This window comes from Perca fluviatilis, chromosome 18 (genome assembly GCF_010015445.1).
Source record: "Perca fluviatilis chromosome 18, GENO_Pfluv_1.0, whole genome shotgun sequence".
NCBI lineage: Eukaryota > Metazoa > Chordata > Actinopteri > Perciformes > Percidae > Perca > Perca fluviatilis.
This window is the reverse complement of record NC_053129.1, coordinates 13025437-13097525: the sequence shown is the minus strand read 5'-3', so window position 1 is coordinate 13097525 and position 72089 is coordinate 13025437. Positions and strand designations below refer to the sequence as shown.

General features: G+C 42.1%; 1 protein-coding gene across 2 annotated transcripts; it reads right to left on the bottom strand.

Moving 5' to 3' along the window:
• Positions 1–30938: 30938 nt before the first annotated feature.
• tbx18 (T-box transcription factor 18) lies at positions 30939–41093 on the bottom strand. 2 transcript variants are annotated; one of them, XM_039780898.1, is made up of 8 exons: positions 40590–41093; positions 38953–39115; positions 38412–38513; positions 36872–37043; positions 36192–36359; positions 35100–35164; positions 33652–33746; positions 30939–32872 (listed from the first exon to the last, which is right to left on the bottom strand). In XM_039780898.1, the coding sequence occupies exons 1-8, from the start codon at positions 40822–40824 to the stop codon at positions 32331–32333; spliced, it is 1542 nt and encodes a 513-aa protein (XP_039636832.1). In that variant the 5' UTR covers positions 40825–41093; the 3' UTR covers positions 30939–32330. The 2 variants fall into 2 exon arrangements, with proteins under 2 accessions (XP_039636832.1, XP_039636833.1); XM_039780899.1 differs by having other exon boundaries at positions 38953–39112.
• Between the last annotated feature and the right edge of the window lie 30996 nt (positions 41094–72089).

Sequence of the window (72089 nt, the reverse complement as noted above, 5' to 3'; positions counted from 1 at the left end):
ACAGCCCGACATTATTCAAATGTGCGCACGCACACAGCTCTTTTGCCTTTTGTCAACAATGAGTCATTTATACATTTTTTAACATCATTTATTCCTGACTAACATAAGCTATAGGCCACTTGAAAGTTGGAACACAGAAATAAAAGAAGTCCTCCAGAGGCCAGCCCCCGTTTCACCTCCTCAGCATCAATTTTTGCGCTAATCGAAATGCATCACCTGAGTGCTCATTTACCGTGCAACCCGGAGCGCAAGCCCGACCACAGCCCGAGCCCGTGTAAAATGATAGAAATTAAGACCTGTCGGGTTCGGGCAAAGATCTTCAGCTCTAATATGTTTAACGTTTTTAGGTCAGGGTTTTTAGCCATTCATAAACCTTTAAGTCTCTTTTACTATCAACTGCATAAAGGCAAGCTGAAAGGCGATAATAATAAAACATTTTCCAATGAAATATTATACAATAATACAATAAACAATTTGTTTTTCTTCACATAAGATTGAATTGTTATTTGAGTGTTATGGGAGGAAAAGGCCAAAATATCTAAGTCTCACGTTCTCACCAGCTAACCCCTACAGAGAGTGTAAGGTCACTCCGGTCCATGTTTTAAACCCAATGGGAAATTGGCATGTTTCCGCTCTACCTTTGTGTGTGTGTGTGTGTGTGTGTGTGTGTGTGTGTGTGTGTGTGTGTGTGTGTGTGTGTGTGTGTGTGTGTGTGTGTGTGTGTGTGTGTGTGTGTGTGTGTGTGTGTGTGTGTGTGTGTGTGTGTGTGTGTGTGTGTGTGGAGTTCTCATGCAAGGACCATGTACTGGTCTAGTCATGTGGGTGTTATCTGATGCACAGCTGATGGTGCTTATAGGAGAGTTTCCCCCTTAAGAGCCTTTCCTGCACACTGTAAATCTCACTAATAAGGCCCGGGCGCCCGGCAAACCCCCTCCATTTACCGCCGGGTGATAAATAACCGCGGCCTCGCCAACCGGACAGCGACCGGACAAAACCCACTGACTACAAAGAGAGAGAGAAATCACAGAAGTTAGGCGTAATAACTGGGGATAGCAAGGACTCAGGATACACGGTGTGATATCAGACAGAGGAGAGCCATGAAGAAGATAAATGTGTGTATTTGTCTCTGTAATTGTGTGTAATTAAAAGGTCAATGATAGGATAAATGTTGGAATAAGGAGGGCTTGTCTGCCTTTCTGCCAAGTTGTTTCTAAGTGTTTTTTTTTATGAAAATCTGGTTCTGTTCTGTGCGTTACTAAGGTAACGACTGATTGTGCATGGAGACAGCCGTCTGACGGAATGTCCTCACCCCCGCATAGTCATTAATTACACACAACTGAACACTTATCACTTATCTTTATGAAGGTTGAAATGATACACACAAGTCTTGTAGTGTGGGGAGGAGCAGAGAGGGATGATAGGGAGGTGGAGGGGATAGATAGATAAAGAGAGAGGGAGGAAGGAAGGGAAGGGAAGGGGGGAGTCTGGGGGAGATAGAGTGAGGGAGCTGTTGAGTATCTGTTATGAATGACTTTTGGGGTGAAAGGAAGTGGCAGGAGGTTAATATCATAACCTTTGATCCCAATATACAGACTCTACAGACATCCATCAGCGTGATGATTAATGAAAATGATCAACCCAGTTAGTTACCAGTTCAGCAAATCTTTACCAGAACAAACTTTCCTGTTGTGTCTGCTAGCCACCCAACACTGCACACAACACAGAAGAGAGAGAGAGAGTGTGTGTGTGTGTGTGTGTGTGTGTGTGTGTGTGTGTGTGTGTGTGTGTGTGTGTGTGTGTGTGTGTGTGTGTGTGTGTGTGTGTGTGTGTGTGTGTGTGTGTAAGATCTAAATAATGTTTGTGTCATGATCATGGGCCTAAATCTCAGTTGGTTGGGACTAAAAACATAACATTTCTTAAGAGCAATAATTGAAGGGGACACAGATAATAAGCCAAAATTGTACATGTATAGGATATGTGTACTGTAGTTGTGGAACTTCAGTAAGTAGGCTGGCAAAGCTATTTTATTCACTTTAAACATTGGATGAAGTGACTCTCTTCTGTAATACAGATGACGCTGAACTGAGAACTGCTTCCTAGCAAGCAAGCAAACTAACTAACTAGCCAGCCAGCCAGCCAGCCAGCCAGCCATCCAGCCAGCCAGCCAGCCAGCCAGCCAGCCAGCCAGCCAGCCAGCCAGCCAGCCAGCTGGCCACTAAATTAGTAAAGTTCAACAACTTAATGTTTCATTCACACACTCTTGTCACAGCGTAGAAAAGCACAACGCATTTGCCAATTGAGTGACTGTTCGGCTCATTTTCTATAACCAGTGTGTACGTTAGCAAGCTAGCTAATAAACTATGCATCAAGCTACCAAAAAAGCTAAGTAACGTTATAACTGCTAACCTAGCATGACTATTTTATTAATGACTCAGCATAATTTGTATTAGAGAAGAAAAAGACTTTATCCGATGTTTGAAGTGAATAAAATAGCCTGGCCAACCTAGTTACTGGCGCAATTCGATCTCTCCCACGAGTCCCACCCATAGACTAAACCTGTTTGAGTTGTGGCTCACTCGGATCTTTCACCCGACTCTTTAAATTAAAATCATAAGTCGCGAGTCTTTAGTATCATAAACTCGAACCAGTTGAGTCCTACTACAATTCAATGTAAAATGATAACAGCGCCACACACAAACCTCTTGCAACATTAGCTACTACCAGTCCTAGCCATCTTAGCTGTCAAAAGCTTTATAACTTACAATTTCGTAAGCAACCACAACTCCTCAAGTCAACTCAAGCGACTGAGTGAGCAGAGACAGTCCAAGACAGGTTATAGGAAATTCCCGACCAGCAGACTCAGAGCCAGAAGCTCGCAGACCGTGGGACTCACTCGCCTCGGCTTTCCTATAGATCAATACTGACTCAAGTGACTCGCACAACCCGGATCAGTTTAGTGAGTGACTCAGAATAACCTGAATCCTTAAAAGGAATTGAGTTTGGCAGGACTACCATAGACTGTTAGTCAATGGTCCCACCGGACTTCTGTGTACCCTTAACGTAAAGGGACAAACCAAGCTGTGGACCAAACCAATGTAAGGCAAGGGAGGGGGGGACTCAAAAGGTTTCTAAACTAAACGAAATTTTTGCCCCGTTTGCGTTTGTATTGTTTTACAACACACAGTTATTTTAAGTATATATTATGTACAATTCACAGCGTGGTTTTAATGATATTTTTAAGGGGGGGGGGGGACATCCCTCAGATTGCGTAGGTCTTGACCCCCCCCGACCCCTCTGCCAATACTGCCTATGGAAGGTTGACCCGTAGAGGAAGTTTTTGGGCTGCAGGGTGAGCCCACGGTCCATCTCCAGTTTCCTGGTGTGGTCAGTAACCATGCAGAGTCGCCGTGCCCCATAAAGAATGCATCAGCCCTACTCATGTGGCCCCACATGCCATGAAGGAAAGGTTTTATTCAATTATGTATGATTCCTGTGTTTTTGTTATCATGCATCATAAAGCTGACTGTAAATGGTGAAACATCATGTGGAATGTTATGCATGTTCGAGATGGATGATCTGAAGGAAACAAAGCATTGCATGCAGTTGAACCTTGTATGGTTAACTAAAACATAGAAATACGAAGAGAATACCTTTTTCTTAAGGGAAAAAAAACACCTAGTGCTCAACCCATCCATCAAGCAATATTTATTATTATTAACCTTTACAGAAGCTCAATTGCAGATAGCAGGAGTGTGTTCGACTGATATATCTGCTTGCAAGGGCTCATAAGTGTTACATCATCTTAATGTCCAAAAGTAATTCATGATTACAGCTTATGAAAGTATTCCATGTTGTCCATCATTTTTCTACAAGTTGGTGTACCCAAAAACAATGCGCTGGAAAATGGCAGGGAAGAAGACTGCTAGTATAGGTTAGATTTCTGTTGTGTTGCATTAAAAGAAAAAATCTTTTATTAAAACAATGGCCCTTATTTTACCCAACCTGCCTTACATACATCTACACTTCCTCCTCTGTCCGCAGCCACAGGCCTATGTGCACGCACACACACGCACACACACACACACACACACACACACACACACACACACACACACACACACACATACACACACACACACACACACACACACACGCACACACACGCACACACAATGATGTATGTGTGAATAATAAGGTGTTAATTTTAGAGGTGTTGCCAACATGCTGTCACCCTTCCAACACACTCACAGACCGACATGCAGCTCTTGTTAGACCCTTCCGCTCATTTCCTCTATTTTTTTTTTTCTTCTTTCTCTTGCAGTCTTTAAAATATGTAAGTGATTTGGCCGTTCCTGCCACAACCTCTGATGGCTTTACACAAGACAGTTGTAGCCTGGTCCGACTCATGCATGCGCGCACACACACACACACACACACACACACACACACACACACACACACACACACACACACACACACTCACTCAAATTCCCTACTAGTCTCAGTAATATCTGATTGTCTTGAGATTTCAGTGCTGTGTGCTCATGTGTTTAGATCAGTTATTCAGATTGTACAGCGTCACCTCTGCGCCTCACTGACTGTTGCTGCAACACACACCTCGCATCTGCCTCAACATGTGTCTACCTGTAGAGTGTTTTTGAGCCCTAATATGCTTGTTGATGGCGCATTGGTTAAGGGGTGTTAGTTTTCCCTTGTGTCAATGTGCGTTTCCTGCTCTTTCAGATACAGATGTCTAGGATTTGGGGCTTTCTCCTTTCAACACCTGATGACCACAGATAACACCTCCCTCCGTCTCATTCCGTGTTTTTCCTCTTTCATCCTCCTCCAACCTCACCCTCAGTCTTTGTGATAACGCTATGTGGATGTTTACCTCAAGATTACTTTATTTTGACTGCCTTTGTGCCCCTGTGCCAGTTGTGTGTGTGTGTGTGTGTGTGTGTAGGGGAGGCTGCTGACAGACATGGACAACAGGGCAACAAGAGCACAGAGAGGGCTGACCTGGGAGTAAGGGGATGTGTGTGTGTGTGTGTGTGTGTGTGTGTGTGTGTGTGTGTGTGTGTGTGTGTGTGTGTGTGTGTGTGTGTGTGTGCGTGCATGGTTTATGGCGGTAATGGGCTGCTCGGACTAGACCCCTTTTGATCCCTCCACGCCACCTCAGTTAGCACCTCTATGCTATGAAGTCTTGTGTACAAAAACATCTGCTTTCTGAACTTGATAATGAGACACCTTTAGACCTTTGGTCCAACACAAATAGAAATGTCCATTTTGTGCACATTGTTTGTGTTTATGATGTTAATCTTTTTAGAACTTTCTTTTCAAGGAAAAGTTTACAGGCAATGAATATAGCACAGCTACGCTGCCCACACAGCATCTGCTCCGTGTGTCCCTTTTCGGTGGATATGTAGGCCTATGTGCTCCAGGGCATCACACGTTTATGTGCTGACTTGGCAAAGAAGAAGAAAAAGAAAAGAAGTTTGCATTTTATTAGTTTCTGTCTTTGCATCTGTCGGGTGTTTGCTATGTTATATTTAGCGTTTGCATCCCTGCGTCTGGAATTAGTCCTTCCACGGTAGAGCTAATTCTGGGAAATATATGCTAAAAAAGGTCCACATGAAACACATTCTCTGGTTTCCGCTCGCCTGGCTCTCTCTGATCACTCTGCTGTAACCTGCTAATCACAAGCAGCATGGCAGCAAGCTGGTCACAGCTCACTATGTTTAGTGTTTACAAGGCTTAAGCACGGCCCTGTTTAGACATGCTGTGCTCATATAGGAAGAGATGAGAACAGATGCAAACACACACAGACATACCCACTTTTTGTAGTGAATGTATCCATCCATCCATCCAGCCCACATGCACGCAACACACACTAACCGCTCGTCTCTGTTGTTGTAATTGGATTTGAGCTAAGACAGTGCATGTCCTCAGACTTCAGCATGAGGTTAACACAGACATCTGTGGCTGGCCCGCTTACCGTTTGGAATAAATTGGAGTGTAATTTTAGATTTCTGACCATATAACTTTCTCCACAAGCTTGGATAATGTGTGTTGCCGCAGTACAAAAAGCGTAATTGGCTCTTGACAAGTTGCTGTGTCATCGGGATGAAAAGTAGTTTGTATCGTTTGTTTCTCCTCCTCCTCGGTTCACGCAAGGAGATGACAAAAGATTAAAGGTTGTAGCATGTGGAGGAATAGTAAGTTCAGGTTTCATGGCATTTCATTGAATCAGAATCCACTATTAAATCAGCTTATCAAATCTGAATGCTTTTGAAATCCCTTTTTCCTCAGCTTAGGTTCTGGATTCAACTTTTGTAAGTAGCTAATTTCAACAACTTAATCAGAACTCAAATATTCATTGAAAATAACTTTTTGTTGGCTGAGAAGGCAGAAAGCCGTCACCGGATTAATGTTTACAATCGGTAGAACCAACCTAAAAATGATGATGATTTAATATGTATCTGTCACATTTAAATGAAAGAGACAGAAAGAATCCTACTTAATTTTGCATACATCACAACTATTATGTTGTTGATCTTAAGATATTTTTCATATTTCTTTTTTTTTTTTAACAATTTACAAAAGTTTAACTGCTTATGTGCATTGTACACATCATCTGGCTGCAGCGCTTTCTCGCTTTGCCATGGCTGACTTTGCCTAAAAAAAAAAAAAATACACAGCAAAACTAGTGTTTGCTGTTAGTGAGAAATTGTTGTTGCATATATTTCTGTTCCTGTTGTCAGATGGAATGAGTATGGAATTTGATGGCTGGTCATAAATACTATGTTGACCAGCACTCATTAGCAAGCTGATGCAGATAAGATCATTTTAGACATGTAAGACATCATCAGACAAAAATACAGTAGCTGTGATGTGAGATTGGGTTTGAAATGAGTGATCACATAGAATGTGAGAAGCAATAAGAGGATTTCATAATAAATATATATTTATACTTAAAGTAAAGTAAGTAAAATGTCAGCAAAATAACTGAAGAACAGACGCTCCTCTTCTGAGACGTTTCCAGTGGACATTGAAACAGCCTTGACTGAGCCGGATTTTGTGTACATTCGAGGTAACCGAACTTATTAAATGAACCCACTTCTGAAATTGACTGTATGTGATCAGCGAATAGTTTTTCAATAGACTCGCCACTCTTTTTGGTCTGGCTGAACTGCAAAACCCACCATCGACTCGCAATCAATCAGTGAGTCACAGTGGCACAGTGGCACAGTGGTCACAGTTTCTTTCTCTAACAAGCAATCTTTATTTGAGCACAGTCACCGGTTTGCAACCGCCAAAGTTTTAGCCCTTGGTCATGTTACTTTATGGATTAATGTGATTTAGCTGCAACTGATATTTTACTGTCATTGTAACCAGAAAAAAAGCAAGTCAGGACTCAAATAAGTAGCCTGCTACCTACTACATTGCTCTTCCCTAATAAAAAAGACATGGTCAATTTGTTATCCTCAGAGACTGGAGAATCTGGGTTTTTTGCTAGCCTGGAATGGGATGCCAACCTTAAGGAAAAGTGGGACCTGGACATTTCTAGAATCATTCATTACATGAGCCTGTTACAATACCAGCTTCTTTTAACTCTCCTCTGGCCACTCCATGGGCCCCCCCACCAGCGTTACAGAGCGTGACGCCTACAGCAGTCAAGGGAGTCGTACTAATGCTCCTAAATTAAATACAACTCTCGACCTGCTCATGGCCAAACACACACTGACAACGTGCTAATGGTAGAAGTGATTCTACCATCATCAGACAAATTAATAAATTGTCCATATAGGATATGGTGTAGACACACACACAGTCATTTGCAGATGTATAGTCCAGCAGAACGACATACTTTGCATGAAAACGTATACAGTTTGTATGTGTGTGCCTCTCTTGTTTGTGTTAGTGAAAGGCCACCAGATTTATTGGTTAGCGCTCAGAGGGCAGTGTGTGTGGGATCCTAACACATTGGAATTATGGGAGATGAGGTCAGAGGTCAAGGCCAGGAGCACACCACAGTGTGTATTGTGCGTGTGTGTGCGTGTTGGAGGACTGATGAAACGGTCTCGCCAGGGAGGGCGCCGTGCACGGATCAACAGCCGTGTGATGGAAGGTGTTCACGAGGAATTTAGATTAGCACCGAGAGAAAACAAATGAGAGGAGAGGAAGGGTTGGGCGACCTGAGAATATCAGTTCTCTTCTAGAAACAACCATCTAGAAACCGTTCAACAAGGGCTGGAGCTGATGTGTTATTATCTCTGGTTATGAGTGTGGACAGAACAGTGTGTGTATATTCTACTTCGTTCAGTCTGTCGTGCCAGCCACAGAAGCTAACGTCAGCTAGCCTTTCAGTTTATGCCCCTTTAAAGGAACACGCCGACTTATGGGGACTTTAGCTTATTCACCGTATCCCCCAGAGTTAGATAAGTCCATACATACCCTTCTCATCTCCGTGCGTGTCGTAACTCTGTCTGACACACCCACCGTTAGCCTAGCTTAGCACAGATCCTGGAGGTAACCGGCTCCATCTAGCCTACTGCTCCCAATAAGTGACAAAATAACGCCAACATGTTCCTATTTACATGTTGTGATTTGTATAGTCACAGCGGGTACAAATAACAAGGTCACATGAGACACAGCCATCTTCTAACCGTATACATACTGGGAACTATATTCTCAGAAGGCGAAGCACTGCTACTTCTGCTACTTTGGCGGAGTGATTTGCTCGCAGCACCTGAGAAGCCCCGTGGTGAGGAGCAGAGAGTTCGCCTGGAGTTCGCTCAGAGTTGGAGTAATATCACTCCGCCCAAGTAGCAGAAGTAGCAGTGCTTCGCCTGTACCGTGAATAAGCTAAAGTCCCAATAAGTCGGCGTGTTCCTTTAACTGTCCTGAAACTGATGCAGGCTCTACTTTTTGTAATGGCAGTCTTTCAAGTGGTGCACTTTTCTTGCCGTTCTAGCTCAACTGTTTTGCATATATAGGCCTTACAATTATCAATGTTTAATTTTCATGGAGTGGTTTTGTATTTGTGTGGAGAAACAATGCTTGAAATTGTCTTGGCTAACATTAAGATTTTAGCTTTCAGCCATATCTCCGGATAGTTCTATTGAAGTATATTGCATTATGAAAGGATTAGCATGAAGAGTGTTCACATTGCACAGTTGTCAACCAAAATCACAACATTAACATCTCCTCTGTACAGCAGCCAGAGAAATCAAAGCTTTTTTCTTAGTGTTTCTATTATTTTGAACCTTACACACTGACACCCTGCTGTGCAACATTGCAAGTGAAAAAGGGGTGAATTTTAGGGTTCATAGGAAATCCAGCTAAAATCCACACACCGACAGAGACACATTTTCATTAAATGCTTAATATACATTGATGAGACAAGTCAGAGATGTGAAATCATGTGGAAAGACGGTGGGAATGTGAGAAAGTGAGAATGAGCGAGACCGTAACTCTAATGGTTTATAGCGCATCACCAGAAACAAACAACCTCTGCTCACACTCCGTTTTATTTCAATGTCTCCACATATGTGTGTGTGTGTCTGTGTGTGTGTATATGTGTTTGGACTGAGATGGAGTGTGAACGGTGTTTATTTGGTCATGGGTCTAAACCGGATGGAAAGGTGTGGGTAATAGCAGCCCTGGGAGATGATATCATGAACACACACACACACACACACACACACGTGAGATGGTGTTACTGGGAGGAGCTCATGCTACATTGGCGTCCGAGCGCCGTGTCTTTCCCAGCAGCGTCTCCTGCGGCGGGTTGGTCATGGGAACGGAGCGCGATCACATGAGTCAGCTGACGGGCAGCGAGTGTTTCTGAAACACAGGGTGATAGGACACTTAATACAGCAGCACCTAACGGAGACACTCTTGACTTGATTCATTTATTTTCTCATATTGTCTTCTTCTTTGCCAATAGAAATAGGAAATAACATAATCGAAGCTGTTATCCTGACCTATGAGTCACCTCTGCTTACCACATTATACTGTAGCTACAACCCATATAATGTCCCAGAGGTAAGTTGTTGTTAGCAGTGCAGTGCAGTGCAGTTTTAGTATGCCCTGATGCTAACACAACTGTAAACAAACACACACAAACACAGATCGCATACGTGTCGAAACAGAGCAGATCCAGAAACAAACAGTGACCATCACACAGCAACTGGTTACAGATGAAACAGCTTTTTTTTTCTCCCAGCCGGTCTCATTTGTCCTGCTGCCTCCGTAAAGATCCCGGCTCAGATAGACTCGCCTCACTGCAGGTGCAAGTGTAAGCGGGTGTGAGTGGAGAGCATTCAGGGAGAGGCAGAGAGTGGGACAGACTAAATGAGAGAGAGAGAGAGAGAGAGAGAGAGAGAGAGAGAGAGAGAGAGAGAGAGAGAGAGAGAGAGAGAGAGAGATGTGTGAGCAGATTAGGCTAGCCCTTGGCGCCTGTCTGTGGTTCCAGTGAACTGATGTGTCACCCGGATCCTGAGGGTGCTGACAGCAGAGCTGGTGTTTTTTTTATGATCTGGCAAGTCTTGTCTGCGTTTTGTCTGTACGGTCTGTACAGGAATAGATAGAAGAAGAAGAAGAAGAAGAAGAAGAAGAAGCAAAAAAGTGCAGCCATAAAAATAGCTGTTAGTTAGTTTGGAACTTGGTTTTATACCTACAGTGGACACCACCAATTGTTTTCTTCACATCATGTCACCTGTCTGCTTAGATAGCGTTTAGCTTCTTTTCTCTCTTTCCATGCAGCCTTTGGTATTAGCATCGTTACAAACATGTTGTATAGACATGCAGGCATCATGCAAACTTACAGCGCTGTACTTTGTAACAAAGTACTACTGTTTCCAAAGATAACAAATGCAGATGTGCTAAAATTATAGAAATAAAAGTGTATGAAATGATGCACAAGGTGGACATAATCTTGATCTGCTGTTACAGTAAATAGCACCATTTCCCACTCAAGATGTCATTTCACAATGTGTGATATAACGTCACTGAAGAAATAAACAGGGCATAGTCAAAGCTTAATGGGAAATGTAAAGACTTTTTTATTTAATTAAAATGTAATGTTTTGTTGTTGCTTTGGCCATTGGTAATATCGTTACGATAACACCGTAGTCATATTACACATTGTCATCATGCAACATAGCAATGGAGCAATAACACAATGTTCATACTGGTTGTAAATAAGCTAAAAACTGTTTTGCTACCGCTTAATTTGGAGGTTAAACTGACACTGAGCGTTAATAATGTCGCTAAAAATGATTCAGTTATTTATCATAATTGAATAAACCGATGACCAAAGTTACAAAACAAAAACCACCCTGGGCATTTTACCCAGGGAAGTGACTGAAATTGAATATGTCTGTTGTGAGAAAAGGCACTATACATGCAGGCAGGGGCGTCGGACTGGGGGGAAAAAGGGGACGGAGTACCCAGGGCCCTCATGTGAGGAGGGCCCAAAAAGATGCTAGAATTAATACCCAAATTGTACCTTTCTTTTTCCTGATGTCTTTTTCTCCTTTTGCTTCACCCCTGGCAAATGTTCACACGATTGCAGGAGTGTAAGAGTGTACATATGTGTGCATCTGTGTCAGAGTGTGTATGTGTTCCTATGTGACACACACATGGTTTTCCCATAGCTCTTTTACGGCCTTTTGCTGTGTAACTCTGACCAGTGTCTAACCATCTGTCCTGCTCTCTGGATGCCTGTAATAACCAGCTTCCCCCCCCTCCACTCCCGCTCTGTCCTCTCGGCCCTGCCCTGACCTCAGACCCTCTCCCCTGTCCTCACATGAGTGACCGGCTGAATAAAAAACATTCAGAACTGAAACGTCATCATGATTGGAGATTTAAAAGTGATGTCATGAAAGGGCACTGCACCGCAGATGTTGCAGAAATCAAAAATAAACATTTACACAAATAGCACTGTGGGACTAAAATCTGATGTAATGTGATAGTGTGTGGGATGTCCAACATTAGACAGTCGCTCGCGAATCGAGTGTGTACAATATTTCACACACACACACACACACACACACACACACACACACACACACACACACACACACACACACACACACACACACACACACACACACACACACACACACACACACACACGCTTAAGCGTTTGGAGGCGGTTTATTTCATTTCCTTCACACCTTCACACCTGCGTGGCAGACACTGGCCTTGGTGGATGGTTTACACAAACATCCTTTCTATACAGTGATGGAGACAAAGACATGCATTCACAACCACTCAGTTATCAAAATGACACAGCTTGTAAAAGTTGCAGCTGGCTGTAGGGAGGTACCCATAAGTCTCTGTGAAGAGATAAAGTACACACACACACACACACACACACACACAAACTGCTAACTTGCAACGTTTCAAAGGGAGCAAGCTTTCACAACAACACACAAGAAACCCATCATGTGTGTGTGTGCGTGTGTGTGTGTGTGTTTTAACTGGTGTCTTAATGCTGCATTATATTATACAGTATACCTAAGTCTGTCACTGACAAAAAAATAGAAATTGCTTGTGCAAGCACCTACTCTAAAACACACATGTACTGCATACACACACACACACATGCAGGAGCAAAGGAGGTGTGAACAGGATAGGAGTTAACATATGTCATATAAATCTATAGATAAACATAGTAACTTAAGCCAACTAAATAAAAAGAGTATTGGTGCTATTTACTACAGCCAATTAAAAATCAAAGTATGGAGAGGGGTTGCTTGGTAACCTTCTAAATAGGGTGTCTGGTTCTGTGCAACTGTTTTGTAGTCGGGTGTCGAGTTGCATCGTCCCAACCCAACCCAAGATACTTGACATACTGAACTGTATCTGTGTGCGTGGAACAGTGATAAAGAACACAGCTGTGTGTGTGTGTGTGTGTGTGTGTGTCAATGAGACTCTTTTTAATTACAAGACCGGTTGTGTTGTTCAGTGTGTGAGCATGTGCAAGGACAAAGTTTTAAGGGTTGTACATGTTCCACTTCTAATTTACATTTCCTAAAAATAACAACCGATTTCTCGATTAGAGTAACTCTATAGAGGATAGAGGAGGAAGTAACATGATGATGATTTCTGCACACTGAGCTGTGTGTGTGTGTGTGTGTGTGTGTGTGTGTGTGTGTGTGTGTGTGTGTAAAAAGTGAAGTTAGACAGGCGAGTATAGGACCTGCGTTGGGGCTTGACGTGCTTAGTTAAAAACACTAAAACCCATTCGGTGCTGGGATTTGCTCCAAACCAACTGTGACATGTTGTCTGACCACATCTAAAGGCAAAAGAGTTTATAGCTATTCTGAACAGCCAACATCGAGAGGGGAGGGACACAGTGACCATTTACATGGGGATAACGGCGCACACCTTCGGACTATCTTTCCTTCAAGGCTTTTGTTAGTGTTAGTGCTCGTTTATCCACATGAAAAGTGATAGAAGTATTTGTGTGAAGAATGCAAAAAGTGCGCTTGAGAAACCCTGTTTACATTGTCACATTCACCGAGGTTGTTGGTGCTCTGATTTGCAGCAATTAAACATAAGAAGAAAAAGAAAAGAAGGGTTAGGGGATTAGTCCGTGTTGAAATTTACAACAAATACAGTAAAGTTCCTGTTGTTACAGGCGACCCCCCTCCCCCAGGATTCCCCTCGACCTATGTTTTGAGCTCTCATTGGCTGTAGCTCCCCCCAGATATTTAGCCTGATAGATACCTGGGATTTCCACAGTTCACACATACTGTAGTGCTCGAGCGCCGATTTGCAAGCGGCAAATTTGGGGCTTTTGTCTGTGAGCTCCAAAAACTCTGTGAGTGGAAAATCAGAGCTAAAGTTGTGTAGTGTGAACCAGGCATTAGGCCTTGGACAACTGACTTCCCTAATCAGAAACATAAAAAAAAAAAAACTCATTACATTTTGAATTTAAATATGATGTGATTTTGAAAAGTAAATTATTGGATATTTTTCTACCCATGCATATGCAGTGGAAGCTGATCACAGTCACAGCTTGTTTTAACCTCAATGTGAGTGTGCGTGTGTGTTATGTTAACAGACTTATTTCCGAATGTTTCAATGGGGATGTTTTTGTTCGGTTTTAAACTGGTGTGGAAATCCAATCTGCTTCCTTTCTGCAAACCCCACAGTCAAAATACACTTGTTTAGGCTTCATAGGGATTACACAGGGGTTAGCTAGGGCCAGGAGTATTAGTGGATGGGTCAAGGTGGATGGGGTGTCTGAAAAACCTATGGGAAAGGGGGTTAAGAGGCAGATTTTAGGTAGATTTTAAGGCGAGGTGGTTTTCGGTATGAAGATGAAATTTGCAGGTGTTGGACAAAAACCTTTAAGAAGGAGAAAAATCTCTTTCTTAGCCAATTTCTATTTGAGAACAAGAATGAAAACTGGAGGCGGCTCCTGAACCCCCAACCAATTGAAGTAAAGCGGCAAAGAAAGTATAAATATGGCAGGGCCAGGGTGCTGTAGTGTGTGTGAGTAGCTGCAGTGTGCTGTGGGGTTAATTAGGCGTATCAGAGACTAATCCCTCTCCAGGGTCATCTGCTGGGGTCAGGCCTAAAAAGAGAAAGGTCACAGCAACATCCGGCTCAACGCATTAATGACGGCTTCATACTGTAGACCTGCATGTGTGTGTGGCTTGGAGGGAGGGGATTGTGCCTGTTATGTGTTAGCATATGTGAGTGTTTTGATGACGTTTACTCATGTTTAGAATAGTTCTGCTTCTTTCTTGAATATATACAGTACTGTGCAAAAGTCTTGGGCAGGTGTGGAAAAAATCCTGTAAACTAAGAATGCTTTCAAAAATATAAATAATGTTCGTTTATTTTTATCAATTTACAAAATGCAAAGTGATCGACCTAAAAAAACCATCTAAATCAAATCAATATTTGGCGTTACTACTAGGGATGCACCGAAATGAAAATTCTTGGCCGAAACCAAAAACCGAAAAAGAGGAAACCAAGACCGGAAAACCGAAACACCGAAAGAAATTATGCCAATTATTAGTACCATTGCATTTATGGCTATGACTGTGTACTAACTTTACTAAAATCAAGGCATTGCAATTGTATAAATTAATATTAAAGTTTAATTAAAAAAATATCTAGCAGAAACATGGCTACAATCTGATAGTCACATACAGTATATAGTAGCCTAAGAACAGAATAGCTTACCTATTGTTATTATTATTATTATTTGAAGCACTTTCTTGCAGGATTTCACTGAACATATCGGACAACGAGGGTGCATGCCCCTCATCTGGTGCAGAGAGACGAGTCTTTTTTTCTGCGCTCTGATCTCCTCCTGCGCTGGGTGCTGCTCCGTGCGCGCTCCGTCTCCACGCGGGTTCTCCGCATCCATCGCGGCCTGGATCATTTCTCGTGCGCCCTGCTTTATTTCCGCATCCAAGTAATCTTTATAACGCGGATCAAGTACAGTCGTGATGAAGTTCAGAGGATCCGAATAGATCTCAGTGAAACGTGTGCTGACAGACTCTAAGAGCACTTTTCATTGTTTTCACTCCGTGGTCCGTCTCAACCTCTTTGCTTAGGAGACGCTTTGCAGGTGGATCGGATCGGGTACTGACACACGTGCAGGTCGCGGTTTCTGTTTGCGTCATCACAACATTTTCGGCTGTATAAAAGCCCTTTTGGGCCATTTTCGGCCGAAGATTTTCGGTGGCCGAATATTCGGTGCATCCCTAGTTACTACCCTCTGCCTTCAAACAAGCATCAATTCTTTCTCAAGTACACTTGCAAAAAGTCAGGAACGTTGAGGATTGTAGACGCAGTGGTCGGCCGAGGAAACTTGAAAAACACATCAAGCTTATTTCCCTTCGAAATCGGAAGATGTCCAGCAGTGCCATCAGCTCAGAACTGGCAGAAACCAGTGGGACCCAGGTACACCCATCTACTGTCCGGAGAAGTCTGGCCAGAAGTGCACTTCATGGAAGAGTTGCAGCCAAAAAAACATACCTTCGACATAGAAACAAGGCCACGAGACTCAACTATGCACGAAAACATAGGAACTGGGATGCAGAAAAATGGCAGCAGGTGCTCTGGACTAATGAGTCAAAATTTGAAATATTTGGCTGTAGCATGAGGCAGGTTGTTCGCCGAAGGGCTGTAGACTGGTACAATAATGAGTGTCTGCAGGCAACAGTGAAACATGGTAGAGGTTCCTTGCAAGTTTGGGGCTGCATTTCTGCAAATGGAGTTGGAGATTTGGTCAGGATTAATGGTGTCCTCAATGCTGAGAAATACAGGCAGATACTTATACATCATGCAGTACCATCAGGGAGGCGTATGATTGGCCCCAGATTTATTCTGCAGCAGGACAACGACCCCAAACATACAGCCAAGGTCATTAAGAACTATCTTCAGCGTAAAGAAGAACAAGAAGTCCTGGAAGTGAAGACTGGCCCCCACAGAGCCCTGATCTCAGCATCATCCACTCTGTCTGGGATACCATGAAGAGACAGAAGGATTTGAGGAAGCCTACATCCACAGAAGATCTGTGGTTAGTTCTCCAAGAGGTTTGGAATAACCTACCTGCTGAGTTCCTTCAAAAACCTAGTGCAAGTGTACCTAGAAGAATTGATGCTTTCTTGAAGGCAAAGGGTGGTCACACCAAATATTGATTTGATTTAGATTTCTCTTCTGTTCATTCACTGCATTTTGTTAATTGATGAAAATAAACTATTAACACTTCCATTTTTGAAAGCATTCTTAGTTTACAGCATTTGTCATACCTGCCTAAAACTTTTGCACAGTACTGTATGTATGTGTATGTATGTATATATATATATATATATATATATATATATATATTTATTTGTCATTTAATCCACAGAGCAGCTTTAAGTGTCGGCTGTCAAGCCTTTTTAGAGGCTATTCAGACATGTTGTGTTCCCCAGCCCCAGTGTGTGTGTTTTTTTGCTCAGGCCAAATGGTAACAGATGGAACAGTATTGATGATTGGCTCTCTGATCATTACTATTGATCCGTGATTACAGTGAAAAGGCTTTACTGTATTCAGCTAAGCAGAGGCGCAAACACACTGAGGGAGCTACTGTAGCCCACAGGGGACAAACTGTTCTGTGTGTGTACAGCGGTGTGTGTGACTGCTGAGCAAGGACAAGGATTACCCACAACAATGTGTTAACAAACCACAGACAGACACACATAATTACATTATCACATTTACCGATTTAAAAAAAACAAAACAAATCCGAGACATTTTAGGGTGACTGCCAACATTTGCAGGCTCGTCGTGCAGTGGGCGGAATATTTTGTTCATCCAGAGGGTTTAGGGATTCTAAAATTTTTTTTTAAAAATTTAAACAACCTTCTAGGTCGCAGCTTAATTATCTTTTAGAGACACCGATGGTTATCTCTGTGACCTGAACACACACAAACATACACATGCATATCAATAAATCAAAAATGAATACAAATGATCATCTTAAACACACAATACTGTATGCAATTTTTCTCAATCTGAACTATAACAAAAGAGTTTGGGGATGTCGTGAAGTAGCTAGTTGTTGTCGTCGTGATAATGTTTTTACAACAAAATGTTTTAATGAAACCATGTCTTTAATAATGACATTAATGACACAAACCAATTAATGTCACTTTTACCTTTTTGTGTGTTCCACCCCTTATACTATACATTACTGTTATTTGAAATCTAGGCTCACATTGCCAGACCTATCTCCACAGCGCTGTGTCAGCACCTGAGTATGGTCTGGCTACATGGCTTATCTATTCTGTGATGTTTGTATTTCTTTAACCTTTTTTAAGCCAAGGACCCCTTAACTGAAAGAGAGACGGAGCAGGGACCCCCTACTACATATATTGTATAAAAGAGTTGCATAATTAATGTAACTGGGCTTACAATAATGTGTAGGGCAGCCTAAAGCCTTTATACATTTTTGCATAGAATACTAAGCTTTTAAAATAGCCTACTAATTGTTGGCATGATTTTATATGTATCATGTTTTCATGTAAAACCCTCAGGATTAACTGTGTATGTGGATAAGCCAGTAAGCAGTGGGGATTTATGTTTGCTAATAATATGTTGGATTCATGTTAAGACTTTTTAATTTTTTTTTTAAACTTTCAAAAATTAACAATACTTTGGAGGCCCCCCTGCACTGACTGACCTCAGACCCCCTATTGAAGAGGTAAGCCCTAGATGCAGCAATGGTGCCTTTGCAAAACTGATAGAAGAGATAGCGGAAGGGTGGGCATCCAGCGTGTGAGAGACACTGCGGATGTCAGGCTTTATCCCAGAAATGTACCTCCGTTGAGCCAGACTATTTTACATCCAGCCTTTGACTATTGACAATCAACTACACCCATATGTACTGTTCTTTGATTTGAAAAGTGAAGTCAGCTTGCAAAGATGGATAATGGGTGTTTGGCAACACACCCTCTGGAGTCATAAATAAGAGTGGCAATGATGATAACAACAATAATAATAATGATGATGATGTGAGTTAAGGTATGACGAAATGCAGATTGAACAGCACCAAATGGAAGGTTGTGATTAAAGAACTGGATTCTGCCAATTTCTTTTTACGCAAAGGCCAAGTTGTGATTAAACACTGCTGTTTTAAATTTTAGTACTAAAATATTTCATCCTTTTAAAATAAACCTTTATGATCGTCTCTAAATCCGATTAGAAACCAGTGTTGTTTCCAACATGACGCAGAAGCTCGTTAAATATTTTCCTTTACTTCTAGTAAAACATTCTAACTTTGTTTAGAAAAGCCATTTCTAATTTCTCACTATCATGATTATTATTAATCAGACGATTGGTGCAGTTGGTAGAAAACTACCTCGCAGACAGGATCTGCGTTGTGATTGGTTGCAGCGAGGCCTGCGTGTGGTTGGCTGGGAGCCAGTGTGATTGACAGCTCTACCTGGGTGGTAGGAGGCAGTGACAGCTTTGTCGCTGTGGAAACAAACACCGCAAGCCGGCCAGCCAATCAGAGTTGAGTGAGAGCCCCAGGGATTCATCTAACACATGCTGAAGATTTCCTCAAGACCAAAACACACATAAACACACACACACACACACACACACACACACACACACACACACACACACACACACACACACACACACACTCTCTCCTATGTGCTATATGTTTTTTGTTGGATATACGAGTGTATATGTGTTAAAGTGTATTTGTGTGCATGTGTGTTGAGTTAATGTGTGTGTTCTCCCCGTGTGGTGTGGTCTTCTGTCGACACCGTCTCTGGGTCGTTGACGTAGTTGTCATGGGAGAGTGCTCTCTGGACCTGTACACACACACGCACACACGCACGCACGCACGCACACACCAGGGGACAGGGGTCAGCTTGTATTAAAAGACCAAATAAATGAAGCTTTCCACACCGCCAACCCACCGCAGACAAGACAAGCAGACAGACGTTGAGAACGTGACCGGATTAAATGTGCGTATGTGTGAAGGTGTAGAAGGAAATATCTTTCATTTGTTGGAGCAGCAGGTCGGATCAGTGTGTAGGGACAGTGTTACCTGCCTGATGGACATGAGGTCAAAGCCACACCTGCACTGGTGAAGCTTTGGAGCATCATTCTGCAGTTTGCCTGACAATTTTAACATTGCTGTAGGGAATGTAGTTTACCACAATCATCTCTTCAGTCGAAGCATATGGAAAGATGCTGTTATACCCGAGTGTCTGAGCCTGTCATTAGGCCGCCTGCCAGGGCGTATGGCTGGAGCACTGTGCTGCTATTCTCTCAGCTGTCCCTGTACGAGGCACGGCCTTGGACCTGATGTGTGTTTTAGAGTCTTGGGTTTGTGTGCCTGTCGTGTATGTTAGTGGTTCCCAACCCTTATGGTCGGAGGTACCCCCACAGCCGTGTCAGATGAAGATACCTACCCCTTCAGCAATTCCCCATGTGTTCCAAATGTTTAACACTATTTGTTATATAAAGGTGGATGTTGTTAATTCGATCATACATTTGAACTGTCAATTGACCATGCTGATCAAGTGGTCTATTCCTCCTCCGATGTGTGTTTTGTGGGCCAGGGATCAGAATCAGAAAACAGGATCATACACCTGTATAATACATACTGTACGGTTGATAGATGTGTTATTATCATATTTAAAAAAAGTTGAATCTGTGAGTTTGTCATGTTGAACTCTAGCTCCAAACATACTCTATCTCAGTCAGCCATCTTGTTCTCTCTCTCTTTTTTCCTGTCACTCTCTCCTTTTCCTCTATTTATCTTTCTTTCCTCTGTTATTTCGCTTGCTTTATCACATCTCCCTTCAGCTCCTCTGTCTTTTCTCCTCTCCTCTGTTTATTTCATTATTTCTCCCGCGTGTTCTCTGTTTATGTCTCCTTCTCCCCTGTCTGTCCTTTTTTCCCCCCTCTGTCCTCCTTTCTCCTCGTCTTTTTCTCTCCCTCTCCGGCCGTCGTAAATCGCTTTCTCGTTGACTGTTGAAGTGTGAGGAATGGCAGATCTGATGGTTTCTCACAGCTGTTGCAGGCTTTCCCAGGTTCAACTCGCCGCACTGCCCTCTGTGGTCCTGGCTTTCAGACCGGCAGGCAAAATATACAATACATGGATAGGGTTTTAAATATTTGAACTGCTTTGATGTGTGCTTGATTTATCTTGCTTGGACCAACAAGTGAACAATTTTTTTTTTTTTAAGCTTAATCAAAACATAGAACTGTTGCTTCATCTGGCTTTACTGAGTTTGTAAAATGTTTAAATTCTAGATTAAAGGTGTAATGTAAAATACTTAAATGAATGTGTCCACAAAGAGCTGTGGGATTTAGAGATTCTGGTTTCAGTTACATAAAGTAGATTGTGCATGTCTTCAGATATGGCTCAAATCTGAAATTAATACAATCAGTATTTCAGGGCATGAAAGGAGGGTGTTAAAAAGATGGCATCCTCGGTGGTTGGGTACTTCATCTTGTCATTTAAGTGGTGAGGACTGTACCAGCGCCTTTAAGAGCAAGGTGGCCCCGCTCAAAAAGCTCCACAAGAACCCCAAATTTCAAAAGGCTTTCAGGTTGGTGGATGGATTTTTAGATCATTTGGCATGTTTTGTATATTGACTAGAATGCAAGATTTGGAAAACATAGCAATTAGCCCAAGAATCTTTTTACAGTCAGCTGGGTGACGAGTGGAAGGTGAAGCCGGAAGTGCAGGAGCAGCTGGCGAGAGACGAGAGACCCTCAGCAGCGAGTCGAGTGTGGGTTTTGCTCACCTGCCCCCCTGCTAAGACTCACTCGCTCATCCCCCACATCCAGCGGGTGAACTATTGAGAGGCCTGTGTCTAGCGGGCAGCTGAGCTGGTATCCTGGAAGACCTGTATGACGGGGGTCATACAGGGGTGGGAGAAGTAAGAGGTATGGATTTTGAAGCCTATTGTGCCTCCATCTCTTATTGACCCGTTGGCTGCTGGTGTCGTCAGTGATGATGATGTCCTCATGGGATGAGATGGATGACGATAATGATCAGTAAAATGGGGTTTTGATGACTTTTGCTTTCAATTAGCTAGTATTATCAGATTGCCATCTATGTCAGTTAGAGTGATTGCCATCCATTTAATAACCTTGCATTTGATATATAAACTAGTTTCATTTGGCTATTGCAGGAAACTGTTGCGAAACAAAATAGAAAAAAGTTACAGTATATAATGAGCCTAAAAAATTTTATTTGCCTGTTTTTCAGCAATAAAGAGTGGTTGTACCATATCAATGACGTTTCCATTTGATTGCTGGTGTCAAAGTTATATGAATATGCGAGCTGTTTTGTCTTTGTATGTTGGTCTGGTTTAGCAGTTATGAAAATGTATTCATAACTAGACACCCTGCAGGTACATGGGAACCTATTTCTCCTTTTCTGACCTGGAAGAGATCTGTTCCTGAATTGATTCCAATGGAAGAGATCGGGAACAAAATCCACAGTCCTCGTTCTGTGCCAAAATGCATTTTTGAGTCCAGTTAAAGCTAATATGAGGCCTCAGCAGTCTGAGTTAGACCAATAAAGTTGGCGTCTTCTAAAGTTAAAGTCCTTTTAGTACAAATATCCCTCTTTGTGTTACTACCGCTCCACTGCAGCTCAGCAAGGAAACTTTCTTCTGTCATCTGTACTAAAAAAAACTAACTTTGGAAGATGTTTGATTTTCTAAGTCAGACTTCTGTAGCCTCATATTATCTTTGGCTAAAGGTTAGAACACATAACTTCTTAAAACAAGGACTGTAAATTTAGTCCTCCATCTCTTACATTGGAATTGTTTTAGAAAGGGATCTTGTCACAGCCAGTATGAACAGGAGGAATGATTATAGCAACCAACAACTGTTTTAATGTGTCCTTGTGAATATTGTTTTAAGACAGACTTGGAAAATGTGAACCTATCTTTAAGCATCATCACTTTTGCTAAAAATATTTATTTTAAATTGCTAGAGATAAGAAAATAATGTAAATGAGCCTAATTTTAAGTTGCAGAAGACATTTCTCAGATCTTCCCTCTAGATTATTAATACAGATTCAGTCCAGCTGCATACAGGATGGAAATCCAACATAATGCTTTACTGAACCTCCAAAATCAACAGCACCACAAGATGAATTGAATGAGAGACAACATCTTACATCCTGTCCATTTTTTTCTTTTTTTTTACTTGAGTGTGGTTTGAGTGCTCTTGGGCTGTGTAAAACAGGCAGTACAGTTCTATAATTGGAAGTAGCAACTGATAAAACTGATGAGAGAAATTCTCCAGGGGCCTACACAATGCTTAGCCGACTTCTATCTGGTTGCAAAAGTCGGATTGAGTATTTACAGTAAGAGATAGGAGTGTGAATGCCACAAACACAGTGCCTTATACAGACATTTGTACTCAACAATGAACCTGCAAGTGTGAAAATGGCTGCAGGTGTGGACTCTATTAATGGACGTCATATTCATATCTACAGGTATGTACTGTGGCTGTATTTATGCTAACTTGGACTAAGGGCATTTTTCTTATGCTATACTCAAAGTATGAGCTCTGCCTTACTTGCATTATTTCCCGAATCATATTGTGATGTTAGCAGGTAAACATGGCCGCCGTCAATCTGTTAATATTGCCACACTAAATCCCTCTTGCAGCCGGGACAGCGACAGTTCTGTTGTATGAAGACGCAGTGTCCTGTGTCTCGCAGCAAGTTGCCAAATATCCTCTTGCCATTCCCCTCCTCTCAGCAGACCTCCTACCCCCACTGAGAACACACACACACACACACACACACACACACACACACACACACACACACACACACACACACACACACACACATTCCAGGTCAGGTCTCATGGCCACATCACGTACACAAAGCACAGTGTGATCTAACGCCCGGCATGTGACCCATCCAGCACCGCCGGTGATACACTATGTGCAAGCAAAGAAGCTTTGAGCCAAATTGTTCCAAACTTTAAGGACCTTGATAAGAAAGAAAACACTTAAAGATTTGTGTGTGTGTGTGTGTGTGTGTCTGTGTGTGTGTGTGTGTGTGTGTGTGCGTGTGCGTGTGACACAAAGAGTGCATGTTCTGGCTCTCACCTTGTTCAGCAGTTTTCATGCGGCCTTTGTCGTCACTCAAGCAGCGAGACAGGATCAGATGATTATTATCACCTACAGGGATAAACAACATGCAACCTCTCTCTCGCTTTCACCCCATCCTTCTTCCAGGCTCCCTCCCTCCTCACTTTCACTCCCTCTGTGCTCCCTCACCCTTCCTCCTCCATCACCCCTCCTCTCATCTTTCCTCTCTCTCCTCGCCCCCGTTGAGTGAATAGTGATCATGTCTGGCATTTCATCGGCTCTTTGCACTTCTCTCCTCTATTAAGATTGATGGGCTGCTTGGCTATAAATGAGCATGCTAAGACTTGGACAGGGCCACGGTCAGGCAAGGGCTACATCAGGGCTACATACATATGGACACTCACACGCACCTTCCCTATTAGCAGCAGAATGTCAGAGCTGAGGCCCAGGAAGGGGCACTATTTTTGTTACATGAAAGCATACACACACAGAGAAGATACATACACATACAAACCCACACACACTCAGGCATGACCCTGTCAGTCACCTCCAGCAGCGTCTGCTGTGGATCAGTAACCAGCACACTGCTGACCAGTAGTTCTAATTGCTCATACACCCAAATCAAAGACAATAAGGTTGCAGCAGAAACATGTTAACCCTGACTGTGTGTAAGAGGATTTAATCCTACAGTTACACGTTTTTCCCTACCATTATAAGGCTTCGGTGCAGCACCCAAGTCGTTTTGGGCAGCACCAAAGCCAAATTAATGTAAAATCAATGTGAGCATCAAACCTAACAAATCTTAATGACTTTTATCAGATCTAATGATTGTGGTTGGTCCCAAGTGGACTTCTTTAGCAACTTTTGACTTTACACGTTTTGCGTGTTATTTATTTATTATCTGCTCTAGCTTCTCCAACGTTGTAGACACAGATTTGGTAATAATAATGCTTCAAAATTATGTGAAATTGCATTTTCTTTTATTAAAATATAACATTTTCTTGGGGGAGGACCCCTAAATCTTCCACAAACCTAGGGAAAACCTTGGATTTGTGCACCGCTTTCAATGACATTTAAAGGAAAACTCTATAGAATGGAATTGATGACTGTCCTGTGACACTTCTACACATGCATATGGTCCATTGAACTAGTGACTGGCTCTGTGGGTACATGGATTGTTTTACACTCAGTTCCAGTTCTGAATAAAGAGCCAAAGTCCCAGACTACACTTCCTGCCCAGACTGTCTAAAGTGAAACAATTTCCTTTTTTTTTTTTTTTAAACAAAATTAAACAATTATTAATTTGTTAGCATTCCAAAACTTCTGCTCCTGTGATGTTTAACTTGCACCATAAATTGATGCAGAAAAAGCACAACTAGAAAAATTCACCAGAATTCAGGAAATGAAGTGTTTGATATGCTTACAATTGCAACTTTGCTCAAAAGTGGAGATCTCAACTTCAATACATCATAGTAACTGCTGGTTTCTTACTAATACAGTAGATACACTTTGAGCTGTCCTGCTATTGTTACAGCCATGTCTGGACTACAGTATGTAACCACTGGACTCACCTCATTCTCACCCTTACTTTCTGCTTTGCTGCATATAGGGTACACTACTTCCTGTATTGGCACTGGCTGTTGGCATTGGCTGTAAATCGTGACGTGCAGAATTGTCAACATACTGTTTGTGTATTCTAGTTTGGGTGTTTTCCATCGTTTCTTTGGTGCCACTGTTTAGCAGGTGTTTAGGTCAAGTGTTAATTTAAGTTCCCCAAAAAGTCCTCAGCCTTTAAAACTGTCCGCCTAAGGCAGCTGTGAATAACTGTCCTGCGTTTGGTTATGTGTTGGCCAGAGCCAAGGGACATCGCCACAGATCATATAAAGAACCGATAGACATTTACAAGACATCGCAGAGCCTGTCCTTTCATTTTGGCTCGACACTCAGTCTATCGAGCCTTCTCAGTATCTCACACAAGCACGCAGCGTTATACACAAATTTTGAAGTGTACGCATGTGTTCACATGAGTGTGTGTGTGTCTGTTTCTGTGCCTGTATATCCCTGCAGAAATGGAGAGAGAGTCGTCGGAGGTGCTCCTGTCCTTTTTGTTGACATGGAAAGATTACAGGAAAATATTGTGTCATAATTATTTCTTAACACCCGCCTCATAGATCAGAGTTCATGGGAGGCTACTAAGAAACATGCCCTGCGGAGCTGACCATAAATCAGACAAAGATTTAATGGCTGTAAAGGACACCCTGAGCCTCAGATTCTTGCAACTGTCATCAAATACCCGCTAGGCCATTAACAGGTCACGCACAAGTGGCTGAGCTGAGCCTGCCACATCATCAGCACACCCACCCTCCTCTTGTCACCAGCTGAAGCCCCCCCTAGATCACAGGTGCACTTCCTGGGGCAGAAGAGCCTCTTTGCTCCAACATTCAGTCCTGTCTTCTCTCTTCCATAAATCTCGGGCTCCTTAAATTGAGAAACACGGCAACACGCCAGCTTGATATGAAGTCTTTCGCTGAAATCCATCTGACTCCTAGTGTTGACACATATTTTAAGATCATTACAAAATTCCTATTTGGGCAGACTGATCTCCTGAAGTGGCGTATGTATTACACGCCAATTCGTATGCCATTTTGGTGTGTTATCAAGACGCATACTCGCTTTTTAGCGTGTTTATGAACGCCGATTGGCCTCCATTGACTTACATTACCTTGTGATTGCGTGTGAATTGACGCCGTTGCGAGTAGTATGAAAGGCCGAAAATCCACATAGGGAGGATGGGTAAAACACAGGACTTTCACCCAGGAGAGTGGGGATCGTGATCCATGTGTGGTGTTTACTTTCCATGTTTGTTGTTTTCCTGAACCCAACCCTGTTCTTCTTTTCCTAATCCCAACGGTTCTTCTTTTCCTAAACCCAACCCTGTTCTTCTTTTCCTAATCCCAACGGTTCTTCTTTTCCTAAACCCAACCCTGTTCTTCTTTTCCTAATCCCAACGGTTCTTCTTTTCCTAAACCCAACCCTGTTCTTCTTTTCCTAATCCCAACGGTTCTTCTTTTCCTAAACCCAACCCCGTTCTTCTTTTCCTAATCCCAACGGTTCTTCTTTTCCTGAACCCAATCCCGTTCTTCTTTTCCTAATCCCCACCGTTTCTTCTTTTCCTAAACCCAACTTGCGTGTGAGATTTCCTAAACCCAACCGTAGTGTCGCGATAACACGTAGCCTCACGATAACACGCCACGTGGCTTTAAAAAAGGGGGGTGTATGTTTATGCTGTGACGTTGCAGACTGCCGTCCGCTGTATACAGCGATACAGCGTAGACATACACGCGGATAGCTCAAAATGCGTACAGACAACACAATACCACATTGATTTGGGAAATCTTTGAGAGTCCTTTTGTCTTTAAGAAACATGAGGCTTTTTTCTTTATGTCAAGATAAGTTTGGCTAAACTGCCATTTGGAATTCTAATATGCTGCTCATCAGACGCAAACAGACCTGCTTTTTCTGTTGCCTCTGTTGCGAGTTTCTGTGCCAAACCTTAGTCTGTGCTTCAGGGAACTTTCTAGTCACTGGCCAACATGACCTCACCTGTGGACTCCCTGGTTCATATGCTTGGTCACGTACAGCAGGCCGCAACTCCCCTCTGAGCACGCTCAACCACGTGGTCACCTCGGCGGCCCGTATGTTAATGTTCACTTCAATCACACAGGATGCTAAAACCACATAACTTGCCTCTATGCAAAATGCAAACTTCTGTGTTGAGTGCTCCGGGTTGCCAATTCCCTGAGGGAAGAAAGGCAGCGAGGAAAGATATGGTAAATAGGTTTATTCCACTTCAGACAAGACTCACTGTTTGAGGATGCCAGAGACCATCATTCTGTACATGGGAAACATTTGAAATTGATGCCAATGAACTGTTTTACCAACCGTTTTCCCAACAGCAGCACTTTCTTATGCTTTTATGTCTTTTTGCTCATATTTAATGTAATCCACACTAATTTAATTCAGTTGGTTGAAATAATTCTCTGATGCAAACACTATATTGTATCCCCATTGACTCAAAAAGTCTCCTATGTACAGTATGATTGTTTTTAAAGAGAGCTGCACTTGAGTTGGCGTTGGTTAATTGAGCCTATGTGCCAAACTGTATCTGTTTGTGTAAACACTGTGACTGGAAAGGTCAGAAGTGCTTGTAGATGATTGTAATATTCAGCACCAAGCAACAAGTGGAAAATGGAATGGTGTGTGTGTGTGTGTGTGTGTGTTGTGTGTGTGTGTGTGTGTGTGTGTGTGTGAGAGAGAGAGAGAGAGAGAGAGAGAGAGAGCATGCACAGCTTGGTAAAAACATATTTTTTACATTTTGCTCTCTCTAATTCATGCTTCAATTTTATTATAGTGTCTATGTTAATATGTCTGAGCTGGCATGAATACACTATACACACTCTAAAACGAAGACTGATGTCTCTCTGCTTTGATTGGATGCCTCGGAGCTTTGGGAATATTCAGTGTCATGATGAAATGCTTTGGCAGCACTGCAAGGGGTGTATTTATGCACAGCTAATGTTAACAGTAAATCAAAGTTGTCTACTTAGTTAATAATAGATATTACAAGTAGAGTCGATACATTAAACAGTGATTTGTATTACTGTGAAATTAGTTGTGATGACACATTAAAATACCAGCTAAAAAAACGAAAAGGCTTTTGGGATTACAAGCCAAATCCAGCTTTCTTCTCTACCAGCCAGTATGGGTAGGGTATTGGTTACTCCATATTTTAAAGTGTTACTTTCAAATGTATTGTTTTCATATTATGCATGGAAACAAAGTGCATAATGCAGCAGGTCGGGGAAGTTGATGGGCAAAGGGGGTCGGGCCAAAAGGTTGGTAATGTTGGTTGTTGGTTAATCTCTATAAACGGCTATCTGCATTTATGCAGAATCTGTAGGCAACGGGTCAAGATTTTGATATTGGAAGTGTGGAAGGTTTCCGTTTGTGGCACGTTTGTACTCCGAGAAGCATTGACCAATCACGTTTGAGCAGGCTTTGGCGGCATGCAGGTTAACGTGTCTGCCATGTGGAGAGCAAAATATGCAGAACACATTGGCCGAAATGCAATCTCAGCATCGGCTATCGTCTGATGAGGATTTAGCTTTTTATTAACTTCAAAAAATAAATAAAAAAAATACAGTTTTTATTGGCAGCTTAGTTATGAGCATTGTAATAAATGAGATGTTCATTAAATGTATCAGCACTCAATGGACTGCTGTAGTCTACAGTACTGTACTGTACTCCAAGTACTGACGGTCCTGATTCAGAACTATTAAATTGATCAGATTAAAATGTTGATAAAATATATGATTTGAATCAAAGTTTAACTGGGATATTCTTAAATTCAGAGTCTACTCTCTTGGTCTGTGTTATAATACAGTAACACACAGTCCACATGTAGTTGTACAGTGGTGTTACAGAATGAATTTCTTTTCCCGCACTGCCAAAGTTTCTACCTGTAACTTTCAAACCCTACTGGACAGGTTGCCGTGACATTTGTTGAACTCTTGAACAACAAAAATATGACAACGACATCTACAGTATGTACCTATGCTAGTTGGATAAGAAATACTATATGAAGATCATCTTGACCCTTAGCTTTAACTTCATACAAATCTTAAACACACACGCTGCTCCTGCTTTCTGCTAGCTCTCCTTCCCTCCTCCCTCCCCTTCCCTCCTCCCTCCCTCCTCTCTCCTCCTCCTCCAGGCGGACAGCGTGACAGATCTGTCACGTCGGCACCTGGTCGTACACAAGTGTTAATGTCCCCACCTTGGCCGAGAAGCACTGGACCACTGTCTGCGTAAATATATGAGTGTGTGTGCCTGAGACCTTCTGCAGCATTATACAAACTGTATCTATCCTTCCTAAATCAGAAATCCTAGAAAACATAAGCTTTCAAAGGCTGACAGACTGAAAAGAAACTGAAAGAGATTTAGCTAGCACTGTGCATATAGATGTGTGTGTGTGTGCATATAAGTGTGTGTGTGTGTGTGTGTGTGTGTGTGTGTGAGGGTGGGTGGTACAGAAGCACCAGGCAGGGGGCCCGTCTACTGTCAATCAGAAACAACAAGCCAATCATTTATGGGTTCTAAAATAAACTCCCCTCACCCCCCTTACGTCCCCCTCCCTCACATGTGCTCCTCTCGTCAGCACCCCTCACCTTCAGAGTGACAGGAGACAACTGAAGGGGAATGGATGACAGCAGGAGAGAGTCAGCAACTTTTGGGATGAATGCTTGGGAAAGGTGAAAAATCAGGTTGAGTGAATCAGTGAAGAACTGCAAAGCTTTGTCAACAGATCGACTTCCTACTGAATCATACCTGGAGGCGGAAATTTGATAACAGCATGATGTTGTACTGCATATCGGCATGCATGTCGTACAGTTGTGACCTATATCGGACAGTTTCAATCCCCCGTATTAGAAACCCAAAGTATATGGGGCCAAACTTTACGACGGTCTCATATAATTGAATCATGAGAGTTAGCAGAATCTGGTCGACCGTAACCAGCTGCTGTGGCTCCAAGATTTCTTATCTTATCTGAGTTTTATCAGCTCATTTGTATTGAAGTAATGGGATTTGCAGGCTCACGCACACAGTAAATGCCCGTATTATGGGTAAAGTCTCCTAACCACAGTACAGTGTAAATTCAAAATGGCCACTTTGAGAGTTCAGACTGTGCAGGCAGGAGAGTGTTTTCAGGAGTTAATTCAGATCTATCCGCAATTCTGCAGTTATAGTTTTTCATAATCCTTCTATTGCACGTGTCATGATATAAAGATAAAACACTGTATGTTTTTGGGTAGTTGATAAATATGAGTCCTTACTGTGTCCTAACTGACAAAGTACTAGCTATTACAAGAGATGAGATGTAGCACTTGTCTTGTTTTCTTTTCAAAATGTATTTTGGGTACGAGGAACAGAGGAAATATGTCTCTGTGTTTTGTCTTGGATTCTTGGCGTCTTAGGTCACACATTCGCTGTCAGCTCAACCACCTGTTGCGACACATACACACACACACACACACACACAAATGTGCATACTCACACATGTCCACACCATCACACCCACATCCACATTCACCGCACACCCTGCCTTGTGTGACTAGCCAATTCAGCAGAGATGTAGGTCTTAGTCTTATTTGCTTGTGTGTGTGTGTGTGTGTGTGTGTGTGTGTGTGTGTCTGAGAGTTGTTCTTTCCCCCTGTCTGCTGTGGTATTTTCATTTCTCTGGAATCCAAAGCCTGTGAAACAACCCCAATCATTGACTGCTTTATCGCACACAGACACACACACATTCACAATGCCACTAGCACATACATAAGGGAGAACAGTAAGCGTACTTTTTTTGTTTTCACAAGGAAATATTATATTGTAAGCAATTGCTTCACTTTTAAAAAAAAAAATGTGGAAAGAAAACGCTCCCACACACACACTGGCATGTTCACAATTGCCATAAACAAAACGAAATCAGTTAAATTAGTAAGATATTGATTACATATTAACATTGTGACATGAATACATACATTTATATTTTATTTGGCTCAAAAAAGGTCACAGAACATGTTAATGTCCTCGGCCAAAGGGCGTGCTGATATAGCGCGTGTTTGCGAAGAAAAGCTTTTCGGTCAAGTTCACGGTCGGCTGTTGCATACCTGACCCAGTCTAAAGAGCAGAAGCAGGTGCATTGGGGTTTTTAAGTGCGAAGGGTCACACAGCCTTTTATATACACACACATCTCTCCTCCCACCCGCCTTCCCCTCGCTATATACAGAGTCATCTTGCACAGTTGCGCCTGTGTCCCACAAAGGAAGGTGTACTTCAGCCTGCCATCAAAACAGCTGCATCAAAGAAACATCTGTCAAACCAGACGTAGAATACGTAGATCAGTCCTTCATCCATAATTCTCCCACAGCTTTAACCTCGTCAGTCCATAACTGTCACTGGGATATCTCCCATGGTCTCTTAAGGCCATGATGTCATCACGCTAATATGTGACAGGCTCCTGGTGTTGTGTGTAAAAAGTGGTGATACGGCCCTGCCTGTAGTGCATTATTACTAGATGGACTACATGTTTGTTATTCCAAAGATTTGATCGAGAACACCGCCAGGCATGTAATGACGAAGAATTGAACTGACGAAAGGAATTTAGTCAATGTATCCCGTAAAAAACAAGTTCAAAAGTAGTGTTCAGAAACTCCATCCAAAGTAGGCAAGATCAAGGAGGCAATGTAGAATGCTGTGTGAGTCTAACAGTTACTGCTTCAAGGCCTCGTGCCAGGTGTTGAAGTGCTTGCTTTGAGTGCCTGGGCCAGCCCAGTTTCTGCCCAGTCCATATTCAGCTCCAGTTTAGTTGCTGGTTACATCGTTTGGACTCCTTATCCAAAGCTGCAGGTAGTTTCTCCCTTTAGTGACCACTGCAGCTGCATGTGCATTGTCCTAGAGAACATACTTAAAAGATAAGAACGTAAAAAATATTCCCTTCAGTTAAAAGCTCTTTATGCTCACAGAGGCCAATGGCTTGATCTGTCACTCCTCTCTGTTTGTCCACAATTCAGCCTGATGCTTTTTCAGCACGTGGGTGATTAATTCGTAGAACGTTCTGAACCAGTTTCGTTTTTCGTGACAACGCTAGATGTCCGGAGTCGTATTCAGCCCATGTGGGCAGTGACCTGTGAGGCCCCGCCTCCCGGCTGGCTACCTGTCAGTCCTAAAGTCCGGGAGTCAAACAAGAAGCCCTGCTGTCCTCCACTGAGTACACCCAGACTGTCCGTTAGAGTCCCACTGGGAGACGAGCCAAGGAAGGGACTCTGATGATTGGCAGTGGCAGCGGCAGCCATTTTATCAGGGCTGGCTGCAAGGCGCGGCGAGGGAGGGAATGTGTAACCGTACAGGCTGTAGGGCGGTGTGTGGAGGCGAAGCCCAGCGTAACCCTGCGGCGTGGGGTTGGATAGATAGCCAAATTGAGAAGCAGGGAGAGGCAGAGAACAGAATCCTTCGCCCTCATACGCCGATGGACCTCTGGGAGGGGGGAACGGCTCCGGGGGGTTGCTGTAGCGATGGAGAGGGTGTGTGGGTCGGCTGCAGGTGTAGTCAGGCGGGCTGAGAGGGCAGACCTGGAAAGGTGAGGAGCACGGGGACGTGGAGAGCAGGTGAGATGATGGTCCGATCCCACCATGAACTCCTGGGATCCCTACAGAAACCGAGGCAGAAAAACAGAAAAAGTGAGCCTATATCCACTTACATGATGGCGTTGTCTGTTGGTTTAAATTCAACTAGGGATGCACCACCTACTTTCTCCATGGTTTATTGTAGGGCTGGGCGACATGGAGAAAATCAAATATCACGATATTTTTGACCAAATACCTCGATATCGATACCCCAACGATATTGTAGTATTGACCATTGGTGCTTTCATAAACTATTTACACAATGAGATTTTTGATAAATAATCATCAGTAATATGGATATAATGACTAAGTGGGTAAAAGCATATAATAGAACAGTTACAACAGTCTAGTAAGTTCAGAAAATGACATCACTTTACTGTAATGCAGCCTTTAAAACCAGGAAAAGACACCACTAATGTCATATTACGATATCCACAATCTAAGACGATATCTAGTCTCATATCACGATATCGATATAATATTGATATATTGCTCTAGTTTATTGTTTCCTTACATAAAATGATTCCAATGAGTTGAACACAGTGAGGTATGCAGGTTAAATTTTTTGAAAAAATGAGTGAACAGGTCATTGAGTGGGTCAGCACTGTGTATTGACAGATACCCGAAGTTGAGGTGTTGTTATTAAATGTTCGATCGGGACATCCCTGACAATAACGTATGATTTAGGTTTCTATCAAAAGCAAAAAAGGAAGTATTCCTCTTTGGTAGAAGGTTGCCATTTAGGCCGGACGACTCGACTCATTACTCAGTATCCGGAAAACTCCCGGTAGTTAACTCTTACCTTGCTTGGTAATGCCAGGGATGTCCTCAAATGTGAGCGTTCGCAGAGATGGGCGCCAGAATGCATAAGACTCAACCAAAGCCTCCAGACCCATCCTGTAAAACCCACATGAATGCACACGTTAGCACACGTTAATCAGCATTACTGAAAGGTCATCAGAACTTCCTTGTCTTGCACTTTCTTTAGTCCCCTGATGCAGCTGCAGCCGCTCTCTCCCAGCCTGCCTCACATTACCGCCAAACCACCTGGCGGCCATTTTAGTCGCCTGTGGGGCCTCTCTCGCCATCTCCATGGAGACCTCAGGTAATGAGGGGCATAAACGCCACGTTGCCATTGGCTGCTGCCAGCCGGGTGCTCGGAGTTAATTGCTTTCACACGGCTTTTACGGGCGAATCAGGACGAAGGAGCAGGAAGCCGCAGCAAGGATTTATGAGGTGGGACTCCCCTTCCCCACTCCCCCCACCCCCTCCCAATCTGCGTCTCCCTCCTCCTCTAGGTGGGGCAGAGGGTTGCTGTGGCGGGGTAATGCGAGTGCTCTGTTACCCCTCGTTAGCGTGAGGATAAAAGTCTTCCCCCCCGCGGGGTTGTAGCCACGGTGATAATTTAGACAAGCTGCCCGGAGCGGTTCTGTGTGCTCCAAAGCAGCCTATCAGAGCAGAAGTTTATTTAGCAAACTGCTTAACTCTTCCTGTAATATTTAAGGGGAGTTTTTTTCATCGGCCTTCCTGAGTTTAACTTTTATAGGGTCAGCTGTCAGGGTTATCCAGTTTGCTGTTTTCTACCTTCCTCCCTCTCAAATCTCCTGTCTCACACGCTCCTTCTCCTTCTCTTTCTCCTGCTCTCCCCCCTTTTCTCTCCCCTCCTCTCTAATGATTTCTGTGAGGCCTCGGGGGAGTGGCTGTTTGGAGACTGTTGGAGTTTAACTGCTGTGTTGTTTTAATGCTGTGTTTATATATGTTTAGAAATGTGTTTATACAGATTTTCTTCAGGACACTCTGGACTTTTATTATTTTGCTGTTGATGTTTATGTTCTCGAGGCCGACTGGAATCTGACGCTCCATTTAGGTTTGCAGCCGAGGTTAGATTTTCCCCTCTCAAAGCATGTGCCTGTAACTGTGCAGTTGCGGGGATTAATGTGCCTTTAAAGTTAGCACATTTTAACGAAAATGCATCACCGTTAAATATGGTGAAATCATAATTATGTGTGCCACGTCTGTTCAGTTTAGTCAATTTCTTGTCTGCCATTTAGAACAGATTTAATGGGAGGCTGTTGTACATTTTCCATTAGAAGAAAAAAAAAAAATACAAAGCTTTGCTCCCCATAAAATCAGACCGAAATAGCCGTGACAAAAACCCCAACCAAGCCAGAATATAATGCAGTCATGCATCCCATATTACCCCTAATGCACTAGATAATGTGAAAATCTCTGTGGTTGAATTGAACTCACCGGTTTCTGCCAGAGTCTCTGAAGCCTTTGGCAAATGGGTTTCTGTCAATTTTCAGCCTTGTAATCTGAAAAGTAAAATAAGACACTAATTTTTTTTCCCAAAAATGTGTTATTACAAAGTCCACGATAACATACTGTGTAATGGAAGATTATTTCCAGCCCAAATAATTGTCTTTGTCTGTAATATTTTTTTTATCAGATCTATAAATAAATACATTAATGTGCATAGTTTGCTGCCAACTGTGCTGTTTGTATGAGACGAACATATGTGGGAATGCATGTTTCCTTGCACATAGCTATATGTGAATGTATGTGTGTGTGTGTGTGTGTGTGTTAATGTCTGTGGGGCTGCCAGCCCAGGCTGTGGGTGGTGTTTAACGCCCAACTCTGTGACCCGCATCCAAAGGGACTTTTATAGGCATCGCCACCATGTTCTGACTTCAGCCATCATGCGCTGTGGGCCAGCTAACCCCAGCGAACATCCTACTTCAAAGCTGGGCATTGACTGGGCTAGTGCAAAAATCCAGAAAAAAAATAAAAAATAAACCTGCAGCTATTACTTATTGAAGAAGTTGGCTTTGAAATTTGGGCAAAATTCAGAAAACATGAGACGCTCAAGCAATGTAGAAAAGTACTTCAAAAATCTACTTAAAAAAAAAAAATCAGTCCAATAAGCGTTTCCTCGCTGGAACTGGTAAAACACTCCCAAGGAAAACCGCAGGGCCTTTGTCACTCTCTCTCTCTCTCTGTATTGCAAAACACACACCTGCACTCACACTCGCACAATAATCTGCCTTTAAAATGCAGACCAGACCCAGGTGCAAAACATGAAATTGTTAAGACACAGAAACTAAAATAGTTTCTTATTTTACTTTTTTTTTTACTTTTTATAGTCTCGTTCTGTCTGATATCATTCTCTAGTGCAACCTGAAGAAGTTGGTTTCAATTCCTTATCAGTCATCGCTTGTTAGTAACTGTACAAAACTACAAAACAAACAATAATATCCATTGGCAACAGGGCAGTCAGTGTAGCACTTCCAGTGGGTTTGGTTTTAAGAGGCCATGTGGTTGTGTGGAGGTCAGCTTGGCTACCTGTTGATTCTGATACGCTGTGACGGTGGTGAACACCGTCTCAGGGAAGGCGAAGGTGCGGGTGCCTTCCCCAGCAGGGATGGCTCTCACTGGGGATAACTCCTCTCCACACTCCTTACGGATCACATGGACCCGCGGCTGGTACTTGTGCATGGAGTGCAGAATGATCTGAACAGGCAGGGGGAAAAAAATATAACAGCAACTTCACGTTATTCACAGCCATAAAACATAATAGTTGGATAATGAACATGAACACCTGGACACAGAGATGCATAGACACATGCACCTGCACACATAAACATCCACAATATGTCAAATCAGAGGCCCTTATCTTAAAGAGGGAATTATTGTTCTTGCAACAATGTCACAAATGGGAATTTTTATTTTAAAAAATATTAGTCATAGGCCCAATTTCTTATGCAGCAGCACAATTCAGTTGCAGGCTTTAAAAATCGACTTTTTAATGATAACATGTACAGTTTTAAATGATACTAGAAGAGTAGGCCTACTAGAATTATCACAACAACAACAAAAATATTAAATCAAAATATAAAATGATGCTAGTCCTATTATAACGGAGATAAAATACAATTCAAAAGGGCCACAGTGAAGTAGGTTACCCATCTTATAATAGTATCATATAGAAATATTTTACAGACAGTCTTCGTTGTGGCACTTACATGTCCCTGATCGTCCAGTTCGTTGTTGGTCAGTTTAAGTTTGTCGAAGCTGACCACCTGACGCATCCACGTCTCTCCTGAGGCCGGGGAGTCCGGGTGGATGTACACTCTGGGCGGCACAGGCGAGTCCGCATTCCCCGCTACCATCCACTTGGAGCTGTGGTACACGTACCTTCACAATTCACACACACACACACACACACACACACACACACACACACACACACACACACACACACACACACACACACACACACACACACGGGGAGGTAAATGAACACAATGTCCCGAGTTAGCATTTTTTTAAATTTTTTTTTTTTTTTTTTCTTCCTCATACTGCTATTCACCCCATTTCACGGAAGAAAAACGCCAGAAAATAAGACCAACGACCACCAATAACCACAAGTGATATGGAGACCTTTTTAAAAGTCGAGAGAGAGGACTGAATCAGTCACGGGAACCTAACATAATCCCATCAAAGTTGTAATTATAATTCAACTGCAGATCTCACGTTTGAGCTTGGCTATGCTTATATCATTATTTAATTAAACAAACACATTTTTCTTTTGTGCTGCATTTTATATGAAGAGGTTAAAAAAAACGCCTGCCAAGACAAATGTCAACTTAGATCAGGCTTAATCAGGCCTAAAACTACTTTGTACTATTTTCGGAATGCAATTAAATGCTTAAAACGAGGTAGGCCTATACGCATGGGCTATACGTCTAATCGCCTTCAGCTAGTACCCCAACTAATTAGTTCCTCGTCTGGTTGAAGGTGTGCTCATCACCTGCTGTTAGGCGCTGCTGACTCTCGCTCCTCCACGGCGCGTTGTTGCCAGCAGATCATTAACTGTGCGGTGCGTGTGAGCGCCACGTTACCGTAATCCCCTGTACAATGCGCCATATCTTGTCAGGTCAGGCTGGCCCAATAACACGTCCATTTAGGATGTCACTCATCACTCCACCGCGCCGCTAGAAACGTGTTTACATTTAAACGGCTGTTTGAAAGTTTGAAATGACAGACCTACACGCGTACAGGGGCAAAGACTTGGCTGCTGCATCGACGCCGTTGCAATAACACGCAGTTTGTTTCTTCTTCTTCTTCTTCTGCATTATAACGACCATGTGTTGGTTTGACCTTCTAGGGTGGAGAGGTTAGGCATCCAAAAGGCCTTTTCCCAAAAGGGATGGCAAAACCGCCGTGACAGCAGTCCGGTGCCAAGCGCCATTTGTGGAGACAGAACGAGAGTTGCACAATTGAAAAATCTTAGGTTGTCCCAGCCCAGGAACAGTGTGTATGGTGTCTAAATTAAGACTACATGCTAACGGACATGCGTGTGGCCATTTCTGTAGCCTATAGCCTACTTCTATGCATTTACAGTTTCTCTATCACTTAAGAATCTTCATTTTAATTTGACTTTTGTAATTTTTTATAAGGATCACACCTTTTTTCATGAATTTTGGTGTGTGTGTGTGTGTGTGTGTGTGTGTGTGTGCGTGTGTGCGTGCTCTGTGCGTTATTTTATTAATTTTTTTTTACCTGTATCGTTTGTTGTCCACGGGGATTATATCCATGGCAATGTAATACTGCTGATGTGGGTCCAAGCCCGTAATCTTCACACGCATAGCAGGGAACATCCGCCTGACAGGAAAACCAAATAAATCATCTGCATTGGAGATTTCAGATCAGCTACAGGCTACATGGGTTTACAACACACAGTCGTTATTCATTTATAATAATAATTATACAAAAATATATTATCGCTTAATAAAAATAATAATAATACAACAGACAAGGCAGTTTAGACCGTCATCTTGTTATCTTTGAGAAATGAAGTCAGCTGATTGCTTCTATAATTATCGGATTCAAAGCCTTTTTTTAATAGCAAAATTTCAATTAGTAGTACTCTTATCTTATTTAATCTTTTAGCCTAAATTAAATATTTGTATGCATGTTTTTATTTATTTTTTATTATAGACAAGTCTGGTTTATTCAAGGTTTGCCTAGATTGTATAATTCTTTGTTCAGCGATCTCTGAACGCGTCTTTTTGTTTCCCTCGCGAACAATATAGGCTCTTACCGTCCAGCCTTGGTAATGATCATTTCCGTGCCAATCTCGTGGAACCGTTTCCACAGGTCTGATCCTTGCAGTTCCACGCGGGTCTCCTCTCCGCTCGCGGTTACCGGCGCCGTGCACGGAGCTGCAGGCTGCGGGCTCTCGAGCAGCGCGTCCTCGCTCTCTGCTGCACCGGAGAGGAGAAGAGGCGAGAAAGATGAACGCGTTTCAATAGTAACACACCCATCTAAGCCAAGCGTTATTCTACTTCAAGGATCTTTTGTCCTGTGACTCATAGAAAAGGCTACATTCTGAATGCATTACATTTATTTTAAAAGCACACAAACATGACAGCAAGACGAACAATCGATTACTGTAGGCTAATACAATCTAACGACTATAACTGCACAAAGCACGTTTTGCATTTGTCCAAATATGACTTATTAAGTACATTATTATATTAAATAGGCTATATATCATTTACATTTTCCCATTACAGAGACTGTAGCAATGATTAAAAAAAAACTTTCAGCAGCCCACGAAAAAGGTCAAAACTTTTACTACACACTACAAGTTATTTTTTAGCTGCGAGGAGATAAAGATGCTTTATAGTAGCCTTATGATTACGTCCATTAAACTAAACTCCTTCTTGAATATACACTGAAAGCTGGGTATTTAGAATATTGTAGTTTTATATGTGTCTTTAAAGTTTATACACTACCGAACTCCAATTTAAGTCCCAGTAGGAACTGTGTAATGCTTTTCATGATGTAGTACTTGAGTTTTAATATTGGGGATATGTTTAGAGGACACCCTAACAGTAGTGTTTATGTGTTTCACCGCTGTTGTTATTTGCGCTATTCAACGCAGGCCTCGCCAGGTGGTGGGAATTTATGGACATTAGACATGGGCCTAACAAGCCAAACTAACACAAAGACAAATCCTCAGCCAAGTGCGTTTTAAACGTGCAGCAGATTGAAATCCTAATGTGTCCGGGCCAGTCGGTTTATGCTTTCTGCAGACCTCTTAGCATCCTTTCCGTGGCCGTTCCCCTGCCTTTATACGCTGCTAATTGGCGCGTTTATGATTGCAACACAACTCATAAAGCGTTTTACATTAGTCACACTCACACCACTCATATTTACTAGACCGGGGCCACGATATGATATCACAGTTCCACTCTGAGGACCTGACCAAAGCCTATCATTGTTTTGCTTTATGATCTGGATCTTTTGCGTCTTATTACTAAATATTCCTCAGCAATAAGCAGAAGAGAGCATACATGATCCTGATGGAGAAAACAAAATGCAGGTTTTTTATTTAAAAACAAATCTCGAGTAGCTAAAAGCAAGTTTGAGTAATATCCTTAAAAACAGTGATAGGGTATCAAATGCGCATGGCCTAATAAATAAACAGCTGTATACCAGTAATAGCTTTGAAAACAATTATAGCCTTTAATGAGGAAGTAGCCTATGGTTTAATGCAACATGGACATAATTTTAGCTTTATATTGACTATGATATAGGCTACTTCTAATTTGGTAATGTTGCTATTCCAGTGGCCCATTGTATGCAGTCATTGTAATCTATTATTCATTTAATGTATAGTCTTTATTATTAGGCTTGTATTACTACCGGCTTTCTTTGTTGTTATTTACTTACGGGATCCGTCACTTGCACATTCTGCCTCGCTGCCCCGGTCGCTGGTGCACGCTCGGTCGGCTCGCGGCCCCGGGCTGCCGGTTAGATCAGATACATCAGTTCCGTCCTCGTAGTCGGCGGACACAGCATCCTCCCCGGCCTTCCTGCGTCTCTTTTCGGCTCCGATCAGCGCCTCTACCGAGAATGCATGCGCCTTAACACTCAGCGCGCACGGGGACCGCCGCTTCTCTGCCATTTCTCTCGGTCTCCGAGCAGAGGAACGAGAGGAAAGAGACGGCGTCACGAGCTTGCAGGGAGCAAGAAAAGTTCAAAACGCACCGAGTCGAAAAACAAGGAAATCCACGATGGCAGTCCAGTTCTTTCCGTGCGACGGGTTGTCCGTCCTGGAGCCGGACAGCAGAGGAAACAGAGGGAGCCGGGACGAGCTGTAGCCTAATAATGTCTCCGTTATCCGTGAGAGCCGTGCGGACTTTTGGAGAGTGTCAACAACCGGAGCTTAGTGGAGAGCCGGAGAATGGGACCTGTCAGTCACAACACAGAGCAACCAATCACGAGTAATCACAGCCCCCCGGAACTTTCCCTTGGTCCCGCCCGCTGTGGGGGCCGCTCGTGCCGCCTTATGTGGTAAAAGTAGAGCTGGTGAATGAATCATGTCTTCAGGCGAAGGAGCGCGAGGAGCGTCTCTCTGGGGCATTGCGCGCATTTTCACACACCGGCCCGACATGCTTTGCATATCTGGCCATTAGTACCTCGTGCACGGTGGACACTGGTGCTCCCTATCCTGGGAATAAGCATTTCTTACACAATGTAGGCCTACGTGTTTCACATATAATGTCCCGGCTTTGTGCGTGTGATAATAGCGTAATCATTACAACTGTAAGCGGCCATAATAAATGTAGGCCTATACCTACTCACTGGCCCTTAATAGAAAGAAAATAGGCCCGTGTTCAGATTTTGTTCATTTCTTAATTTTGTGCCCTTCAAAAGACATATTAAAAAAAAAATCTTGAACTGTCTATGGAATATGTGTGAGTCTTATCAGTTCTCCGAACGTCGTCCCAAATCATTGAGCAACCCGAAACAGTCCAACACAGCAAAAGCTCTGCTTCATGAAATTATTATAACAAGCTGTATTTAATAACCAAAAAGATTATGCAGCTTGGTAGGGTAGTAACATGTTGGTGACGGTATCCTTAACTTCAATGTGCAAACAAATTCCAGTCCTTGTTTTAGTGCAACAACACAAATGAAAAGCTGTAGTGCACTAAAATCGAAACTGTAGTCACAGCGTAGCAGTTGTTAATCACAATCATTTATAGGCAATGTTTTAAATAGCCTACTCAGCATAGACATAAGCGAAATATAAGCCTAAATACCTACATTAAAGACTTATCTTTAAAGATGCCCATTTCATACTAATAATGAATTATCATTATCGGCTTACAGTGCTTGTTGTTTATTATTTTGGGTTGAAAATGTAGCCTAAGTATAAAAATAGTCTTCTTTAGTCAGTCATTAAAGTAAATGGATTAGACCAGAGTTCTGATTCGGATACAGGATCTTAGGATTGATTTAATAGCCTATATACAACCAGCTGAAGTGAGTTGAGAGATGAGTTGGATTGTCTTCATGCACGTTTAAATGATCTCCTACACTTTAGGGCCGCGTATGTAGGCCTATGCGTGTTGCAGCGGGTGAGTGGCTTAAACATATGGAGGGGTAGAACATGGCTATAAATAAACAGGGGCAGTGAGGCCGTGCGTGTGTACGCGTGCGGGTTTCTAAAACTGATTCTTGATGGCCCTGTTAACAACCGACATACATATTCCAATGAACACAACACTGACGCAAACCCGTTTAATATACATAGACTACAACATATTCAACATTTAGCATATTAGTGGACCAACGGATGCCTTAATTAACCGGCTAATTTGTTACTTAGCAACGTCTTTTTTTGTGTGTGCTACTAATCAAGATCTGACGAAATAATAGAATTTGATTACATGAAATGCCATTAGTTTTATTTTTCTTTTTTCTTTTTTCTTTTTAAGTTTCATATTTGCTCCAGGGACGTTTCCTGCACTAAAATCACTGCAAAGCTCAATGCCTCTCGTGGCTTGTTGGTTAAATAAACAACGTGTCGCCATCGTTTATTGGCATAAATTCATGGTAACTGATTGGCCGTGAAGGGGAAGGTCCGTGCCCATATCCGCGTGGGTTATCAGATCAAAAGCCGTGTGTTTCACTTCCCCCGGGCATTCAAGAATGTCCTATTTCTTCATGACTCTGTGAGAATGAAATAGGTTACGCTCTGTTTGGAATAGAGTTAAGTTTCGATTCGACACAAGCTTGTAGCCCCATGACATTATCTTGGCATTGGCATAAATAGCCTCTAAAGTTTTAGAACTAAAATGCAGACAATCACAAACTTTTAGTAATACGACGTTAATTTGGCTGCATTAAGCGAAATCTGTTTTACAGTTAGCCTATACAAAAACCAAAAAACGCAACATACTTTCATTAATATTTTAGCTAAAAAGCTTGTGTTTTTTAACAATGAAATATGACAAACATTTGAGGAGTAAGCTGTATTTTTTAAACTGGCGTTCCATTACATTTTAGAGTTTAAAAACAGGACATTAATGCACTGACCATAGCTGGTGGAAGTTTAAAAAAGAAAAAAAAGCCCCCCAAAAAATCTTATCTTGGAAATTATAATAAAAATAAATATGTAAGAGTAATAATAAAAACAACAACCGCAATAATAATAATTATTTTACTTAGGCGTTATTCCACAATGGCTATTTAATGAGATACAATACTTAGGGTATGTTATAATTCATAAACATTAAGCTCTCTTGGCATGTTTAATGTTTGGATAAATGGCTCGTTCACCAGAATACCCTGCTCTCTGGGTCTCATTAGGCCGACCACTTTTATCGCATTCCTGTTATTAATTGTCGCAGTTTCATTATAATAATTCGTCTTTACTCAGAACTCACCAAGAAACACATTGCAGCTTTTATAGATATTCCGGGTTTTTTTCGTAATAAAATCACATACATTTAGTAACTAATTCTTGTTTTTGATTCTTTATTTCTTTCGTTAGCAGGTGCACAGGTATTTGCATATTATACATCACTATGCCACCTGCCGTTGGTGTACGATTATTTACTAACTCCTTATATGAAAAGAAATGCACAGATTGATTTTAGAAGGATTATAAAGTAACACAACACAACCGTTCAGAAATATCCACTGTGCAATATCTGTATACTGTGCAATATCATTACTCTCATTGTCCAATATCTATTACTCATTGAATTTGATCACCACTATTGGGCAATATTCAAATAATCTGCAATAACCCACACTGCATATCGCACTGTATATAAAACCATATTTATTTTTTATATGTATAGCGTCTCAGAACTGTGTACCTTACTTTTTTTTTTTTTGTTGTTGTCGCACTACTTATTTTATTTCGTGTTGTTATATTTATTTTACGTACATGTTGGCACTGGAAAAGGAGTTGCTTTTAATATAATTGTACGTATGTATAGTGACAATAAAAGGCATTCTATTCTATTCTATAAATAACACTGCAAAAATAAAGCGATAAAGAAAATAAAGCCTAAACCGATGACTCACTACAACTTGTAGCCTATTGTTTACCACAGCTATGACTTCACATAAAGCAGTTTATTTTACACTACCAGGATCTAACATTTAGAAACAAAGTAACTTCTGTAGGCCTATATCGCCAACATGACCGGAAAGCGCTTTGAGGCAATGGGGTTGTGGTCATATCTGGGCCTCTAAACATACAGTAGGCTGTATAAGCTCGTTTTCTTTCTCTGTACTGGCTCTAACACTAGCGGGAAGCCCTCTGTGTCCGAGCCTTCCTATTGTAGCCAGTCTGGCAGTAGGCTACCTCCGTATGTGATGAACGTATAGCTTCACACTGGACAAAAATCTTGGCTTTTGAATGTATTTTATTTTCTAAATTTGTTTGTGTAGGCCTACTTTTTTTCTTTTCTTTCAGCCCGTAGTTCTGTTGTGTCAGTTCTGCTGGCTGTCGCAGTTTGTTAGCACCTGGACTTGATTGGATGCACTATTTGAAAAACGTTGTAGGCCTAAGCTAAGCATTAGCCTGCAGCCTTTTATCCGTCTGTAGGGAACATTTGAAATTTAACATTTTGTTAAACAAGTGTAAATCACAGGTTGCCCATGAAAGGGTTCCCTCCATCCAGGAAACTGAGCGCGTGCTGCTGCACCACTCTAATTGTCTCGCGCTGTTGCTTTGATTTATTACTGCGTATAGTCTTAAAACACCTTTTTGTTCGATATCGAACAATTAGGTATAGGCCTATGGACGACTAAGGAATTTAATTTCATTAATTAATAACGAATTTACTTTGAACAGATAACATAGCAGGTAAATAATAATAGGTAATAGGCTGTTTATTGAATCCAATGATCGGCCTAATACACTTACAGTTTATAATAAGGCTATGTCAAGCACTAGGTTATACCATTTTAAACACTGTTTGCGAATTAGCCCATTGATGTGCAGGTGCGGGTGTAAAGCCTACCTGGTGTGTTTTTTTTAACGGCTTTGGGGGGTTATTCAGCCAATCACAGCCCGGCCCATTTATTCAGGTGTAGTTTTAAAAATAGGCTACATTTTGTCAGTGTGAAAGTAGGCGTAACCCACTGCGCACTAAATAGGCCGTCTATTAAAAACCTTTGACATAATTTACCTGTGAGCTTTAAAAGGACGCTGGGTAGGGTAGGAGTGCCATAGCAGGGGAGTCTGGGTAATACATTGTTAACGACACTTATTTAGCGCGTGCTAATGGGCACGTGGATCACTGCCAGGGCTTTTATGGCAGAAGTGGCATGAGCCGTGGGGAAGGTGTGTGGGTTCCTGTGTGAGAGCGAGACCTACAGTGGTAATATAGTGCTTTTTATTTTTTAAAGGTTTCAGAAGTGATACCTCTCCACACCCCTGCAATGGACAGGGTGGTTAAGTGCTTCAATTAATCTGGAGAAAGAGCATAGACAAACAGCAGACTGAGACAGTGATATACTGTATTTATACAGATATAGGAGAGAAATTCAGCATCCAGCTTCAACCATCTGCCCCCCCCCCCCACCAACCACCCCCCACCCCCCGCCCCCTGTCACTCTTTCGGCCCATCCTGGGGGGCCGAGTCCCAGTCAAGAACTGCCGGATCCTCTGTATGGCTCCACTGGGAAAGTCATAACTTGAACTCCATGTCTATCTGCAGTTGTGCCAACACTGCAAAGCAAACGGCCTTGGCCCCTGTGAGCATATCCTGCTTATGCTGGCCCAGAGTCACTCGTCATCCAAGTGAAGTGACCCCTGCTCTCCTTCATAAAGTTAACCTTCCATTGAAAACGTGGTATTTACTGACGCGCTTGATAGGAATTGATGGATCTATGACATTTATTGAATTTCTTTTACGAGCCGGTTCTGGTCGAGACGCCGTTTATTCAGGCCTCTGTGCGCCTCGGATGTTATTCAAGTTGAACTCCTGCTCTGGCTGCAAATGCTTGTCTCATACACACATATGCACACACGCACACACGCACGCACGCACGCACGCACGCACGCACGCACGCACAGACAGACAGATAGAAAGAGAGAGACACAGATGACTCAAGCTCTCTGCTCTGAGTTAGTGCCTGAAGCTGCTGGACTGACATTGGATGAATCCTCTTATTCACAGATCTGAGCTAAGCCAGGTCTGTCACTTCACAGCCATCATTATCATCATTATTTTAACGACACCAAACTGAAATACATGTAGGACGATTCGTTCACTGTCCATAAATATGTTTTATCAATGCCAAAAGTCGGGGTTCAACAAAAGTCAATGATTACAACTTGTAGGTAGGACAGCATAGTAAGTCAAAACTGGAACAATGCTGTTAAGTAAAGAAAAGGAGAATTTGTAACTAAAATTGCAATTTGTCTGTATGCAGCATGTGTACATTTTTTTTTAATCCATCACATTTTAAGGTATTTACATAAAGATTTGCTGGATATTTACCATTTAAAAGCACACGTGCTAATGTGATTTCTTTAGCAGCCACAGTAAAGCTGCAGAGACAAACTCATGGTTTGAAAACATCCCAGTTATTTCAAAAGACTGTACACTGGCACGTCTGTCCCATATTGGTATTGTATTGTCATTTTAGGAGGAATATTTAAAGATAATTAAACATTACTGTCTCACCAATTTAGAAAAAATACTGATGGTATTTATTTTAATTTTCAATTTTATTTATAGTATCAAATCATAACGGAGTTATCTCGAGACACTTTACAGACAGAGTAGGTCTAGACCACACTCTATAATTTCCAAAGCCCCAACAATTACAGTAATTCCCTCAAGAGCAATTTTAAACTGACATGAATACTGTTTTTTTATTGGAGAAGGAGAGTTATGGGTTGAGGCTTATCATAAGATCCAACTGTTCATACATGCTGTTTGGTGCTGGTTTAAAGGTTCCTCATTTGACATTTTCTGGCACACCAAAATACTTTACTGTGGAGACTGGTGAGTATGGAAGCCCGGAGAGGCTAGTGTGAAAATACATTCTGGTGATCAATTTTCTAAGTCTGTTCCAAATTGTTTTATCTCCTGTGTTTATGACTCAAGAAAAGGGGAAAAAAGGTTTTGGCAGGTGAATTTCTTTTTTTTGTAGGATCATTTTTGTGTTTGTTTGTTGTTCTAATACTCATTAAGGCTGAACTGCAACACTACCCCACGTTCTAGCGCTGATTAAAATACATTTCTAGCCAAAGGGAAAACATAACAATAATGTTACATAACTTGCTAAACAACTAAATGTACCTTGTGTTTAGAGTGCATGGAGTAATTAAAACGGTAACACTTTACTTGAAGGTAGCTACATAAGAGTGACATGACACTGTCATGACACAGTCATGACACAATGAACCCTAACCCTAACTCTAACCCTAACCCTAACTTGTCAAGACATAAACCGAATGACGCTTACCAAAAGAAGTGTTATGTCATAAACGTTTATGACTTGTTTATAATGTTTATGACACGTTCATGACAGTGTCATGTCACTCTTATGTAGATACCTTTAAGTAAAGTGTAACCCTTAAATTACCTGGAAGAAAACACAAATGCTTTTAGTCCTGTTTAGAACATGGGGTAGTGGTGTGCTTCAGGCTCTTCTGGCCAAAATGAATATTACAACAACAAAAACTTTTATTTCACCTGTTTTCACAGGTGAAAAATGATCTTGGCAAAACTTTTTTTCCCCCACAGATACATTTTTTTTTTAAGGAACTTACCTTGCACGGCAGCTGGATTGTCATGATATCACAACATCACACACCACACGAAAATCCCTCTTTTCAGGCTTCAAGTAATGCGTATGTGTCTGAACAGCAGCAGACTAAACCATTTTGGTGAGGAGCTACTGGCAGCTACAGGTGTGGTTTAGGTGTTTGTAGTCACACATTGCCAGACCTTCCTCCACAGCGCTGCGGAGGAGGGTCTGGTTAGTCCGCACTAGAGTACGGATTGGGCCGCATTTTTCTGTCCGAGCCCGGCCCGCGTCCGACAGAGCAGTAACCGAACCCGGCCCGAGCCCGACGGGCATTAAGATATTTATGTCCGAGTCCAACCCGAGCCCGACACAGTTAAAATCTTGTTTTTTTTCCTCATACTAATGACACATGAACGTTTGTTTGTGTGGAAAGCCCGCTTTTATTAAGCAACTGTAGGAAGGCATTCTAAAATTTCAACAGATTAGCGCATCAGCGCACATGGGGCAACAAGCACACTTGAAATTGAAATTAAATTAACATAGGCCTACCAAAAATGGCCCAGGCTAACAGAACAAAATCCCAAAAATTCACACAAGAGGTTCTGTGGACCTACTGGCCCATTGGCTACCTACATATTAAGCTTTTTTTAATTTTTAAATGTTCAACGCCTTATCGCGCTGATGTGACTGAGCCCGACCCGAACCCGAACATCATTTCTAAATATCTGTCCGAACCCGGACCAGCCTGTCGGGTCCCGTCGGGTCCCATCGGGCTCGGGTGGGTATCCATCCTCTAGTCCAAACAGCATTCCGGGATGGGAGAGAAACGTGCTCTGGTTTATTGGCATTTCTTTAAACCAATCACAATTGTCTTGGGCGGCGCTAAGCCCCGGACGGAGGTACGGCTGCAAAATAGCCTCCGGAAGGAAGTTGTTTTGGCGGAACATAGGGAGGCGAAGCTCCGGCCCCCCCCCCCCCCCACTCCCCCCCCCCCCCCCCCCCCCCCCCCCCCCCCCAGCCCAAAAAAATGAATTTGAATAAAAATGGGCAAATTTAAAAAAAAAAAAAAATAATAATAATTGGATTTAAAATGGCTGTCGAGTGGTTTACAATTTTACTCAAAAAAAAAAAAAGATTGTCAGTTCTCGGAACTATCCCAGATCAATTTCCAGTGGCCGTTTCTCAAGTCATAAACACAGGAGAGAAAACTATTTAGATCAGACTTGGAAAATAGATCACCCCAAAAAATATTCTCACTCGCCTCTTCGGGCTTCCGTAGTAGAGTTATTAACACAGAGTGAGAAACCAGACATGATTCTTTTCAAGGCAGTGCTAAGAAGAGGTCTCAATAGCGATTTGTTTTATAAACTGATACGAAATTACTACAAAAGCAAATTTTGGGGATTTCAGGCGAACTAAAGTTTGGTGCCAAAGTGGAGTTGGGTTGCTCAAAGGACTACCCAGCAGTTACTCTTTGAATGGAAAAGAACAGCACTATCCAAGAATGCCATGCTTTAAAAACATGCGAGTACCACTGTTGTATAGTTAAAAGAGTGAAGTTAATGATGCAAGTTGTCCTTTATGACAATCTGTAGAATGTTTAAAGCTGTGCTGTGTGTAATTGGATTTAAACTTCAATCAGGTCAAAAGAGTCAACAGCTCTGCAGGACTGGCTCCAGTCATATTTAGTTATGCAAGTCAGCAGGAGACACGGTTATACATATTTCTCTGGCTGATCTAAGGTCTATTAATTACAAAGCTGAGTCATAATTTGCGGAAGTGCATTATTTATTTTGCTGGCATTTGAACACACTGTAAAACAGACCCATTGTGCCTACTTGGTTCCAAATACTTTCTGTTCAAGGTAACCTGCTTACTTCATCACCTCATTGCTTTCACCTGGTTGATATATATACGTGGATGTGGGGTGATTGGTGGCCTACTGGCTTGACCCCCAGCCCGTGTCCCGAGCAAGGTTCCAAACGCTGAGCTGCCTGCTCATTGATGCTTTGGATGTTAGTCGCCCAAACGTAATGTGTTTTATGCTGTTACACAGCAACAAAACAGCTTATCTCATTACCTCACTGCCTCGAAGACAGCAGAGAGGAGGGGCGGCCAGGATGGGGAGACAACAAGCGAGCAGGTGCTGTTTTTATGACTTTCTCAATCTAGCGAAGAAGAGGTGAAAACATTTTCTCCTCTCATAACCCGTGAAACCACATAAAGAATTGATCTGAACTGTGTGTGTGTGTGTGTGTGCATGAGGTCATTAGAAGGAATGATTGTGTATGCAGAAGTTATGATTACCTCCTATTGTTCACTGCCAGGGAATTCTTTATTTTATAGGTGTGTGTGTGTGTGTGTGTGTGTGTGTGTGTGTCTGAGCGTGCATATGTGGGCAATCTATCATTGTGTGTAATCTCCTCTATAGTTTCCTGTGATTAGGCGGCATAAGGAGCTGCTAAAAAGCACACAGATGAGAGCTATGGTTAATTAAGCTCAAAGTACTGCAGACTTTTTTTTTCTGGAAGTTTCTCTCTCATTCGCCCATGCAAACACACACACACGCAAACACACACATGCAAACACACACACGCAAACACACACACACACAGACACACGCACACACGCACACTCTCTCTTTCTCTCTTTCTAATGAGTGCAAAGCTCATCACGGAAACGCCGCAATTTGAAAATAACAACAATCATAAAAAACCATACAAACATCTGCAGCTCGTAACTGACGTCTCAGGCCAACCCAAGCACACGTGCCTCTTAAAACTGGAGAACAACGGTTATTTTCATCTCTTAGATGTTGGAGTTTTATTTCTTTTCTCTTTCTCTGGCTCAACTGGAACCGTTTAGGCGTTTTTTAATCAAAGAGCGGAGTCGTTAAAATTGAGAATTGGCGGGGTAGGCGTCCGGTAAGCCTGCCCTCTCCTCCCTGCCTGCATTCAACGTCCAGCCCAGAGCTAACTAGCATTTAGCGCAGATTTAAAGAATGCTGTTTTATTACTGTATTTAAGAAATGTCTGCGTTAAAGCGTGAATGAAACATGCATTATGTACATAGGACATTTTATTACCTTGTTACAAAAAAGTATTTCTGTGTTTTCTCGCCAGTGGCAGTAACTATTTTTAAGCCTTTAAGAGAATCCTATCGGTCGTAATGGCACAGTTTTAACAAACTGAATGAAACTCACAACAAGCTTTTCAGAAAGCACTATGCACACTGATTCACATTACACACAGGCTGAAAGAAGCTGTCTCTCACATCCATGCATGCACAGTATGAAACACCACAGGCCGTTTGTTAGTGGTCAGTTGCACGTTTGTAACATTATTTTCACAAGTTATCGAATAGGCTACTATTAGCACAGATGCACAGACACCCTAATATGAATGAAGGTAATGAAGTAGTCACTGAGTTGTCAGACTGACTGTAAAGGTTTGACCAGGGCTCATATTTAGCAAACAATTAAATTACACTTAACTTTGCTATGTATGAGCAATGAGATTACTGTATTCACAAGAAATCCTTAATATTTAGGCTAAGAGTTAACATTTGAAATAACCAACAATCTATCATTTATAAATGAAGACATGTGGGATGAAATAAATTGATTAGAATGGGGAAAAAAGAAAACTGGAACAGGACATAAATCCTGCTGTAGACGATAAGGAACATCAGAGAAAACGCAGGACAAGAGAAATTCAGTATTAACAACATGGAAAGTGATTGCAAACATCAATGCTTTATTCTTGTTGTTTGCAGCCCTGAAAAATGCACAAGAAAGAAGTTGTCCTATCAAATGCAACTACAACTACTACTACTTAATTAACTAATAACTACTAAACTATACTACTAGTCATCATGAGCAATTATATATTTTACAATCACTCCATACCATGTCTGTGTGTGTAGACATACATAATATGCAGACATAATATACTCTTAACCAACCAGAGACCACTGACATAACCCTAATTGTTCTAGAATCTGTTTCTAGTTTCTAAGTTCTACAGAAATTGATGAATATATTTTTTTAAGTTTGTGAGTAGAAGTGAAGGATTGTTTTCTTTTCTCTTTCACCAGAATTTTCCTTCAAGCAGTTTGATAACTGACGTAGTACTTGGCAACGAAAAGTTTGGCCCTACTTCTTCAACCTTTTCCTGTTAATGCTTGATAAAGTCGGTCTGTAAGTGGATGTCTGCATGTAGCCTATACCCAAATATGTGTGCACGTATATATATATATATATATATATATACGTGTGCGTGTGTGTGTTTGCACATCTCTTTATTTGTAGCCATATAGCTGCAGTGATACAGCCTCCGGCCGAAATGTGTTTTTGATAAAGAGTCTCTTCCTCTCCCCGCATGCCTCTAATACCCTCCCTCTTCCCAGGATAACAGGGTCACAGCATGGAGACCTCAACGACTCCACACCTGGAATAACACCACCCAGAATATCCGCTCCGCCTGTGAGCCGGGGTGTGTGTGTGTGTGTGTGTGTGTGTGTGTGTGTGTGTGTGTGTGTGTGAGTGTGCGTGCAGACTCAACGCGAGCAAGCAACGCGCTCCCTTTGACCGTACAGATCCATTTTTGCGACACGACTGATGCGTGGTGTCGCGACGTCATACATCCATGGTTGATGCTCCACGCCCTTGACCGGCAGCTGATTGGACGAACGCGTCACGTGGATCTGGCTACTCCCGAATTTCAAAACGATGCATCATGGCGGCTCGTTGAGAATACGATCTCGTATTTTACGAAAAATAGTTTACCGAAACGTGTTTCTGAAAACATTTTAAGCAAGAAATAGGCCATGCAGTTGCTGAATCTGTCTTCTTTTCAGATCGACAAAGGCTAGCTTGAAAGATTTCCGTCTACTTCTACTGGATAGAATAAAGATGGGCATAAAGATGGGCATCGGCCAGCTTTTTTGATGCGCAGCATTTTTTCAAATGCAGCGCCGCCTTCCCGGGATGCTTTGCGGGCGCGTTTAAGTCGCTTGACGTCACCCATAGGAGTGAAAGTGGAGCGTGGAGCGACAGAAGCGTCGCACGGCCAGGTGGATCTGCACTGTCATAGTCTACACAGCGGATGCAAGCGTCACGGGCGATGCGTGAAATGCAGTACACTGCTCACGCAACAGGGGGTAGCAGAGTTCGGGTGATCGGGTGATATTCAGATCAAAATGGCAGCTGAAGAGGAGTGCATCCTATTGCAAATTTTACGTCGGCAGCGGCAACAAAATAGGCAGCGCAGAGATAGGCGGTGGTATGTTCGCCCTTTTAACCGAACAAGAGATCAGGATGGGGAGTTTGTGTCTCTGGTGCTTCCCGAATGCGAAGCCTGGACGAGGAGAGACCTTTCCAGTACTGTCGGATGTCGGCGCCATTGTATTCGAACCTTCTTCTTGTAAATATTGCATATACTTGAAATAATGTACAATACTTGCACTGTCACTCCCACCGACAACGCGTAGTATTGCAAAAACTGGGTAGTGCAAAAACTGGGACGAAACATTTTGCTACACATTGACGCATATAATGACGCACCGTAATGGCGGTCGAAGCGGACGCTCTGTAACGGCCCTAAGGTCAATAGGAAAAAGAAGACTTTATGAATGACAGGGAGAAGGAGGTCGGGTGGTGCAGTCAAGTCATCTGTCTCGCTAATTCCTTTTTCTCTTTCTTTCTCTGTCTCTCTCTGACACATACTCAGGCACAAACGGAGACCTCTGGTGTTTTTTTGCGATGGCCTGTTATGCGGCGGGGGGAAATATGAAACACCCTAAGGCATTTGTCAGCGGTCAGTTGCATGTTCTTGCGCTCCACTTGTGTGTGTGTGTGTGTGTGTGTGTGTGTGTGTGTGTGTGTGTCTTCACGAGGCACATTTTAAACTCACAAACCAGCGTGCGTCACTCTTCCCCCTGACACGCCGCTGAGGTCTGATTATTAAAAGATGAGTTTAGGGGAAGTATGACTGTTTTGATTCTCCCCTTTCTCTCCACGAGAAAATACGGGATGAAAGACGGGGAGAGAATGAAAGTGGAGCGAGAGAGGGCAGGGTCCACTCTGATCACCCCAGGACCACACTGTGAATGGGCCAGCGCTCACCCAGAGAGAGAGAAGGAGGGATGGAGAAAGAGAGGGATGAAGTGAGGACACAGAGAGAGAGAAAATTCATATATCCACCACTGTTTGATGCCTGTGGTGTGCCTCTGTAACTATAGCCCTCTTTCTTTAGCTGGCTCTTACCCTTCTTCTTCCAGACCCCCCCCCCCTCTCCCCCATCACTCCCTCTTCTTTTATATCCCTCTCTTTGCCCTCTTCCTGCTGATCTGTGCCAACCACCATGAAACCACCGCCACATTAGAGCCTTTAACGGGCACTGCCTGGCATCCTGCTCTGTCCAAACATATTATAGCCCAGTCGCACACGCACATGTAAGTGTGCGTATATGCGTTTTATACAGTTTCTGAATTCACAACTATATGGCTTCACCATATATTAAGGGCTGGGGGATATTTTTCATCCCTGCAAAACTGCCACGTGTCATTGTGGCTCCTAATAAACTCCAAAGATGTTGACTGCTTCTAACAGATGGAGGGAGAAGGCGGCAAATAAATGGTTCACATATACCGACAGCAAAGTGATATTAAAGCTGAAGAATTTACTAGGAATATGGTTTGGACTGATGTTTATAGAGTGGAATATTATCATGACATTCCTACTCTATTCTGTACGTGTAGAGCAGAGAAGAAGACGACTGAGCTTTTTCTTGCCTTTTCTCCCCCATTCTGCCCATCCATCCTTTCATCATGTATCGATCTATCCCTCCATCACTTCTCTGTTTATTGGCCCATCTGTGCATTCACCAAGAGTTGTTGACTTGACCAGCACACCAGCTGAGACACTGGCAGTCCTTCACTCAAACCCTCTAATTACTTCAGAAAACACACATTCTGACACAATTGAGTGGAAGTGTGTGTGTGTGTGTGTGTTTGTTTGTTTGTGTGTGTGTGTGTGTGTGTGTGTGTGTGCATGTGTGTGTCAGGGTGTGTGCAACTGTACTCACCATCAGCTGGCCAAGTCTTTCATCTTTCACATGAACTGACCATCTAAACATTGTCTCACGCGCCCATGTGAAGATTTTATGATTTGCTAATGAGGCAGTGAGGATGTTGCTCAGACCCCTGCACAGGAGGATCCAGCTGGACGCCACCGACCACGCCCGCTGACATCACACCACCACACCAGGGTGATGCTTGTGTGTTTGCATGTTGTCTAGTTGCCTTGAGATGAGATAACAGGTTTTTTTATCACGTGGAAGCAGAATGCGTCGTTAATAGTGAGATTGTACTTCAGTCTGACGATCCCTCCTTACAGTATATCCTCTTAACCCCTGATCTGTACCTGATACTGACCTTTGACCTTACCTATGGATCAAATGACTATGTTTAAGCTTGTAAGGATGTACCCACATATGACACCTCTGCAGTTCTTCTCTTATTGAACAAGTGTTTTGCATTTTTTTTTTTTTTTTCAGCCAGCAAATTCCGTTCTCATCAACCCCATTTTCAGGCACAGTATCTACATGCTCAGCACCAGCAGGAAGTTAGCGACTAGCTAGTGAGAATAGTGGAGCATCTAACAGCTAAAAAGCCTGATATTTCCCTCAGGAGTTAATGGACACAGACAGGGCGCTAAATGGAGAGTGAAGTACCGGAGGTACATTTGTCAGGGGGTAAGAGACATAACTTTAAATGAATGTTAATGTTGCTACACATCACCTGGATGTTTAAATAAGCAAGTTAGCTTATATGTTACTAATAACAACTCCATATGGTCATTGTTGTGTTTCCAACTTGTACTGCTGCCCCCAAGTGGCCAAACAACAAACAAATATTTATTAATGCAGCTTTAAGTTAGTTGTAAGCAGCTTTAGGCACATGTAAAAACATCAGGGTGATGCAGTGAGTTAGTTTGATACAAAAAAAAAGATGTGAAAGAGTATGGTATCTTCGTACATCAATTGTTCTTATGTCCATACTGCAAATACAGAATACTCTATACTATACATCAGTGGTTCCCAACCTTTTTTCCCCTACTCATGTCTAAGAAAAGCTGACCCCCTCCCCCCCGAAGTTGAGGTAACTCTCGAGATAGAGCCTTACTTTCTTTTTTGATACAGAGCAGTTATCAGCACTTTGACTTTTCTCCACCATGTTTCATTCATAAAATAGTGATGCCGTGGCAGCAGGAAAGACGAGGATGATAGCAGCTAGCAGCTAACAGCTAGCAGCTAGCAGCTGACCTGATGACAGCAAGGGTCCCAGGTTAAGAGGTCCCAGAGGTTTGGCCTACTGAGTAGCCTGCCTACAATTTTAAGTGAGAACAAAAATATATAGTTTTCATACAGACTTTTGTATACATTATATCTTCTAGTATATTATCATAATTTGTTTAAAATGTGCAAATATTTTTTTTTTTACCTCAACCTCAAACCAGATAAAGACTTGCACCCCCCCTGTGATCTTTGCCGCCCCCCTAAGGGGTGCCCGGACCCCAGGTTGTGAACCACTGCTATACAGGATACTCTACAAATTTCAATATATGAAAACTCGTGAGCATTTGTATGCTTTCCGATGAATTGCAGTTTTGCAGTAAATTCCAAAATACATTCCTAATATATATGAAATGTATTGTACAGTGTATCAGTATATTAAATCTGGTTTATGCACAATACTATGTAATTCCAGCCCATGACAGACAAATCTTAATCATGCTGAATGCATAAAAAGCCCTGTATAGCTTGCTCTGTGCCATCTGTATGTTGTCCACAAATCAATGTATCTGTAAGTGATGAAGCCCAGCTTTATTTATTCTCAGCTGCATGGATCAAAATGCGGTGTACAAGACAAAGAGATTGATGGAATAAGGAAGTTAAGCAGTGCTTGTGTGCGTGCGCGCACACACACACACACACACACACACACACACACACACACACACACACACACACACACACACACACACACACACACACACACCGCATCTTTTACAAATGAAACATTACATAAATAAAGCCACAGCATTAAGGCTCAGAATCTGACATTCTCGGCTAAATCTGTCCTGACTCTGGTGCTATGAAAGCCCAGTTTCAGAGGTTCCTATAGCGCTACTGAGCCAAGAAAAAGTCCTTTGGTTAGACGTGCACAGATTAGCAGCAAGCTTTACTGTCAGAGAGTATCAGTGTCCGTGTCCTTTGACTCTATGGCTATGTAAACAACATTTATAGTTTTTTGTTTTTTTTAAACACCCGTGTATTACTGGGGGTTGTAGGAACAGTTAATGGTGTATGTGACAGTTTGTTTCCCTTTCATAATAGGCTCTGAGCTGAGCAGGTAATTACAACAGGCAGTCTCTTGGGCCGCACAAGGATGCATGTTCACCAGCCTGGAAAAAAAGGACGATATAAGTGTTAGAGCCTCAAAGTATCCGTGGTATTAGTGACTAACACGCCAAGCAGAATCACTTACACCCTAGTGATTTTATATCCTTCATTTTCAACGCATTCTCATGAACGGGCTTGAATGATATTGCACGAAAAGTTATGCACAACAATTTCGTATGATATCCTACAAAATTCCGAGTCACATGAAAGTTAAGTTTAGGGGTCTTTACAGTTAAAATGAGCCTATAAAAGTTACTGTGAGCTGGGTACACAGCACCGTGAGATGCCGGTCGTTTCCGAAGGCCGTCGCAGTTGAGTTTAGCCGGCAAAAGGTGACTGTGAGCCGGGTACAGTGCACCGCGAGGTGGCGGTGTTTTCAGCGGCCATTACAGTTACAAAAAGTGACCGTCATACGGCAACGACAACTAGTTAAGATTAGAAAAAAAGATCGTGGTCTGGGTTAAAACACCGGCCCCCTTAAGTAGTACTCCCGGGAGACAAACACCCGTTTCCTGGGTGAAAGTCTTGTGTTTTTACCAGGACACGAACTCCAGCCTGTCTTCTGGAAGCCTTGTGTTTTATGACCCACCCCATCCACCACGACCTCTTCTCTACCCAGACCAAGGCGGTCTTATACAGCAGCAGTCAGTGTTGTGCATACAGCAATACATATGTGGAATACATTCAAATTACAGTGCATTACTTTTCGTAGCTATATGTACGAATGGTTGATAAGAACAGCCTGTACTTTTTATACTGTCTTCCTCTCTATCTCCATCTCTCTCCTTCTCTTTCGTCTATCTCTGCCCCTCTCCTTCCCTGTGGTTAGCTTTATCAATGGATGCCAGCGTGCTGCCTTTATTTCAAACCGCGTGGACAGAGGTGCAGTGAGGAAACAAGATACTGTAATTATTTCGTAAATCAAGAGTGCAGAGGACTGTTGAGGGGTCCTGTAAATACTGCGGAGGAGTAGTCATGTTTTCTGTGGCTGTCCGCATGCGTTTGGGTCAAAAGATAATGTTCCACACAAGCCTGTTTAAAGAGACCATTGCACAGATAGACAGACAGATAAATTAAGGGAAAATATATGCTTTTTTGTGTTGATGTAATACATTATATTGACCTTTTTATTTTGAAGCTGGGGCCACAGTCAGACCTATGATTTACAGCTTGGATTCTTAACTGCAGTTTACAACCTTAAATTGGTCATGCTTCTTTTCTGCTGAGTTTTAATGTGTTTTCATCAGCCTTGGCCCAGCGGCATTGAACCCAATTTTTTTTTTTATATGGGTCCTGATTTGAAAATGTTTTGGAAACCTTGACTTTATGAAGCACTCGGCTCCAAAACGAGACACGTTTGTTTGATGTTTCCCCCTGTGAGTCAATCTGCGACGCAACTGTTGTTATACGAGTTGGTGATGAGTGAGAGTAGAACTCTTTTTTTTTTTTTTTTTATATCTATAACTCATAATGATATCACGAGAAAGAAGTGGTAATTGTTGTTTGACAGTTGAAGGCCACTTAGAGAAATTATGATATACTGCTGATAAAATCAATTTCCAAAGCAAAATACATTCTGCTCTTCAAAAAAGCTCACAACTTTTATTTAACACATCCATGAGCTGTGCACAGTAACTTCCTGAACCCTTTGCTGGATGCCTGGCAACCTCACGGTGATGACAAAACTCCTGAAAGGGGGATTTATTTTGTAACTTTTTGACAGAGACAGGCTAGCTGTTTCCCTTTGCTTCCATTCTTTGTGCTAAGCTAAGCTATAAATGGCTACTGGCTGTATAGCTTCACATTTACCGTACAGACTTCAGAGTGGTATCGAGCTTCTCATCTGTCTTTCGGCAGGAAAGAGAATAAGTATATAGCTGAAAATGTTGAACAATTCCCTTAAAATGTTGCCGTTGGACATTGAAATGCGTTCTCATTCAGTCAAGTTTTTGCAATTGTCCAAAAATCAACTTTCTGTCTGGGGATAGAGATGCATGTTTCTAACGATCATTGAAAGTATAAGATGGGGTTTTGTTCTCCCATTTTTTTGTTTGTTTTCCATTTCATGAGTTTCTTTGTTCCATCTTGATGTAGACGCCACTCTCTATAATTAGTGTCGGTTGGCATTTGATTGGACCTATTTGCAAAAATTCACACATTTAATCTACATTTATGGGACAGTAGTTTTAGAGTAAGAAGCAAGACGCAGAGAAGAGAAAATGTAGTTGTACGTATCTCGGCAGACAGGAGAAGATGGATTGTTGGAGTAGACTCAGTAGCTCCTTTGGAGAACAGTTCCGATGTTATCTGTTGATCAAACTGCCGTGTGGCTGATGGCAGCAGCTAAATCCTCCTGAATAATATGAGGCGATGAGAGGACCAAATCCAGTGAGCAATCAAAACACAGTGAAAAGGGCTGAAATGGGAAAGAGAGAAACAACTCTGTGGACACAGCAATTTTACTCCTAATAGACTATGACAAGGACCATTTTTAGTCCCGCGGTTTGGTTTTAGTGTGTGAGTGTGTAGACAGTCCAGGAAAAGAGATCATTGTCTTGTGATGAAAGATGGAGCCTGTGTGTGTGAGAGAGTGTGAGAGTGTGTGAGAGAGAGAAAGAGAGAGATGGCCACCGTCACTTTTCTCCATGAGTTCAAAATTTGATATGATGATTTTCAGCAGCTTTTTTTTCTCCCTCGGTCTTTTTTTCTCTAACGCTATGAGGGGATTTCTCAACGAGCTTTGTGGAGTTTTGTTTAAGCGGAGTTTCCGTTGTTAAACAGTCTGTTCAGAATCAGCCCTGCCTCACAGCATTGTACTTCTCTGGCCTTCCTCATCTCTTTCTTTCACTCCCTTTTTTGTCCTTTTTTTTTGTCAACAGCTCACTTAAAGAGCAGAGTAATAAAGCATTAGAATTTCCTCCATCCCTCTTTCCCCCATGCCCTCGGCCCTACACCTCCCTCTGCTTGTTGAATGCGCTCATGCATGATGGTCTGAACTTGATAGACGTTCAGAGGGCATCGGCGAGAGAGCTGTTAGCATGTGCATGTATGCATGTGTATGAATGATGGATAGAGTATGTGTGGTCTCCCTGATTGAGTTTCATATGTGTTTTCCATCTCCTTTCTTTTTTAACATATTGTGTTTCTATACATACATATATCAATCTAGCTCTCAGATCTTGCTCGCTTTCATCTCTGGCTTTCATTTTATTCACATCTACGGCAAGGAATGTGTTAGTTTTATGTGAAGTCAGCACATATGCCAACTGGCCTGTGATGTGGATGCCAAGGTATGACGACTCTATTCGGGCTAACTGTCAGTTAACGGACGTTAGCTCCAGATGGATTTGAACGAATAATTGGAAGGAAGTAAATAGCTGTGCAGAGAAAGAGTGCGAGATAGAGACCGAAGAGTGAAGGAGAGTTTGGGTGTTTGAGCCTGTCATCGCCTAATAAAAGTTTGCTCGGCTATCCTGGGAAAGGGGGATGGAAGAGGGAGAGACAGGGAAGGGAGGGGCAGAGTGTGGGGTGTATAATTTAGGCAGAGGGATTTTTAATGAGGGGAGATCTCTGCAGGTAACTTCCTCTTCTCCCCTCTCCTCCATCCTTCCCCAGTGTGGGGGGAGAAACCCATCTGGTTGGACTAAACAGCAGATTAGCACATTAGCACTGGAAGACGGGCAGGCAGGCAGCATGGGAAATGCCCAAGCTAACATATGACATTGGCGCACATGGTGTACGACTCATTAAAAGCAAACATAAAAGTTGCACTAAATTAAAGGCAAACTCCATCCGCCTTCATTAACAGATGGTAAAAGTTTGACTCACGATTGCAGCTTTTATACTTGGCACACAAGCATCTTAATGTGACACACATCTAAAAAGTTTGCCTTTGGTTTGATGAAATAAAATGAGCTTAGCCTGCTCTGATGATTTTTTTATGAAAATAAATCCTTGAATTGGGCAACTTGCAGCGATACAGAGCTAAATACAAACTTCTCAACAACTCCTCCAAACCATACGACCATAAAGGTTGTTTGTTCTTACCCTGTAATACGACCCACAGGAGCGTTTTTTTCATCCTCACATCTAAACCACCGAACGTAATGGTTACATCGTTAACATTGTAAAAAGGTTGCAGGTTTGGTTAGGTTTTCTAATCACCAAAACTACTTAGTTAGGTTTAGAAAAAGATCGTGGTTTGGTTTAAAGTCATGGACATTTTTTACGTTACTGCACTTTCGGCTATGGATGTGAAGCAGAACGTGGCGTAGTTCAGATTGTTCCGTAAAGGTAAAAAAATCTCTCGCTTTACTTTGATTTTTAAACGGGACTCAACCCCGGCCTCCTGGTTGAAAGTCCTGTGTTTGTTTGACCCATCCACCCCCCCAACCTTGTTGCTTACAAAGAATTTGGCGGCAAATGACTCAAAATGACTACAACCACTAGAGGGCGCTGACACAATAAATGTAAATATGAGTCGTAATTGCTGCTTGGACAAACTTCAATACATTTTAATATATCCACCAATGAGACTTCTGCCACCATCCCGAGCCAATCAAGATGTATCGGATTTGGTTTGTGGTGGGCATTGGTCCACCACAAACCAAATTGAAAAACTCATCAGAGATGTAACTTTTTAGAACAGTGTTTCTCAACGGGGGCGGTACCGCCCCCCAGGGGGCGTTCAGAAGATGATGGGGGGCGTTGGAAGCAATATTTTGGAAAGGGGGGCGTTGAGGTGCCCTTGGGGGGCGTTTGTTTGAAAGCTAGTTTGAACCAAAGATTCACAATAACAATACATGTTTACACTTAAACTACTTGCAAAAAACAGTTTTCTGCAACATTAAAAACCTGCCAGTTCACGGCACTGCAACTGGACGAGACGGTGGATCATTGTTCGGCGCAGCTCCGTGCTGCCTTCAAGGAAACGGGAAGTCAGAGCATCGTCTTAAATGAGCTCCGTATTTCAGCGTGAAGCTGCGTTCAGAAAAAATAGCAATCGCCGCCGGGTGGTGCGACGTCCTGATGTATTCTTTAATCCCCCCAATGTAGCACAAGTAGACTTTATATTTCACAGTAACAGTTTTTCGTCAGATCTTTTATAGAACCCAACGTTTCCTACTGTACCTGAAGGCAGTTTAATTTCACGAAGAAAAAGAAAAAAGAGACGAGCGAGAGATTTTTTTTATTTTTTTTACGAGCGAGAGATATCGACTGTGCTTTCTTGTTTGGCAAACATTTAGCTGTTCCCCAAACTCCCGGGCAATTCAGGGCTTGTGTTTGCTGTTTTAAAACTTTCTTGTTGAAGCGATAGAGGCAGAGATGTCGCTGTTTACTGTAACGGGACTCCACCTCCTCAAAACGCAGCGCGATGTGGGGTTGCGCTTCTCCAAACGTTTTTTTCTGCTATTTACTCGCAAGACAGGCGATAGCAAACCTAGACTTTCAAACCTAGACTCTTCAAACCTAGACTCTTCAAACCTAGACTCTTCAATCCTAGACTCTTCTAATTTATACTCTTCTAAGCATCAACAAAGGGCTCTCTCTAACTTTCAAAGGTTGTAAACTTATTTCCATTCGGCAGTAGGTGTCGTTCTTCAAGTCGTTTGTCATCACCAAAATGAAAACCTTGTTTCTCTTGTGTGTGTGTGTGTGTGTGTGTGTGTGTGTGTGTGTGTGTGTGTGTGTGTGTGTGTGTGTGTGCGTGCAATCCTGCTTTTACCCCATGATAAGTGCAAGCTTGTTTTCCGTTGGAACAATTTGAATGAAAAATAGATTTGAATGTTAAATTGCTAGCTGTTTCTGATTGGCTACTGTTAGTGTTTGTAATAATAATAATAATAATAATAATAATAATACATTTTATTTAAAGCGCCTTCTCATGACACCCAAGGTCACTTCACAACCAAAAAGGACATTCAAATTATAGTCATATTATAAAGGTGCTGAGGTTCACACCATGCAGCAGGCCTTTTGATAATACCTAATTATAGTTTGAATGTTACATATCTAGTAGTTCTGATTGGCTGCTGTTATTTAATTTGAATGTCAAATGGTTGCATTTAAAAAAAAAAAAACTGTAAATATTTCTATTCACGTGGCTTTTTTGATACCTGGGAAACTAATACATGTGTTGTTTGTCATTCAATGATTTGATTTATTGATTATTTTTAATAACAATAGTAACGACAATAATAGGCCTATATTAGGGCGTAATCATTAATATCCAGGGCAATTAGCCTACATAATATTTGATGGGGGGCGTTAGGGACCTGGATAATGGATAGGGGGGCGCTGGCACAAAAAAGGTTGAGAACCACTGTTTTAGAAGCATGGTCCTCGGTACTCACAGATTTCACTGTCCACAATTTTCTTCAAGAACTATATTCTCCCAAGGTCTGCCTGCCAATGGAGTTGGTACTGGTTAGACAGTACATTTGAAAATTTGGGTAAACTGGCCCTTTCATCGGTTTCATCTAAAACAAATCCTGTTGCCAGACAGGACTGTAGATATTGGACTATTCACTAAAACCCTGGATTATGTTAAATGTCAACATTTTAATCAGTGCATGGCAGATGTGCATGGCAGCTACATTATAATAAAGGTTAGGAAAATTGTGGTTGATTGTGGTTATGGCAAATAAAGTATGGTTAAGGTTAGGCAACTAAGACACTAGGTGAAGCTTTAGAAAGGTCGTGGTTAAAGTGACAGGATCCGCACTCCTACTTAGCTTGTTACGTAAATGGCAGTGCGTTGGCACTGAACGTTGGCATTGGGCATGAATACAAAGGTTCACAATAATCCAAAATGCACATACAGTAATAGGCATACTGGAGACAGCTGGTAGAGCTGAGTCTTAACTGTACAAATGAAGTAGCAACTGGCTCAAACCTATTCTAATAACCCCAAAGAAGTCAATACAGTCTATCAGTGCACAACACCAACTAAAGATGACTTGATTTGGCCAAAGCTACAGGTCTAACCTAATACAACAATGTTTTTATTGTATGTTGGCCCAGTTTTTACAACCCGCCTCCTGCTGTCATGATTTAGCCTTAAACGTAACCAGTATACAAGTTAACTAAACAACAGATACTTTCAGCTCAAAGCTGCAGTGAGTGACATGGCTGGTTGTGTGTGTGTTTGTTCTGCTGCTGAAAGGGTATTATTTGTTTCTTTGGTAACATCTTTAAGAAGTAATACTTAACTTAATTCCTTCTCATCTCCCCCTCCATTTTGTAACTTTCTGTCTTAATTAGCCTGCATAATACGCTGCTAAAGGCACACAGATTGGAGTTGGTTGAAGCATGTCCCAGGTATCCAGGTTAGATTCTTTTGGCCTCGTTTTTTTTATGATTCCAGGGAACCGAGCTGTGAGAAACAAAGTTGCCAGGCATGACTGGGAGGGGTGCTGCGCGCACATTTGTGTGTGTGTGTGTGTGTGTTGTAATAAAGGGGCATCCCGTTGCGAGGTGTGGAGTTAGGAGCTGGTAAAACAGCCACATCTGAGTTTGCAGCTGTGTGAACACATCATCATCTGTGCTCCTGATGAAAGGCAGGATCGGAGAAACTAGGCCAGCCCTCCACATACCTGCTACTATGGACTCCATGTTTACTACACGTCAGATATAGTTAAAACTGCTCTAATCCCAATTTTTATATTCCTAATGGGTCAGATGACTGTGTGTAATGTGAAAGGGATCGCTCCTAGTGATGAATCCACAGATTATCACTCATCTCTGCAGTTCTACTCACCTCTGTGGACTGTTTTAGCATCTTTTAGCTCTTTTAGTTTTACGACCCGCAACCTTAATCTTCTTTAATCTGGTTCACTCTCGCTTCCAGACACATGCTATTTCAGTGAAAAAAACATCTAAATGCCCTCTGTACGCTACCTGCCCAGCACCAATTGACAGGCAGACTCAGTTAGGGACTAGCTGGTGAACACAGTGGAGCATTAGTAGCTTTTCTCAGGAGTTGAGCCCAAAACGGAGCTAAAAGAAAAACTCAACAAAAACTGACTGACATGACATATAAATAAGTTCTAATGTCACTCCGTGTCTGCTGGATGTGTGCCAGGTGATTGTTTGTCTAACAGGTTTACCACATCACCTTTATAAGGTGATAATATGTCAGTGTGTGTTGTTTACAGCTTGTTACACTGACCCCAAGTGGCCACCAAATTATTCCCTTAAAATATATATATATATATATAGATATATAGATATATACCTCAAACTATATGGGATCAATATTGATGAAAAAACATTATTTACCTGTGGATCCATCAGAAGGCCCATAACCTTATTTGCAACTCAACCAAAATTTAGCCATAGCCCATAATGAGACTGTCCTACCCCTGAAAAATGCCCACAGAAGTAGTTCGTTCAAGCAGCAATTACAACCCATATTTTCGTTCATAGTGGTGGCACCTTCTAGTGGCCTGGTAATTAGGACGGGAGCATAGCAGGGAGTAAGGTGAGGAAGTAAAGCGCCAAATTCTGCGTAAGGAGGCAGGTTGGGGGGTGGATGGGTCAAACAAACACAGGACTTTCAACAAACAGGACTTTCTCTCAGTAGACCTGGAGTTTGTGTCCCATTTGAATATAAAAGTAAATGGTGAGTTTTTTTTTAAAACTTTTTAAAACGCTCCTATTTTCTGCGCTAAGTTATGAAACGCACCTATAGGTTGTGTTAGAGGGTAGCAATAAACTACTTATATTGTAGTATGGTTTGAAAGACTTGTTACCTTTAACAACAATAATTGGTAACCATGGTAAATATAATCAATGGGCTTGAGTCAAAGAGCAATAACAACGTGAACATAGAGTAGTGTTTCTTTAACAGTTTGCCAATGCATCATGCTAGCATCTCATATGCTACAACACAGCTGTGTGAAGGTGAAGCAATACTCAGTCAGAAACACACACACACACACACACACACAAAACCACACACACACACACACACACACACACACACACTACTTGCGCTCACAAATATAGACCAGTCTTTGTTAAGTCAGAGTACACAAGCATAGTTGTACACCAGTTTAACAACCTCATTTTGCCTGGCCAACGAGGTGTGCTATTAACAACATAACACATGCTTAATGAATACACACTCACACAAACACACGCCGGCACTCAACTGCATGCTGTCTCAAAACACAAAATGTTACCCAGTTAACACAGACACAGTCAAACCCAGCTACACCTAAACACACACACAAAAACATAAACTAATTTTGCCTGGCAATTTTAACACACACTAATGAAAGGGAACAGACTTTATTAGCTCTCTTTAACGGCCAACACCCCACATACCTAATCACATTTACACAGATGCACAGAAACACATGCCCGTTTTCCTCAGCAAGTCAAAACAAAGATATCATAGACATGTAAGGTGAGATTTGAAGCTGGGAGCAGCGTGAATAATCGGCAGTAATTCCATTTCCTGTTGGTTGAGGCGAAGGAACTCGGTGCCATCCAAGCATTCATCTGGTTTCCGTTTTGAATCCCAGGACCCCTCGCTGCTCCTCTAGCACCAGCCGCACCACCATTGCTACCATTACACCCCACTAATGTTCCAACATGATGTATGAGCGGCTTTTTTAGACCATGGAAATCAATTTCAAAGTAAAGGAAAAGAAACGTCCTATTAATCCAGGGCTGGCAAACATCAGTGCGCTGTGTGCAGTTTATTGATGACAATAAGCTTGCTTCAGCTTTAATAAATTGTAATAATAAGTGGATTTAACTCCTATCCATTTATTCTATTCTACTAGTGTTGTGATGTCATTTCTTTCTTTTTTTTCCGATGCTTCGGCACAGTTCCCCTTCAGGAATTGTTTTGGTTTTATCCAATCATGTTTTAGCGTATCTCATCCTCAGGCAGAGTCAGAGGTGCTCGTAGCCAGCTGTCAGCCGGGACAGCAGAGGGCCTGAAGGGAGGTAAGGAAGCAAAAAAAAATCCTGATCAAATTCAAGCCCCACAGACAAAAGGTCATTTTAACATATGACTCAAATGACCAAAACAAATATAAAAGCGCCCTTGTTTTACCTAATTTCCAGGTGGACCTGCCACCTGCCAATAAGCCTAGTGCCAGAAATGTAGTAGTTATCTTTTAATGCAATATTTCCTTTTATTATTTTGTTAATACCGTAGTACAGTCTTGTTTAAATTAACCTAATATTTGTTAAAATAGTTCTCTGACTTGATGAATGTTACTCACTCGCTTCACTCTATTGCAGAAAATAATTACTGTAACTTTCTGTTTACCTGCCAGAGCGGCAAAGCCAGCTTACATCTTCAGTGAGACAAACGAGAGAGATCACACAACATCTATTTCATCCTCTTTGCATTGGTTCCCAGTTGCTTTTAAGATCTCTAACACACTCCATGGTCTGGTTCCAGCTTTTGTGAGCTTTTAAACTCTTAGCAGTCGTCTAAACTTCAAACTACAGGAGATTGTGCATTTGTGCACAAAATGGGTCCCCAAACTCTGAAACGGACTTCCTGTTGAAATTTGTTTTGCTACCTCAGCGACAACCTTTTATATCTCTACTTTATACTTATTTGTATACATTTGCTTTTCTGCATTATAGTCTTTCTGTGCCTTGTCTTTTGTTTTGCAAACTCTTTTGATTGATTTGGGTCCTCTTTATGAATCCAACCTCTCTTTTGCATTGTCTACACAAATAAAAAATTACATTTGTGGCCAGTTCCGCTGTGCTTCCATTTTGTTGTTTCATTGTCGCTGTATGCTCCTCTAGTACCAGTTTATTTGCATTTAAAAAAGGCCATTAATTCCAGAAACAGAGAAGAAGCAGGGCATCAGGTTTCACTTTACAATGCTTTGAAAGACAGTTTGAGTAATTTTCTGCACATTATTCACACCCATTAAACAAAGACTCCTCGCTCATGACACATCCTGATTTTGGAAAACAAATTATGGTCCAAGCTTTTATAGACACAATACATAAAACGAAGTGTGTGTGTGTGTGTGTGTGTGTGTGTGTGTGTGTGTGTGTGTGTGTGTACAGGGTTTGTGTGCATGGAAATAGAGTTAACATTGCTAAGTGGTCACGGCATCACGGCTTGTAGAGCTGGCAGCGCCTTTAGTGTCCAAATTAAAACAGCAGAAATCACCACAACAATTGAGAACAGATTTTCAACAAGGTGCCTTAATGATATTGTCAACCCTAGAAACACACACAAAAACATGCTCACACACACACACACACACACACACACACACACACACACACACACACACACAAAAACACAACACAACACACACACACACACACAACACAAACACACCAAAATGCAACACACTCACAAACGCTAATGATCTACCGGCTTAAAGCTATAGGGCTATCTCATCAGTGAACAGGTTGTAATTCATAACATATTCACGCTGGGGTTTTCTGAGTGTGTTGTGTTGTGTGTGTGTGTGTGTGTGTGTGTGTGTAATATGCATATATATATATATATATATATATATATACATATATATATATATGTATATATATATATATATATATATATATGTATATATATATATATATGTGTATATATATATATGTGTGTGTGTGTGTGTGTGTGTGTCTAGTAGGCATCAGAAAACACACACCCGCTGTTCCAGTCTGTTTCCTCCCCATAAAAAGCAACACTTAGCACTTCATTCTCAAGCAGTTCTGACAACATTATACAGGTTAGTTTAAGAGAAGAGGGGGAAAAAAACAAAGCCAGAGAGAGGGAACGTGGAGAAAGAATGAGGGAGGGGAAAAAAAACGGAAGCCTGGTCACTCAGCTGGGAATATTCAGAGAATTGTTTTTAACGAGTTAAATAAATTCTCCCACAAATGAGGTGAGGGAAAGAGAGAGGGGCAGAGCGAGGTAGAGCGAGCCGGGGAGTGAGGGAGAAAGAGGGAGGTGAATCTGAAGTGAGTGTTTGGCGTGGTGTTGGAAATATTTTACAAGCTGCATTAATGGCCGTTCTTAAAACACTGCTATTAAGAAAACGGCCATAATGTTGTATATCATGGGCGATTATGTTCACACACACAGGCTTACACAGCTAAACACTCTCATTACACACTCACACAGACACGCACAAGCCAGGGCAATTAAATGTGCGCTGGGTGCTGCAACACCTTTTGTGTAAATAGCAGCTTCCTACTACCCAAACAAACTGCACCTCTTCTTCTCCAACACACACAATGTGGCCATTCACACTGTCCCGGTGCAGCTGATTGTGGAACCATTTCTGGGTTAGAAAATATTACATTCACGTGCAGCAGACCTAAGTTGTGTTGGTCATGTTGTGGTTGTGTTCTGGCACCAAACATCCTAATGTGAGCTAGTTGTGGACCATGTATGGCTGCAAGAAACGGTTAGATCTTGGGCCAGTTTGGGTTGAGAATTTAGCTCCAGCTAGCAGCATTCAAACTAGCTTTGGGCCGAATTGGACCAGTATGCTTTTATCACTTAACAACAGATTTAGGCAATTTTTGGCTAGGACGAGGTGGCAGCCTGGGAAATTATGAGGATGTTTTATTCCATAGTTCAACAAGACAAGAGTCTCCCAGCTGTAATTTGCCTCTGAAATCACAAATATTTGTTTTTACATATCTGTTTGTGTACGGATTAAAAAACAGATACAATGTGTTAATTGTGAGCTTTAGAGGTGCGTATTATTTTTTTATTGGACAGAGCAAGGCTAGCGGTTTTCTCTTGCTTCCAGGCTTTATGCTAAGCTAGGCTAATTGCTAACTGGCTCCAGCTCTGTACTAAACACAATCCATCTTCTCATCTAACATCAAAGTGAATAATGTATTTCCCAAAATGTTGAACTGTTCCTTTGAATAAGCAACCAGTTATCAGCTGGTTAAATAACGTTGTCAAGACTGCATTTCCTCACATGTATGTAGACTAAATTGATGTTGTAAAAACATAGGTTAATTGATTAATCCTTGCTCTCTGTGGAAGGTTTTTACATTTCTTAAAGTCACAAATGCCAGCTGTGCATCATGTGGCATTGTATATGCAGTTCTAAAAAGATGAAATGAAAACAAACATATAATATACATATGTATTTGTGTATGTATTTTACATGTCCTTAGAGATAATTTTTTTCTTTACGCTTTTAAGACTCAAAATTTAGTTTTCAATATGGTCTCATCCCACTTAAATTGGCCAGTACATATGCTATACTCACAGCCCATATTGGCTTTAGCAGAATCTGCGACAGCCCTGCATTATTTCCTTCTGCAGTTCCTTCTCAAAAATCTTTATTTAACTAGCACAAGGATCAGTGGAAAAGGATCTGATTGTATTTCTAAGTTATAATCCATGAATCATGCCTATATGAGCACAGAGGGGTTGGAAATATTAAGACATCAGACAGTTTGGAGCTGAATATTTTCTTTGTTATTCTAGGCGCCAGGGCTTGCTCCTGGAGGAAGTGGCGGGCATTGTGGTCACTAGCTGAGTACAGTATGGAATAGACCCTGTGTGTGTGTGTGTGTGTGTGTGTGTGTGTGTGTGTGTGTGTGTGTTGTGTGTGTGTGTGTGTGTGTGTGTGTCCTGAGTGGTGATCGGAGGTGTGGCCATCAGTCTGTCAGGCTTTTTCTCTCTCTCTGCCGTCTCACTCCTCTCCTCCTTCCTTCCCTTTCTGCAGCGCTGCAGTCTGAAAAAAAAGTCCAATTAAAGTAATAAACCACACATCCCATCCAGCCCCGAAACACACACACATTTCCCAAGCAAACACAAACCTCTAACACACACATTTGTGCACACAGGTAAGCACACATGCACAAAGAAAACCACACACACACACACACACACACACACACACACACACACACCCTCAGTTCCTCCCCCCGTCTTCCCGCCTCCCCTGGTTAAATATCCTGGTTATTAAAGAGAAATGTGCTGCAGATTTCTGAGGCTCTGTGTGCGACACATCTGGCCTGGGCCTTCAGGAAACGACTGGTTCACTTCACTCTTGTCATCACCTTCCAACACATTTCTTTCACATTTCAATTTGGGAGCGGCGCAGCAGGCTGCTCCAGCACACACACTACAAACATCTGCACATACACATGCATGGACTCAAAACACGTGTGCACAACTACACATGGACACACATTTGCACACATGCGCTCAGGCACAGACACACACGGTCCACATTAGCGGCAGTGGGAGTGCGCTTTTTGGTGTTACAACGCTGTTTTCAGCCTCTCAGCTCAAAGGGGTGGGCTCTTTTTCATCCCTTTCTGTATTTCTCTCTCTCTCTCTCTCTGTCTCTCTCTCTCTCTCTCTCTCTCTCTCTCTCTTTTTTTTTTCTCTCACCAGCGTTTTGTTGACAGTAGAAAACCTCTAAACCACCCGTGACACAAACTCCCATTTGAGGCTTGGTCAGGATTTTGTGGGATTAGCGAAGTGTGATGGACTAAAGATCTAGGAAAGAAATTTTGTATGTATTGTATTGTGTGTATGTGTGTGTGTGTGTGCACTACTCACTACTCTGTGAACTTTCAGGCAGCACAAAAGGACTTTACAGCCAGTGAAACGAGAAACAAAAAGTCAACTTTTTGTCAAGAACTCAACACTAACAGACTGAGCTGGATAAAATGGTCAGATTTACAGATGGTCATCGCATTTAGGTTAACTATCTTT

Bases quoted from the DNA above. Each gene is read 5' to 3' on its own strand.
- tbx18 (XM_039780898.1), bottom strand. From the start codon at position 40,824: ATGGCAGAGAAGCGGCGGTCCCCGTGCGCGCTGAGTGTTAAGGCGCAT. The intron at 39,116-40,589 runs GTAAGTAAATAA...TCTCCGGTGCAG, and splicing joins ATGTGCAAGTGACGGATCCC to CAGAGAGCGAGGACGCGCTG. The intron at 38,514-38,952 runs GTAAGAGCCTAT...TTTTCCTGTCAG, and splicing joins ATCATTACCAAGGCTGGACG to GCGGATGTTCCCTGCTATGC.